This window comes from Denticeps clupeoides, chromosome 11 (assembly GCF_900700375.1).
Source record: "Denticeps clupeoides chromosome 11, fDenClu1.1, whole genome shotgun sequence".
Classification (NCBI taxonomy): domain Eukaryota; kingdom Metazoa; phylum Chordata; class Actinopteri; order Clupeiformes; family Denticipitidae; genus Denticeps; species Denticeps clupeoides.
The window spans coordinates 14,092,939-14,165,027 of record NC_041717.1 but is presented as its reverse complement, the minus strand read 5'-3'; the positions used below and the strand labels follow the sequence as shown (position 1 = coordinate 14,165,027).

General features: G+C 43.1%; 3 protein-coding genes across 3 annotated transcripts; 1 reads left to right on the top strand and 2 right to left on the bottom strand.

Annotated features, from left to right (window-relative positions):
* Window positions 1-11,664: 11,664 nt before the first annotated feature.
* Window positions 11,665-14,013, top strand: LOC114799856 (heat shock protein beta-1). The gene is made up of 4 exons (XM_028996757.1): window positions 11,665-12,251; window positions 12,509-12,572; window positions 12,824-12,944; window positions 13,382-14,013. Exons 1-4 carry the CDS (start codon window positions 11,891-11,893, stop codon window positions 13,922-13,924), a joined length of 1,089 nt encoding a protein of 362 aa, XP_028852590.1. The 5' UTR covers window positions 11,665-11,890; the 3' UTR covers window positions 13,925-14,013.
* A 513-nt stretch (window positions 14,014-14,526) lies between these two features.
* On the bottom strand, window positions 14,527-19,008 carry hspb8 (heat shock protein b8). The gene is made up of 3 exons (XM_028996447.1): window positions 18,425-19,008; window positions 17,169-17,232; window positions 14,527-15,607 (listed from the first exon to the last, which is right to left on the bottom strand). Exons 1-3 carry the CDS (start codon window positions 18,789-18,791, stop codon window positions 15,439-15,441), a joined length of 600 nt encoding a protein of 199 aa, XP_028852280.1. The 5' UTR covers window positions 18,792-19,008; the 3' UTR covers window positions 14,527-15,438.
* Window positions 19,009-19,757: 749 nt separating this feature from the next.
* Window positions 19,758-64,971, bottom strand: srrm4 (serine/arginine repetitive matrix 4). The gene is made up of 13 exons (XM_028997032.1): window positions 64,258-64,971; window positions 35,783-35,923; window positions 31,178-31,264; window positions 30,943-31,026; window positions 30,690-30,716; window positions 30,497-30,547; window positions 28,848-28,934; window positions 26,785-26,938; window positions 24,144-24,457; window positions 23,542-23,721; window positions 23,349-23,453; window positions 23,112-23,249; window positions 19,758-22,815 (listed from the first exon to the last, which is right to left on the bottom strand). The coding sequence occupies exons 1-13, from the start codon at window positions 64,386-64,388 to the stop codon at window positions 22,548-22,550; spliced, it is 1,767 nt and encodes a 588-aa protein (XP_028852865.1). The 5' UTR covers window positions 64,389-64,971; the 3' UTR covers window positions 19,758-22,547.
* Between the last annotated feature and the right edge of the window lie 7,118 nt (window positions 64,972-72,089).

Genomic DNA, 72,089 nt, shown 5'->3' with positions numbered 1-72,089 from the left:
TGACAACGCACATCTGTACTGGGATGACAGTCTCCAGTTAGTTAGAGGATCTTTGCAATGTAGGTTTCACAGTAAATGAAAAGTACGAGTTAAAGTCTGGATGCACCTAATCATTTATGGGTCTTGCATTTTTTACTTTATATAACAAAAATGACTATGAACACAAGACTCTGAATCGACACTCGTGAGGTTATGTAATAAAAACAAACAAACAGGGAGCTTTTGCTGTGATGCCAGCATTTCACACTCTTGGCTTCTCTCCACCACCTTAAGTTAGTGAAAGTGAAGAGATTGTCATTATGATACATTGCACACAACGAAATGTGTCCTCTGCTTTTAACCATCACCCCTGGTGAGCAGTGGGCAGCCATGACTGGTGCCCGGGGAGCAGTGTGTGGGGACGGTGCTTTTATCAAGGGGACCCGAGTGGCACCTTGGCAGACCAGGATTCGACCTTCTGTTTACGAGGCCGCTTCCTTAACTGCCAGGCCACCACTGCCCCAAGTTAGACAACAGGGATGTTTCCAACAGTCCTAAAGGTTTATACTGAACCTTTTCTTATCATTAATAAGCGGCTTTTGGTGATAGTGTACAAAGCAGTCATGAAGACTCAGATAAAACAGATTCATCAAACACATTTTACTTTCTTTTCATTGAATTCTTCAAAATGGCCTCTGTCTCTATAAAGCAAACAAACCTGCGGTCAGCAGCATTATAGTAAAGTAGAAAAAAAAAGATTTATTCAGAAGCATAAATTATACAGCTTAGTTTAAAAGTAGTATTTTTGAACTATTGTAATTGGATTTTTTTTTTTTTCAGTGCGTCCTGTGACGGCCGCTCGGCATGGCGTGGCAGGTGATCTGAAATGATGACAAGACATGACGAGGAAGAAGGACGCATTCACACGATGTCACGAAACTGGTTTAATCCATGATGAACAGGACAGGGGAGACATCCAGTAACATGTAACAAAGACCCGACGGTGAACAGACACGAACTGGGCAGCTTTATACGATCAGACACAGATGAACACGATCAGGAAACATTACACAGAACGAACACGAAACTGCGGTCTGGATCCTGGACCTGGAGTAACCCCTTCCAGACCAGATCATGACACATCCATACACTGTAAAACTTAAAACATTTACATAATCTGTCACACCTAATATTTTTTAGCATTAATGTAACGTAAATACACCAATCGAACTAAAAAGTTCAGCTGGTGTTCACATTTTCAGTGTAAAAGGGGGGAAGGCGGGTTGCTGCAGACCTATGATTCTCTCAGCTGGTTGCCCTGTGGTGACATAACATCTGAACAAATTGTCTTCTGAATAAACAGGAAAGAGCTCACAGTAGCTATCACACAAAAATATATCTATTTTCACTCCCAGTCAGTGCATACTGATTTCACTCATTAAAAAAGGCCCTAATTTGTGTAACGATGTCACAGTCGATTATTGTGAGGGAATTAAAAACGGTGGTAGGATAAGCAGGTAAAGCCTGAAACACTGCACTGCAGCTCTTTTATTATTTACAGCAGTGCAACCAGCAAAGCTCTCAGCAGTTTTCCACTCTAATCGACACACTGGACAACGTCTGCAGGCAACAAACCAAAATTTCCCTCTAAAGTTCTCAATAAGTTTCATCAGAAATAAATTGGATTACGAGGTCTCCGTAAGCATCGGACAGGGAGTGCAATAGAATTTAACCAAAGGGGAAAAAAAGACCAAATAACCCTGTTAAATAGTAATGAAAGATATTCATCTCAGGCACACTATGAAAATTTAATTGCACCCGGTCACAGAAATAAATGTCACAGGAGAGTCTCTGCGAAGGAATTGTCAACAGGCACTAATAACACAATAACATGGGCGGGAGACACCGAGGGGTGTGAAAAAAAGGGAAATCAGATGTGGTTTAATGATGCCGCACAGGAACAATCACAACTCTTCTCCCTCCCCCCCCCCCCCCCCCCCCCCCGCAATTAAAGCAACGCGCCGACAGCGGCTCCCTGTCTCGCTGTGAGCCACGGCCCCGCGTGTCACACCGCCGCAAAGGGATACATGCCATGCGGCGACTACATAAAGGTTATGTCAGAAAGAGCGAGCGAGGGCCACTACCTTAAAGGACAGACGTTCCTTCAGGGAAAGTATCTAATTAAAAAGCAGGGAGGAAACAAGGCTTCAGCATGAATAGATGGGAAGTCGGCCAGCGGCCGGCGGGGGGAATTATTATTCTGCGGCCGCTATCCACTGAGCATGATGTCAGTTATGATTGTGCAACTGAATTCAAAGTTGTGTGACTGTGTGTCTGTGTTGGATGGGAGTACATGGTGCAAACTTGGTGCAGCTGCTGGAGGGGGGTCATCGAAAGGTCAATGGGAGTGATGGGACGTTCTGTCTATTCGTTCTATTCAACATCCTGGGAATAAAGACGGTTTGAAGAGTCATTGTATTTACATTTACATTTACGGCATTTATCAGACGTCCTTATCCAGAGCGACTTACAATCAGTAGTTACAGGGACAGTCCCCCTGGAGCAACTTAGGGTTAAGTGTCTTGCTCAGGGACACAGTGGTAGTAAGTGAGATTTGAACCTGGGTCTTCTGGTTCATAGGCGAGTGTGTTACCCACTAGGCTACTACCACCCTGCACATGAAAGTGAACGTTAAAATATGCCAACTGCACCAAATCCAGCAGTTTCAGGAAGGAATTATTTTGAATGAGATAAAAATTATTAATAACACTGAATTGTCACAGTTATTACGTACACAAAATGTAATCATAAACTATAAGTTATTCAGCAATAGAATATTTACATTAAACGTTTTGTATGTATGATATACAGCAATAACAATATAATATAATTATTTAATTATAGAAACAATAATTTACAATTACATTATTGGTTTTTTGTGTATTTCATCACCATCAGCGAGTCACTCGCAGAATATGATGTCATTAACACTATTCACCAACCACAATGTTTGGCACAGATAGGAAGTCCAGAAAAAAATTATTTCTTGCCTGACGGAACTAAAAAATACATTTGCGCTCATTTTTACAACTACTCACTGAGCAACTGCAATGCTTTGCATGTTTTCAAGCCATGACGGTTAGTGTTCTTTTTAGGGTGTAATTTTCTGGGTGGACAAAGCATAAGAAACTGGAGGTATCCTTTCCCCTTATGATGACATGAGGGGACAAATTGCAGATCCGACTGTCTGAGCTGCCGCTCTCTGAACGGTGAAGTAGAATGGCCACAGCAGTCTTTATACATATCACCATTTCTAGCCACTGCAGGACCATAGACAGGCTAGGGGATCTAGTATTAATGTTAAATAATCTCACAAAGTGAAATTTTCATAATAGAGGACCTTAATGTGAGCCATAGGTATCAATTATGGGACACACAGTATGTGTTGCCTGATCAAGCCTTTCATCTGCACTAACCCCGACTTGACATTTCTAAAATGTATGCAGTTTCTAAGAACACATCTCCACACATCAGTGTTCATCCTTATTTAATCAATTTGAGATACTTTCCAGTCTTTATTTAAATCTTTTTCTCAGGTCCTCGGAAATCTCAGTTGGAAGGCCTTGTAAAAAAAGAACAGAGACAGGCTTGTTATGATTCCGTGTCATGTAAGGCTGCCTCCACTGAACTGGGACCTATTGAGCTCATGTTTTCTTTAAATGGTTTTAACTGGGTGGCAGCACATTGTAAATGATTGACAAGAAGTTAGAATACTGACAACTTCTTCTTCATCTTTGCATGCCGGACTTTGGGGTGACTAGACCAGCGTTTCCCAACCCTGGTCCTGGAGGAACATCTGCTAAAACAGCTTCACTCCAACTCCTCCTTAATTAGGCTCAGGATCCTAATAATCCATTATTAGGAATATCAGATCCTAATAATGAGTGTGGCAGGCTGTGAAGCCATGTGGGTTGGAATGAAAATTTACTGGCAGACATTCCTCCAGGACCAGAGGTTGGGGAACACTGGACTGGACTGTAGAGTGACTCGCTGTTGTCTCTTCAGCAGAAAGTGGTATTACAGGAGGGCGGGAGCCCGTATGAGATGCAGATTTCATCATTTATTTTACATACATTTATATACATTTAAAATTCTTATTTTTGGCTCTTGTTAGTAGGTTAGCAACACTGGGTGAAATAACTAGACACGGAACTCACTCTGGGGAGTAGCAGATGCCAAATTGCAGTAGCCCTATTCCCTTTCGGCCTTTTATTTCTTTCCTCTTGCTCTTTCAGTTTCTCTCCCACAGGAGGAAGGAGCAGCCTGCCCCGCCTGGGTGCCAGCTCTAGTCTCTGATGGGGCTCAGTTAAAAGTAAGATAAATGTAATCCACCCAAGTACATGACCTTTTACAGGCATGAATTACAGGGTTGCAGTGAGGTTTGACTACTGTAATCATGAATGGTATCTCTTTGTAGCCAAGGTAGAGAACAGTAACCCCTCCCCACAGTCTTGAACCTGTGTCTACTGGGTACTAAACAGGCCACATGAGGGATGTTGGTATTGCAGACAGGGACGTGAGTCCATGTGCATCATCAATCCTGTCCCAGGATGCCCCACACAGCAGGACTTCCTCCATCACTAGGGTCACAAGTACAAAGGCCAACCTATCCTGGGAGGGCCCTTACAAAGACTATATATTAAAATTAAGATATAAGAAATATATGAGCAATTGAGAGGCTGCAACTACACTATGTGGAAGAAACGAATGAAATTACCCACCTGATGTATCTGAGGGTTCTGGCCAAATGGTCCATAAGGCACATCCAGGGGAGCTGGCTGCTTCTCCCGAACGGACCAGGATACAGTCTGTCAGAGGGGCAAATATGGTATAAATAGGAGACAGAGAAGGAGACAATATGTGAGTGATTATTTTTAATAGAGTTTGTAAATTGAGTTGCACATTAGAATGTTCCTGCCTGTACAAACTACACACTAAAAGAACAAAAAAGAAAGTTTATGAAGTAGACAGTGCTCACTCTTGATGCTATGCATATTTTTGAGTTCATATGAGTTCATTTCTACTTTGTTATAATTATGGCCAATGTATCAAAACGCACCAAACTACTCATGTCCATTGGTCATGTTTGACAAATATTTATTTATTAAACATTGCATATCAGAACAATATTTCGTTTAATGGTCAATAAGCAGGTTAAATTCAATATAGGAGAGGAGACTTAATTACCACAGTTAAACGGGTGGAATATTCCTTCTGGAACAATAAACAATACAATTATTTCAAAGATCCCTCCCATGATCCACGTAGATACACAGCAATATTTAAAATGATGGATCAGGAGCAAAATGAGTTAAAGTTAAAGATAATACTGCCTAAGATTATTTAATGGGTTAAATAAATGACAACTAAATATCAACAACTGGCCACATAATAAATAGAATATGGCAATATTTATGACCAGTGAGGATTGAAGCTCCATTAATAGATGCTTTTTCCAGGCATTCTCATTAATAATTAAAATTGTGGTTCCATCATTTCTATCAGAGTCATTATCAGAGGTCATTGCAAATGCCAGCCAAAAGTCCAGGCAGAATTTGACCAGCCTGTGGGTTATTTCTCCCCTTTGCTAAATGCCACGGATTATATTTGCCGGGCCGCGTTTTTCCAGACTGAGAGGAGAGGTGACTGCAGGGCCCTGCAGCTGGTCCCGTCCCCGTCACCTGGCTGACAACGTGCAAAAACAGCGATTTCAGTGCGTCCTCTTAACGCAGCTAAATAATAAGCAGAGTTGACAAATCACTGTGGCTGAGCGTGAGATTCACGCAGTCCAGCACATCACATGTTCAGCTGCTGTCGACAACAGCATTTTTTTTTACTTGTTCATGACGCCACAGTCTTTTTAACACAGCTTGGTTTGCCTCACGTAGCATTGTCACTGCCGTGATTTGTTCTTATGGCCATTAGTGGCTGTTACCATAGAAACCCGGACAGCAGGGGCGCACTTATGAGAGGCACCCCCTCTTCAAAAACCTTCCTGGGTTTAGAAGCGATGCTTCTGATAGTAACAGCTGTAAATAATTTGATTTAAAAAGAGTGCATTTTCACACCAGGGCTACACTGAAGCAAGTCAAGCGGGTTAAACATAAACTCGCTTGCGCCAACAATTGTAAATGATTATATTTATGTCATGTTTAAACAAAAAGACTCTTCAGAAGTGCAGGATTCATGCTGAGTAGCAAACCAGAAAACTCTCAACATATTTAGACATAAGAACAGAGAATAGGTGGTAAGTATTGTGGGTTGTGATAGACTTCAAACAGCTCTGTTTTAAAAGGCAGAGATGTGCAATATAGGCATATTTAATGTTTAAATTATGCCATGCAATATAGACACTTTTGCAACATTACACCAGTGAAAATATGTTAATATCAGGCACTATACACTTCTACACAAATGTTCCGTGTCAAAAGGGAATTCCATGGTTTTCCATGGAAACATTCATGAAAACATGAATTAACTATGGAAAAGATACAAATTTATAAGAAATAGTCACTGACAAAGTTAGAAATTATTATACTCAAACCTATATATTTGTTGAGGCAGCAGATCCTCAATCTTCTACGTTCGTTAACAATAAATTGTCATTTTCTGGACAAGATATTTGATCAATTTGATGTTATTTTCATGAACAACATGGACAACTGCTTTCTATCAAAAACTTGAAATGATGATGTACATGTAGTGGTTTACAAATATAACAAAGGAATGATTTCTTGTATTTGTCTTGTGTGCTATGCTCTTTTGTTGTCAGACTTTAAATATATACCACAGGTCACAGCAGATTGCTGCTTCATTCAGCAACTTGGTAGGTATTACAGTGTCCTGACAGGGCACAGCATTTATTTCTAACGCCGAAAATAAGCACATAATGAGAAAATAGACGCAATTAGCGTCAGTGTCATTAGCGATGAAGCTAACAAAGCAACCTCATCTGCTGAGAAAACATAGCACTGGTGACGTCTCCAGCATGCAAACTGTTCTTTTTCTGTAACCCTTTTCTGTCAATGAGAGCTAATTGTTGCTGTGTGTTTAAACGATTATCAGCTCCAGATTGGAGCCCAGCAGGAGGCTCTCACCTCAACTGTGGCTTCATTTTTGAATCAGTGTGACATAATGCAGCCTGGATGAAAACACGTGCATGCTGACATGAAAGTCAAAAAGTGTTTTCACTAGAGGAAACGAATGACCTCCTGTGACCTCCTGATGAAGCCCATGTGATGATGAGCCAGTGATGGACGTGATGCCTGGAATGTAACATTGTTCAGACGCATTCATTAGTTCACTTCTGACACCGCGCTCACAAGATATTGCCTATATGAGAACTGGAGGGACATAGCGACATAGGTCAGGTGATTCCAGTCCACACCTTATTTCCAACTGATAACCTGAGCATGGCCAACTGCAGAGAATTCTGCCTTTTTCACCTATGAATCAATAGAACATTCTGTACAGTCTGAACACATCCCATTGTCCTCGTCTGCTCAGCCACGGACAGACAGAACGTTTACAGAAAACCTTTTCCGTCAAAGATCTCCACAGAGTTTGTTCACAGGATGCAACCCGAATATCCTTTCATTTTCCTGGTTAGGGTTTTTGGTGCCTGGTGCCCTCTGATCCTTTTTCTATCAGCCTGGTGTACCTGCTGCATTCTCCCTGCTGATGGGCTGCAGTAAATCTGCCACTCAGGTTTTTATCAAGAATGTCTACACAGGTTGTGTTTCTTTATCTTTTCACTGAGGCAGTTACCTTCATTACCATATATCTTTTAATTAATTATTTTTTTTTACAGAGAAGCAAAATTTGGCATGAACCAGTTATCAGTAGTGGACCATTGGATCTTCTGCTGCATATTTAATAACATATTTGTGTACATAAATATGTACATATATATGTAATTCTAATTATTACTATACACAGTTACCAATGAGTAATCAAACCAACAAGAATATAATGTACTGCACTTTTTAAAAACACAGATTTGCAAAGCTCTCAGAGAAACTGGCCATCTAGATCCCAATGGCGTCGGTGCAAATTTAGAGCCGTCCACTAAGTGCAGTTTAATGACTTCATACCACTCAGTAGATAGACAGAAAAAGAGAGAGAGAGAGAATGAAAGTAAGAAAGAAAAAAATCATTTTGCAGCTGTGCAACAAACCAAAAGTGGAGGCTTAATGGAACACTCAACGGGAGAAGTTTAATTGTGTTAATTTGAATTAAATTAGTTGCACTTCTAATTTTAACTGAAAGCAGTATAAAAACTCCACCATAATGGCTTTAATGTGTGGTAAGAGAGTGTGACAAATTGTCCATTTTCTGAACTTGTCAGGAATCATGGCAATGCAGCACATGATAAACAAAAAACAAGGGATTTACTTGGAAACAAACAGGACACATGGATACTCAAGTCAGTTCTCAAGACACCATGAAACCTACTGACCGGACAAGGACAAGCACAGCAAGGGTACATTTATACTTGTCAATAGAGGTGCACACATTCAGGAAATCAGGGATACACACAATGAGGCACACCCTGGTGTGTTGGGGTGCCCATGCCCAAAAATGTGGACTTCATGGATGAACACCAAAGCTTAAACTGTGTAGGTATTCAGGGTACCAGGAAAAAAAAAATTTTTTTATATTCCACTTTTCATCTCATACACAAATACCAGTAAAAAGCATTTAATACCATGTATGACTGTGTATGTGACAAATAAAATTTGAATTTGAATAAAAAAAATAATAAATGAAAGAATTGACCTTGCTGTTCCACGAGACTCGTTATATGTCATATGTTGAAGCTGTTAAATAGAGTTAAAACAATGGGTTTTGGTAAGGATGGTATTCTTCACCCACAAAATGAACTGTCCACATGCATTTGTCACTTCTAACAAGTACATAGAAATAAAATGATAAAATGGTATTCCTTTGCATTCCTTGCATGCATTTATTTCTTAAATAAATCAGGTCAGTGAATCTTAATATGTATGTGTGTGCACAAAAAAAATTAAATGCATGCCTCAGCAGTCAAAATCCTACAAAATCCTACCAAAATATGATGAATTCCTTTCCCTGGGGATAAAATGGTGACAGTGTACATCCAACAATGTGGTGCACAGCGACGGCGACTGCAGATCGTATGCAAAGCCATACATCACAGCTGCATTATTTTCCACCATTATTTCAGATGAATGCTTTGGGGTCGACGTGAGCTATCTGACCAGAGAAGGAGCATCACTCATTGTTAGCGTGCAAGGTCTGGTACATTACAGCTCTTCCACGCAATCCTGGTTTTGGAGCCCAGCTGCAGAGCGGATTCTTTTCACAGGGCCTGTCCTTGAGCCACAGGAGTGAAAAATGTATTTGGTGCGTGTGCAAGAGGGGCGCCGATGTTGATTTGTGACACCCCTACACGTCGTTAATCTGTTCCGTGTCCAAGATCAACGTTCATTAAAAGCAAACGGAGCGCTGGTGCGGCAGCGATGCTGATCCCCGCGCCCCGCAAGAGGCTTGTGACGAATGGAAGATGGACAGCCTGCCACGAAGCCAGAGCCCTCAAACACATCACGGCGCCGACAGGCACGGAACAACCCTGAGAGGGCAACCGAGTTCAAAGAGAGAAAAAGAGTGAGATACATCAAACATTTTTTTCACCTGTCAGATGCAACACTTCAGAAGGTAGAAAGGTGCAAAGGTAACAGGTTGCCTGGGACAATCTCCTGCAGAGCTCGAGAAAACCTATTTATTCAGCCGATGCACCTCTACCCACCACAGAAAAAAAAAACACATGTTATTTGTGCTTGGTTGTGAGGGCAGAAAAAAATAATGCCATTTTATTTTCACCAAACTGTTGCGATGAAGCACAAATCCAGCAAACCAGGCTTTAACACGTTGAGTTAATCTGGGGGAAAATGCATCTAATTGAAATTTACTGGTGTCAGACAGATAGTTGCTGTGCAAGGCTGCTACTGGACTAAATTCGACCCTAAGGCAGGGCAACGCATTGAGCGAGTGTATGCAAACATTCCCAGCAACACAATTACCATTGCAAAATCCTCATGAAACATAAATGAGACCCTGATTCATGCAGAAAGTTGTCACCTGACCAGGCTCTGCCAGTGAAAACAAGTGTCCAGATTTTCTCAGGGACTCTTGGACTCTTGTTTGCTGCCTGATGTTGTTATGAACCTCCAGTGCTTAGGGCTCAGGTGACAGGTGCTGTCCAACTATGTGCTTTTGGTGTGCCTTCAACAACCAGTGAATTATACATGTGAAGAACCTCAACACGCATGACCCAGAGTAAATCAATGGCTGCCGTCAAATAAGGATCCATGTCATCTGGTAACGTAAGGATTTTTCAATTAAGACGCGGCTTCTAAGCAAACAGGTCATCGCTTTAACATAAAAATTGATTAAAGGTTCTACAACACCCTGCCACCAATCGAATGCATTCTAAATTAGGAAACCAGTAGCAGAGGCAAATGAAGAAAATATATGAGATATCTGTGAAGGAAATATCCGATCTAAAATGCAAATCAGAAGTTTAGGGCTTTTTATGGATCCTGGTGGTGAAACGTGGATCTGGTGTTTTCAGCGTTGAAACGTACACTGGAAACTCTAAAAATTCCAAGCTCATCTCCACAACTGTTTCCTGTCCTTCACCTTCTTTAATATCAGCTGAAGCCTTGCTGTGCTCGGCGCTCAGCACTGAAAGAGCTTCCTGCAGCATGCCTAGGCTTTAATATTCTTGGATGCCCAGGAAGGAAAGAGCCAGAACGTTTATGCCACTACTGACCTCTATTTCATTTCAGCACCGCAAAACCACTTTTTATTCCACATAGGACTGTACCACACAACCTTGTAATTTACAAGCTTTTTGCACTTTGGGTGAAGATTGGTAAAGTGCAAAGGTTTTAGGAAATTTGTGTTCTCTGAAATTTTTTAATATGTTAATATGTTAAAAATGTAATTAAACAGATATTAAATTAATAGAAAAACTCACACAGTATGTCTACTGCAAAAATGTAAATTACTAAATCTATATAGAGTTAATACATTGTATATAGGAAATACATAAATGATCAAGAGAATTGTAAGAGCGCACATGAATAATGTTTTAATAATTCAGTGAAACTGTTTTATAGGTCTTATTACAGCTTTTTACATACACAAGTGTGTGATAGTGCCAGACCTACGAGGAATTTAAAAAAAAATCATTATTGAAAAGACCATGGCTTGCTATTCGATTACCTGAAGCTTCCTTTTATAAAGCCCATGGGTGTGCCAACCGCAAGGGGGGAAAAATAATGACCAAGATGTGACAAAAATTGTCCGACTGCTCACCAGCCAACAACAGCTCCACCATAATGACTGGACTCATCTGACAGTTATTTGCCATTTCCCCTTCAGAACTATTAATATAACTAATTAGCATCTTCAAGCTCTCCGCCATCTAAGCAACAGAGAGGTAACAGCTTGGTCTCGCTGGTCATCACCCCGTTCCAACATTCTCCTCTCATAGGATAACTGTTACTGCTTAATAAGTGTTAAAATGTCCAAGGATATAAAGAGACAGAGGGATGTCCTCCAAACTGCAGACAGCTTCGGTGCTAACTCTGTCACATCTCTTGCCCATAAGGTCCAATTTATTCCCCAAAATTGCGAATTCTTTTGGAGAATTAGCCCCTGAGAGACCGGCGGGCACCAGACTTTCCCATTAGAGCGTGGACATTTCATTTTGTCCTCCCTCCGTTTTTTTTTTTTTTTAACCCCTTTCTTCACAGCTTGACTCGAATTTTTTGCCCCCACCTCCTCGTAGCATTTCCTGCCCACCATGGCTGACAGCGCAAAGGCATCGATCCTCCCGCATTACTGTCGCGAAGCCACCTGGCTCCCTCTCCCTGACTGGTGGGAGATTAGCTTCATTTCCAATCAGCACTTTGGCCTGCCGCCCCTGTTGGAGCCCTTCGTATCGGGGAGACTGGCGGCCTCCTCTTGGCCGGGGTACCTGTGCTCCCACCCGGCGATGGCCTACGGCCATTTTCCAATGCAGCCCAAGCTCCAGCGGGAGATCGCAGGGGGGGTCTCTGAGATGAAGACAGGAGTGCACAAGTGGAAGATCAGTCTGGACGTCAACCACTTCTCACCCACCGAGCTCTCCATCCGAACGGTGCAGGGATTTTTAGAAGTTTCAGGTGAGAGGAGTAACTTCAATTTTAACCTACAACACATTGCAATACATGTTTGGGGAAATCCAACAAGAATAGTCAGTGTGGAGTTTGAAAAATGTTGAGTCCTTGTTATAAATGCTCACAATGTTCTGTAAAAAAAAAAAAAAAAACTTATTATTTTAAGTGTAAATTTTTTTATTTTCTTTTTTGGCTACTGTACATAGAGTTTTTAGTCCTAGTTGATAATACTGATGTGAAACTGTTTCTTTTTTAATTTTAAGGCAAACACGAGGAGAGACGAGATGAACACGGGTTCATCTCCAGAAGTTTTACAAGGAAATATCAGTAAGGAATACAGTAATAATCCAAGATGATGCATAATACATAATCTTACAGTCAATCATATTTTGCAATCATTTACAATATTGGCCCAGAGAATACATGACAACATATAGCAATAATATGTACAAGTTTTGTGTGGTGTGTCTAGACTGTGAATGTAAGATGACAACCCTTTTTCAGATGTATTTTGAGAAAATTATACTGCCATTCTGAAAATTTAATGTATATGAACATTTTGCTTCCCCGCTGAATAGACTACCTGATGGACTTGACCCTCAGATCATTAGCTGTACTCTGTCTGGAGACGGGGTTCTATCCGTGGAAGCTGCGCTACCCAAAGTTTCGGCTCAACCCGATGTCATCATCCCCATCCAGGTAGCCAAAAAAACAATGCACTGCTACCAATGGCACCTAAACTAGAGTTTTTATTCTCCTTGTACCGGCACAGAGCTGTTCTGCTCCTCTGCCTGATAGTTGAAGCTGATGGCAGAGCACAACTTGGCAGCCGCAGTCGCAGGGTCCTGTGTTTCAGAAATAATGAGCAATTTGTGTAGACATTTGTGCTCAAGGAGTAATTTTTAAATGACTAAGTTCACATGCTCAAATTATGACTGTAAGAGAAGACTATACATGTTGCAAGCAGTGATTAAGCTGAACTTTTCGCCCTCGTTTGCCGGCTGTGCAGCCCTTTCTTATCATGACCCTGGAAAATTAATCGTTGGAGTGTAGAGCCTTGGCATTTGGAGTTTACACATTAGCATTACACCGCGAGCTCTTGACTGTAATTAAATAGAAGCCGGTCTTTTGTGCAGGTGGAGAAGGAGCTTGTCTCTGCAGCAGCGGGGGAGGCAGGAGGCCTTAGAACAGGCGAGGGAGCTGAAATGGGAATTCAGGACCTGAAACCGGCCGAAGGAGAGGCTCCTCACACATTGCCTGAACATGTTCAAGGGATTCCAGATGAACTGGCCCTACACCAGGACTTCAAACCCCAGGTTAGCCTTCAAGAGACAGTGCCTGGAACGCCTGGGGAAGGTAGAGACTTTAGCCAAGTGGGAAAAGAAGATGATAAAGAAACTCCAGAACAGGTGCCTGAGGAAGAGTCTTCAGAAGAACCCGAGGCTTCAGAAACTCCTGACACTGTGACGCTGGAGCAGGAGGAGATCAGCGGGGAGGTGCAGGCAGGGCTTCAGGAGGAAGACAAGTTCACAGTGGGAGCACAAGAGCAGGACCTTCTCCAAGTGGGAACTTCGGAGGAAGATCTACCAGGACAAGAATCTGTCCAGTCCCAAGAGCCTCAGCGCCCCGACTTCAACATCCAAAGCCAACCTTCAGAGCAACAGATGGTCACAATGTAGGACGAGGACCAGAAGGCCTGTCCACAAGAAAATAAACCAGCTTGTCCCTTCTCTATAATCTAACACTGTTCTGAATTTATGCAGTCTTGACGCACTAATAAAACAGCAGCATGTTGCAAACTGGCTCTCCGAGCTCTTCTTTTTATTTCTGCTACACATAGTTTGCACACCACGAGTTGGGGCCGCTCCATTTTTTGAGAGGGGTGTTTATCCCAGCAGGTCTGGATTATTGCTTTCAAAGTGACAAAAAAAAAAAAAAAAAAGTCATTTCAGACTACATAGAGGAAAAAGAATGACAGAAAATATTGGATTTACTGGGTGTATGAGAGACACCCTCAAACCTTAAATACTTAATGAATGTCTAAAAGCGTAAAGCTATTGATAAAAACTGTTGAAGTGGATGAATGACTGCAGTTCGTGTTCAGCGCAGTGTGGACTGCAAAGCTGCCTTGAATCAACTCTCCACTAATCCGTCACCCAATTACTGATTTTTAAAAAAAATGTGAATCCTCTGGCTGCCGGCCCGAGAGCTGCTGAGTACAGAACAAAATGCACAGATGTGAGTGCACAATATTGGACAGGAGTAGGGAAGGAGGTCAGAAGTCTGGCAAAAAAAAAGACATTTATTCACTTACAACAGAAAGATTATTTAACACATGTAAAAAATAAAAAAATAAAAAAAAAGGAAAAAAGAATAGTACTACTTTAAAAGACATATATAATTAAAAGCAGGTTGGTTTGTCTATTTACAATAATTAACACTTGTATAATTGGTAGCATGGAAATGGGCCCTCCTGTATCGCTGATTTCCACGTTTTTATACTAAAATACAAAGCTGACAGTTCTGATAATGACACATAAATGCTGATTTATGTGTCAGCAGATTCCCCAAAACGATGCACACATAGAAAATCCAGACAGCAAGTGCATCTTTAATAAGGCCTTGGGAATTACTAAATATTACCAACATCTAATATTACAAATGCATCCTATTAATATATCGTGAAAAGGATCATTTGTTTTCAGTTTCATTCAAAAAGGCAAACCTTGACATAAATTATAGAATAAAGAATTTCATTTCTTTAGAAAATTTCCTGGTCAATCAAAAAAAAAAAAAAAAAAAAAAAAATAATAATCTAATTACAGAAAAGGCAAACTGATGGTTTAAATTTAAAATTCTGAAAATGTTTTTGTAGATGCTTAAAGGCGCATCTAGATGCAATCTATGAAATGCATGTTTTTGTCTGTGTTATTGTCCCGAAAAGAACTGTCCTGTCATCATGCTTAATATCACTTACAACCGCAATACAATGCGAATACCCTTTCCCACAGTTCTAAAACAGAGGTGTAGCACAGCGAAACGTAAAAAACCTCAGCCTCAGTCCAATAGACAGAGAAGCCAACCTGGCGGTTCTTCACCTCCTGCTGAGGGCCAGAGCCTCAGCCTCCGGGGAAAAATCTATTATTTGCTTTGCTGGACGTCCCTTTTCTATGGTGAGCGGTGCTGGCGTGGGTTATGCAGTGGGAGCCTCCTGAGGTTTGGGCTCAGCCTTTTCCATCTCGTCCCCCGGGCTCTCGCTGCTGTAGAGGTAATATGGCGGCGTCTGGCGAGCTTCGATTATGAGCACTCCCTCGGGGGACAGCGAGGCGAAGACTGTGAGAGGGTCAACATCTGCTGGGATCCTGCGAATCGAAATGACCGGGGACAGATTTTAAACTCCTGGGCTGGCCTGGGAGAATTTCAACACCTCGCATCATAAAAAGAAATAACAAGAAAAATGCAGAATCTGCAAGGGTTTGACAGATGTGCCTTAAATTTCTTCAGATTCCCAAGAGCAAACCCCCCCCATCCAAATGTGAATGGATTGAGTGTCACTTTCATTAATTACGACAAATTACTATTGCCAAGTGACTATTTTCCATCGTTCTACACCCTTATCATCAGTCAATTTAATGACAGCATTTTCCCCACATTCTCGATTCAGACCAGCCAACGAAGGGATATCATGGAAAATAATCATAACACGTACATTGGTCAGAGGAATAATATTATAGCCGTGTGAAATAAGAAAGGGCCTTTGTTTAAATGGACGCGGCAGGCTATAAACAACCTCCTTTTTTATTTTTTTCTTGAGGCAGACACCACCATCGGTCTCTGGCCTTGTTTATACGTACATGTACAACGTGCTACATGATCAGGGTTAAAGAGGTCCCACTTGTGTGTGCAGCATGGCAGGAAAAATGGCAGGAAGAGACGGCGGGAGACGGGCTGACAGGGACCCTGGGCTTCGTCAAGAACCATGGCCAAATAAGGCCCTGCTGGGCTTTCCACAAAAGCTGCCAAGTGGCCGGCCACGGCGCTTAAATAAACTAGGGGACCGTTGAATTAGCACGGAAGCGCCACCTTCCTCCTGGACGGCTGCGAATCCACAAGCGCTTGGACCAGAGCGTATTCTACTAGTATAGCAATTAAAATGTACCCACATTAAATCAGCTCCAGTTCATCAAATTAAGTGCAAGTCTGTGTTCATTTTGTTGTGTTTTAAATGTACTGTACCATTGTATCTTTGACTACGTTATTAAGCATGGTGTATAGAACAATAGCATACAATGTAGTATTTAATGCAAATAAAAGTATATTGTCCATTACCCATTTTCTTCAGCATAAGTTTTTATAGGTTTATTGGATACTGTTTCAAGAATAATTTATAATACGCCCATTAAGTATAAGTGGACATAAAAAGTAATGAAGAATATTCCAGAATTTTCTATAAACTTCACCGTGCTGTGAGGTCATTAAACCTCCTCACGAGGAACTACTTTGGCCCGAAGTCGTCACATTCAATAATTAAGTGGCACATGCCTTAGCCGGAGGAGACATGTCCAGTTCCTGTAGAGTCGTGGGATGTTTGTATCGAGGACAGCTATTTATACCCAGTTCTATCTCGCTCACATTCAATATTTCAATTCGGAGGGATTCCAATTATTGCGATTAAGACATACGAACGATCCTGGTCATCGCTAATTAGCAGCCAGAAAATGAGCAGCGTTGATGGGAAGGTCCCGGAAGGCTGGTGCTGTTTGAAGTCTCGCGTTCGGAATTCGCACTCAGCTAACAGCCGGCAGAACGGCGTCCGTTTCGTCCATGCGGCTCGGGCCAGTGCAAGGTCTGCGTTTAACTCTGCCATTAAAAAGCCCGGCCCGAGAAAGGAACGGAGCTGCATTTGATGGCCGATTCACTCACTGGATTTTCTTCGTGAAGTTTTTCGTCACGATCCCGCCCTCGTCCTGCTTCTCCTCGTGCTTTCCTGGAATCGAAGAACAGCAGGGGTGGTGAGGAACCATGAAAAGAACAAACCCGTGAAAAAGTGAGAGACGAGATCAGACGGCACTTCTGTGCAAAAAATAAATAAATAATTTTTTTAAAAAAAAGGTAGTTTTATGATTTTGCGATTTAATAAGGGATTTGATGCACGGACCGCTCGGCGGTGACCAGAGGGGCGTTCCACGCATTTCTGGGCCGTGCAGTAATGAAGTCGCCCCAGCGTCTAAATGTTCTGAAGTAATTAGGTGAACGGTGACATCAACCCGACTTCTCTCCACCCCTCCGCCGAACTTCAGCTTCCCCCACCCTGGCGTGCAGCAGTTACTGGGCGGAACGATCCCGGGTGCGGGCCTGCTCCTAACGTCCTGTGAGGGACGTTGCTGTGCAGCTGCTCTCCGCCTCTAAAATGTCAACGATTGCCACCACACCCACTGGCCTCGCCAAGTTATGTGCAACCCTAAACCGGCAATGTGACCCCGTCACCTGCGGATGTGACCCGCTCGTGTGACCTCCCCGGCACCAAATTCCGACCCACGCTGACGGCATGCTGGACAGATCAAGGACACAGAACTGTCCCCTGTTAAAAGAACTGGGGTGGTAGTGGCCTAGTGAGTTAGACACTTGCCTATGAACCAGAAGACCCGGGTTCGGATCCCACTTACTACCATCGTGTCCCTGAGCAAGACACTTAACCCTAAAATTGCTCCAGGCGGACTGTCCCTGTAACTACTGATTGTAAGTCGCTCTGGATAAGGGCGTCTGATAAATGCTGTAAATGTAAATGTAGAACGGGGTCGCGTGACGCAACCCGACCCGACCCTTGGTGACTGAGTGACCCAGCTGTCATACCAACCGTGTGCTCGGCCTGTCCTGGGCCTACCCAGCGTCCCGGACAGGGAGATCTAAATGTGGCCCCAGTTTACTGCAGTTGGGACAGAAGGTGCCGAGCATGACATGGACTTCACAGGCCTGCCGTGCGCTGATTGGCCGGCGCCTCATTTACATTTACAGCATTTATCAGACCTCCTTATCTCTAGTTACAGGGACAGTCCCCCCTGGAGCAACTTAGGGTTAAAGTGTCTTGCTCAGGGACACGATGGTAGTAAGTGGGATTTGAACCCGGGTCTTCTGGTTCATAGGCGCGTGTGGGACCCACTAAGCTCCTACCGTCTCACCTGACACTTCCACGAATCCGTCCTTGGTTTTGACGTTGAGCTCCTCCGGGGTGAAGCTGTGCACGTTGACGCACACCTTCCACGGCTCGTCCGGGCCCGCGGTGGCCGCGGGCCGGGGGTCGCCGTACCTCGCGTCCATGGCGGAGTGGGGGAAGCCCGCACGCAGACCCCCGGCCCACGGGGCCCCGAGGCGGCTGCTGAGCCGGGGCCGGGCCCAGCCGGGCCAGTCCATGGACAGGTCGTCGGCGAAGGGGGGCATCATCCTGAAGTCGTCGTCCATGAAGCGCGACGCCAGCGAGGCGTCCCGGAACGGGTCCCGCTGGACCCGCTGTCTGCCGCCCAGCGAGTAGAAATCTCCGTCCTCCATGATGGCGCACGTCCGACCAGTGAGCTCGGAAAACTTTTCACAAATCTACTTCTTGTCGAATATTAGATTGAATCGAAATGTTAGAAAGTTTTGTCCTGTGTTGAGAGTCTCCACTCATGTGTCCTGCCGTGACAGTCAGGGCTTCTTTATATACCGGCCCGACGTCCAGAGAGCGGACCCCGGCGGACCCCGGTGGACCCTCCCCTGCTTAATTTTGGCCACAGTCCGCGCGTCCACGCCGCCGTGACTCACCGGCTTTTTAATAGAAAGTAACGCGGCGCGCTCCCGCCTCCGTGGGTTGCCATGTCCGCCAAACGCCCGCCATTCTTTCCTGTTGGACTCGTTTACGCGTCCTAGAGTAAGATAAAACACGCTGAACATGATGCTTCTAAGGAGATAAAAAAAACAATCAACATATTTGGCTATTCATGCACTGCATGTTGATGTTTCTCTGTATTCGTGTGTCATGAATGTATTTATTCTTAAATTATATTATATTGGAAACTTGCCATTTTATATGTATGTTTTTTGTAGTAGTTGTAACTGTTCCGCATAGAAAGTAGAGCTTTGTGAAAGGACAAGGCCAGTCTTAGATAAAGCATAAAAAATAAGATATTCTTTCACATTTATTAATATTTATTATGGTATTTCATAATATGACGCAACAGACCATACACAAATTACTGCTATGGTTGAAGTATATTAAACTATTTCATATATATTAACAGATATATTCAACATATTAACGGTATTCAAATTAAAAGGGCTTCTATTTCAAAACCTGGCAACCCACCTCATTAGAATGTGAAGGCAGTAAGCAAGGGAGATGGATTATGTCACCATTCGTTTAAAAGAAAACACCTAATGCCACAGATATGTCAGTCATAGTCAGTCTGCTGACCTCAGCTGTGACTCAGAAACTAGGCTGCACAGTAAACCGTGTAAATAATACAGAAATAACAACTGTTTTAAAGCAGTACAGGCTTTATTTAAAACACTGGCAATGGAGGAAGACCATGGATGATGTGGTAAGGACATTTAGATTTCTGAACACAGGATCGGGAGCGAGGTGGCGGCTAACTGACATGTGTAATGAAGTCGAAACAGCCAAAACGCTTCACAGCCACTTAGTTGATATTACAGCCGCCTGAGACATAATGAACATGAAAATTATGAAGCGCTCTGGATAAGGGCATCTGCCAAATGCCTTAAATGTAAATGTAAATGAACAATGTCAATCCCATAAACAAAGAGAACCTTATCAAGACCATTTTGATTGCACACACCTTCTCATTAAGAATATTTATGTAAAAAAATAAAACATGTAAATGATGGCAGGAGTGCTACTGCTCTTGATGATGACATCAAGGATCACAAGGCATTCAACACTGTCTTACATCCCAAAGTCACATAGGTGCATTCACCTCATTCTGACAAACTTCTAGAAATAAGTACACTGCCATCATCAGGCCCCCGTGACCGATTTGGAGCCACAGTGATTAAAAAAATGTGCTTTAGTTCACCCAGTAAAATGACAATATGCTGCGCACAGGCATTAAAAATACTATATATATAAAAAAAAAGCCATCCAAGACCAAAAGGCTGCCCTCAATCCCATCAGGTTTCAACATAAATGGCAGCGAAGCTCCTGACATCATTAACAAGTCACCACTTTGCTATTGAGTTACATCGTACTAATTCATATTTACACGGAAATAAGTCACTGATGCATTCATTTACATAAATATGCAGGACAATAAAGGTTTGCATCACAAAGCTAAATGATCCTGTAAATAAATAATCCCCTTTGTCCAGTGGCGCTCTGTAAATTTGCAGAACCCGCGGTAACATGGCATCCAGTATATACAATGCATAGAGAGTGTGCGCTTTAATCTTCATGCTGTGGGCTGGTACCGTGCCTCCATTCACTGAGACACACACGATGAAAACGGATCATCTACAGATTTATATACATGTGGAAATTCATTTCATTTTTACAAATAAGTTAAAGAGTTTTCCCATAACCACACTCAGGGTCGTAGCCACTGGAGCCCATCCCGACACACACACACCATTCACTCACACACTCACTCACACTTACGGACAATTCAGAGCTGCCAATTCACCTAGTGTACATGCCTTTGGATGGTGGGAGGGAACTGGAGAACCAAGAGGAAACCCATGGGGAGAGCAAGGTCAAGAATCAAACTCACAACCTTGGAGGTGTGAAGGCATGTCACCATTCGCCACGCCACCACGGGCAGTTCTTACGTGTAAAACCTTTCAGCGGAATTGCAGACAAAGCTGTTGCTCCTTTTATCAGTGGGGTTTGGGAGGTTGATGGTAACTCATACACACAATGCCAAGGAACACCACTAACATGACAGCACTAGACACCGCAGCACAAAATATTCATAGTATTCACATTGCTGTTGGTCTGCATCAATAGTTATGAATTAAATAAGTAACACGCACAAAGCAAAAATTACAGACAAAAATGAAAATGTAAACAACATCCTCAACATAAATATAAATAAGACATAAGTGTACACCAACACTGTACACACTGCACCATTATTCACCCTCAATAAATAACCAGGTATAAAAAGCATGAGAGTAACTGATCTACAATATTTAGTCAAATAAATAAAACGTGTTTGAATAAATAAATATGCAAAACATATGGGAAACATCTGCATGACCTGATTGTATAAATTGATGTTCCGACCCAGTAATGCAGGGACGTGGCGATGTGGATTTCACAGCGGATGAGCAGCGCAGGATGTAATGTGCTTCCGCCAGCTTTCTGTGTGGCTTAAAGCGTGACTGGGTCACCAGCACATGTGGGACGTTCTAAACGTCCGCAGGTGTCTAGTAGCCCAGCCAAATTATGAACAGTTGGCAAAATGCAACGTATGCAATAAGTTAAATAAATACATAAACAGAAACATCCTTTGAATCACAGTCATTTGCATGAGCAACACTCACCGCTGCTGTGACTGATACATTCTGACACGACTGCATCGTCATTACACCCAATTGTCCAAATAGTTTTAGTATTTATCAGCATTTCAGAGCCTCGGCCAAGAGTGTCCGGTTTCAGGAAAAAGAAATGCTAATTTGGTTTGCTGTTGTCACTACAAGTTGTGCATGAATATGTATTGCAATCAATCTGCTTGTAGTAAACAGATGGAATGCAAATGGGATTGTGTTGGGGCGCCAGAGCACGGCCCCTCCCCTTTTTGTTTTCCGATCACCGGCCATCATCATCATCCTCCTCATCCCTACCGAATGACATTTGGATTGTTTCCTGCTCGGGCAGAAGACAAATTTGCCTGGTATTTGAGCTGATGGTGCGTGTGTTTACCAGCGGGGGCCAGTGGCCCACTCATTTCTCAAAGCCGATGTTTACGTGTCGAGGGTGTCAGGAACACGGCGACTCCGAGGCTTTTATCACGGCGGTACACCTTTACCTTTGGTTTCCTCAAGTGCGCCTGACAAAGTCCCAGAAAGACAAAAAAAAATAAATCTCAGAAAGGAAAGCAAGTCAGGAACAACTCTTCAACTCTTCCAAGACTTCAAAGTCCTTCAGGAGAGGCAACGAGGTCTTAAACACACACTGGTCTTTCCATGGATGCACACGCTAGTGGGGACTGAAAAACATGGAATGCTCTGCCCTGGAGTGTGGGGAAGATGTCCTTTTGTTGACCAGGCCTGTTCCCTCTAGCAGTCAATCCCAACCATCCCAACAATGGATCAGCGGCGAGCCCTGCTGTAGCTTCCAAGGGAGTCGGCGCTCCGGCTGCGGCTCCGGCTCCGGCTGTCCCAGGAAGAGCTGCGGCTGTAGCTCCTGTACGTGGAGTAACTCCGGCTGCGGCTTCTGAGGTCGGCCCTGCTGCTGCTCCGGCTCCGGCTCCTGCTCCGGTTGCGCCGGCTGAAGAGGCTACACCAGGAAGAGACACTGCTGGAGCGACTGCTGGAAGAGGGACTGGGACGATAGTAAGGAATGGGCCGCTTCCTGGCACTGGAAGAAACCATTCAGGGTCATGTCAGACATGAGTTCTTCATAGTCACCCACCGTATTTAGACTGTTTTCATACACAATAACTCTGTTGTGCTTGGACAGCCAGTTTATGCATAAATGGCAAATAACGAACCTTGACCTTCATTTGAGGCATAGGGGCCGAACCAAAATCCCGAATTCAGTGATTAATATTCCAGTCCCAGTATTTAGGTTGATATGTAGGATCTATATTTGCACATTTTTGCGTTACTGTGGGTGGCTCATTTGACAAAGAAGGAAAATGAGAATGCAGAGACCTGGTTATTCTCCGAGCTTCCAGGTGGCTGGGCGAATCTCTCCGTCTCTTGCGCAGGGGCGAGTAGGACTTTCTCCTGTGGCTCTTTCTGCTGGGTTTTGAGCGTTTCTCAGAGGAGCTGTGCTCTCGATCACTGTTGCTACATCATAGGAAAAAACATCATGTGTCCAACTCCAGAGAACAGAGATCACTAGACTTTTTTCAGAAGCCTCAAAAGCTAATTGGTGGTCCGGGTTACCTGTCTGGTGAGTATCTGGAGTGTCGAGGGCTCTGGCATGGACTGGTACCATATTCACTCCCCGACCTGGAGTCCACCGAGTAACTGGATGAATGGGAGTACGACCTTGAGGACGACATAGAAACATTACAGTGAATCTGGTGATATATCCGACTCAAAAGAGCTCCTGCTGTGAGGGGCGCACGCCACCAACCTCCTTCCAGAAGACGAGGAGTCACTGCTCGAGTATCTGTAACTCCGTGAAGATCGGGTCCTGCTGAGGCTGCTGGGAGATCGGGTCCTGTGATGGTCCAGAAGGGGACTCAAGCAGCTTGTGGCATCTGTCCCATGCTGGTGTGTCTTTCCAGACACACAAATAAACGACCTCTTCTGACTGTGGTTACAGCAGCGGGACAACATTCATTAAATGGGATGATTAATCACGCAAATTCCGTAATGATATTCCAGAATAGCTGGTTTAACATTTTGATGTTGTGAAAAAAAATGAAAATCTTAATTTTTCTTAAATTTCAGTTGTCCGATTGTTGTCCAGTTGTTGAAAATGTTAAATGCATGCTGTAGACAATCCACAGAGTAATCAAATTTGTGTTATTAATCATTATAAAATTCTAACTAATGCCGGCTACTCATAAAAAATGTCATGACCCAACAAGGGCATGTGTTTTGATTATGAAATAAATATATATTTATATTTATATTATTTGGAAAAGGTTGGTCATGTTGATTGTGATGTTCACATCTGCAGCAACATTATTTGTGACCCTCCATGACTTCTCACCTTTTTAAGCTTCTCACCTTTTTAAGTTGAAGGAGGACAAAGTTCCATCCACTGGTTTGGAGAGGGAAGCATAACTGGTCACAGAATTCCCAGAATCTGAAGCGTTATCCCTGTCTGTGAAGCGTGGCTTCTCTGCTAAGTTCATGTCCTGGGAAAGGTTTCTTTTAACCCCATTGACATTTGACCTCAGAACGGCCGCCGTGGTGGATGGTGGCGAGGACGTGTCGTTGCCAGAGTCGTATTCCTGCGGCCGCTTCATCGGGGTGGCCAGGACGTGAGACGGGGTCCCTGGCTTGTCAACAATCTCACCGCCAGGCCTGGAATGTGCAATCTGCAATCAGACAATGAGGAGCTGTGGCCTTACTCAGGGATACCAGATGCTCAAGGTCAAGTCAAGCAGCCACCTGCACGCTTCACTCTCAGTACTCTACAAGCGGCACAAGACGAGCTCGCTTCTGTCCCAGCTAAAGAGAACTAAAGAGTAAAATATCATGCACTTTTTTCTCAACATGCGAAAAAAAAAAATCTAAATGATCTGTTCATTTAAAGTTTTAATAAAGAGGAAAGAAATTAGATCGTTCAGAAATAAATTAAACTAATAATGATATGAAATAAATAGCAAGAGTTTATTGAACAAAAAAATTTAAGGATTAACTAACACTAGTTTAAAAATGAAACTAAAAAAGGCCCATTTAATCAAGTCTCTTTTAAAAGAACATTGAACAAACATCACGAAATGAGTAATGCAGAAATGAAATATAGATATTCCATCACTCTAACTAAGAAAGCCTTCAGAAAAATGACACTTTGAGCTTTTTTTTATTTGCCCTGCAAGAAGAGATTAATTATCGTCCAACGGCCTACAGTAAATCCCTAGGTCTGCGGATAGTATCGACTTACCAATCAAGATTTCCTCCTTAAGTAGGTAAGGTGTAAGAAAAAGGGAAGAGCGGGCAACATAAGTGCATCATTAGAGTCGTCAATTGCAAGAAAAAGACAATAACCCTCTCTTCAAACCCAGAGCCAGAAAGTCTGTTTTTGGCAAATTTCCTTTTTCTTTCCTTTTTCAATTTGAAATGTACTTTTATCACCTAGAAGCCTAAGAGTACATATAAGAGATTCATTGATCTGAGGTGTGGTTAATGAACGTTCTAGATAAATGTCCAGTTTGTTATTATTACTGTGGGGCTTAAAGAAATGATTCCTGTCTTCATGGAGAAATGTTAAACATCTGTAATAGATGATCCATCTTCTGTCTGCTGCATTTATTTGGCCCATGCATGTTGCAAAAGGATTTATTGGCTATTTATATAAAGTCTAGATGGACCTTATAAATATTATAAAAACTATTCTAAAAGAAATTAAGGATTTAAATACAAAAAAATGAACCCATTAACACTTCAGGCTCACACTTTCCATGTAGTTATTACTTTGCATGTATTTACTATACTTCTATGTAAAATCGAAAATATTATTCAACTGGGATGCTGTTTACAGAATATTAAATTGGCCATAAATTGTCACTTGTTAATAGTGTGCAAACTTTTTCTAAACCATTATAAGCCTATAAAATTAGGGAAACGTCTAATAAATACCCACCTTTTAATTCTCTGAATGTTTTTCATAAAAACACAAAATAGACTAGTATTTACTAGTCTAGTGTATTGCTTCCTGAACTGCTGAAATTGCATTCCTTCTTTAGCCTTTCTCCGCTATTAACCCAAAGGCAATTGAAGCCATTTGAGTTGCGTTTCAGGTTTAGCTTCCTCTAACTCCTTCAAGGCCACTGCAGGACATTGCATCTAATTAATTTAGCAGCAGACCCTAATAATGACCAAAGTATAATCCAATTTAATTACCATTTAGGATTAGGTGCTGCAGATATGGCATATTTATGTGCTGAGCTGTGTGAGAAATGCTTCAAAGAACTGTTTGTTGCATTGCAATTACAAAACTGTGGCCTGTGATTAAAACATCTGAGGATGTAATTAGCATAATTTAATGATTGCTGTAGAGAAATTAAAGGCGTTTCATGCTTCGACAAGCACGAAACAATGAGTCAATGGGTATTGCTTGTGCCAAAGAGGTATTCCTGCCTCAAAACATAAAATATTCTCACTTCTAGCCCCCTCTACCATTAACCAGTGCTGTCTAAGGTATACTTTTTCCCCATAAACAAACCATTAAATTTGCTTTCATCAGTGTGAAATTGTAGAGAACCACTGACGTCAACTGAACATTGCTGATGAACCCCGAAAAAAACTGTCCTTCTGGACAGGATTTCTTTAAAAGCATTAGATCTGTATCCAAGGCATTCACGTATAAAACAAAATGTCGACTTAACCAGATGATTAGAAGGAATAGAACAAAAAGAAATGAGATTCAAATCATTTCAAAATTTTTAGGAGCAATTAATGTCAGGGTTTTGTCAGAAAGTTGGAGTAGTGTGGCTGTTGGAAGAGGCAAAATTATGACAAATAAAAACCACTTGGTAAGCAGTAGAATCAAGAAAGGCAAAATTTGTCCCCTGAGGGATACTTTTTTTTTTTTGATCCAACATGCCCAAAGTACCCTGTGTGTTAGCATCTGCCTTTGATTATGCAGTCATTATTGATCAGGCCTATGGAGTGATGTGAGCAGGTGGCCAGAGACACTTACGGAGCTTTCAGAGGGACTGCAGCAGTGGCTGGGGGACGTTTGAGCGGCTGACTTGATTGCTGACCCCCAGCAAAAAGCTCTTGGGTCAGTCCGTGGAGCAACGACGCCTCCGAGGCCGGTTGCCATCCTCTCATCTGAAGTGTGCAGACACAGCCTACGACCCAGAGATGAAGCAGAGTGAGATCAGTCTCTGGACACCACTCCTCCCCAACACATTCAAGAGTTTTCTGCCTCACTTCAACCTGCACGCTACACGCAGCAGTCTGTAATCTCCAATTTGGGAATGGCTCTGATGATATGGAATGAGAGCGAGACCAGTTTCACACTCCACTTCAGCAAAGAACATTATTTGATTTGAATCCGTAATTTGCAGGACAAGAACGCTTGTAAATGATATCTGCCTCACAGTGAAGGTACTCATCATATCCCATTCAATATTTCATGTGCAAATGGGATTTTCTTTTTTAGCCATAGGATCAGTATGATGGTTTCCACCACTTGGGTAAAAGAAGCAATTATTTTTTTTTATATGCTACAGCATTTTTTTACAACAAGCTCTATTTTAGATTCTGCACATGTTTGTTATGTTATGTTAACGCTGGTTCTTAAACCTTTGGAATTTTGTATAATAAATGGTATTCTGACAAAAAAACATATTATACTCAACACGAACACCACTTTGGACTACATGGTTAGAATAAGTTAATGATTAGCATCCATTTTGGTTGCGGTGATTGGGAATGCAGCACTACTCATATAGCATGAAGAAAGATGTGACAATAACATAATCATATTATTATTATAAGTATAATAAAATGGAATGAAAAGGCATCCATTTCAGCCTCAAAAGGCCAGCTTATTCCAGATCAAGCTGAAGCCAGGATAAGGAACAGAGGGACTGGAACGCTGGAATGGCTTCCATGTTGAGAAGCTCAAGCTTCCTGGTGGCTAAAGACTAAGAAGTGTGACTGCGGTGAAGGCTAATCCAGCTGTCTGGGGAAGCAGGGACGAGGTCCAGAAAATGCTAAACTCAGCCCCTCCAGGTGGTGCGGGGCTCAATCGGCCACAGGCAGCCACAGATGTCAACGGACGCTGCCTGTGGCCTTGGCCCTGGCAACAATGCCTGCCATGAAGCTGGCAAGATTTGGCTGGTGCAACAAGTCGTATTAGCGAATGACTTCAGTGACCAGGTCCAACATGGAAGGAGGCTGCCAGTGCTCCAGGTCACAGGGCCGCTCCCTGGGAAATCATTTAGCAGTGACAGCCTCAGAAAACGCAACAATGCAGAATGTCCTCTTATTTCCCTTTAACCTGACCGCAGGGGGAGCTTTTTACAGGTGACAAAATGACACTGCATTCACTTCTCTGTTGAATATATAAACGAGGGATTTAAAAAGCAATCGTCTGTGGATTAAGGTTATTTCAATTTTTGATGAGGGAGAAACTGAGCAGTTGAAATGGACAAATGCATGAATTAAGTATCTGGAAGCTGTATACTTTTCTGAGTATAACTTAGCATAGTGTTAAATAAAATAAAGCTTAAATAAAATACAGTCAAAAAATACAGCGACCAAGCCCCAAAAATAATGCAATTGAAAACAGTGCCCTATATGATGTGTGTTTAGTCTTGATCCTATGGTGTATTTGGACCCCTGTTCATCCATATTTAAAAAGAAGACGCAGATTCCCTCTTTAATTTCTCTCCTAAAATCTATCTGTACTGCTGACGGCATGAGGACGCACGATCAGGCCACATGTCAGTGCCATTTTGCTCTCATTGATCAGCAGTCCTGGTGTGCAGAGCTGATAAAGCTTCCCATTCCGCATCGGAAGAGTCTCCTCCGCCGTATCAGTCATCGGCGCGCCAGCGGCGGACACTCAGGCGGGATAAGATCAACACAGCTGTCTGTCTGTCTCTGGCTATCTCTGCCTGCCCATCTCGGTCTGTCTGACTGCTTGTCCGTCTGCCTCCCCACCTTCAGGTCTCCTCGGGCCTTCGTCTCTTCCCCTTCCTACCACTACCTCTCTTTCCTCTGCGTCCACCCTGTCCCCCCGGCACGTACCTGTTCTCTGTGCTGGATGGGCGCCACCCGCGCCCCTCGGCCCCTGACCTGTGGCGGCGTCGCACCCGGCGTGAGCGGCTCCGTGACCTGCACAGCAAGCGACACCCAGCGAGGGGGGAGACAGGGAGACGAATGTGTGAGACCCAGTCCCAGTGCAGCAGACAACAAACAGTAATGAGGTGATGAGGCTTCAACATATTCTCAGCGACCATGTGTGCCACGCCCGGGACAATTACATCATCAGAACATGCAAACATTAAATTAACATAAACATAACATTAACTAAGTTCAGATGAGTGCACGGGGGAGTGTTTGGCATATATCTAGAACAAATCGTTCAAAAATATTCTTTAAAGTTTAAACGACATGATAATCATGAAATGTAAAATAAAATATTTAGCAAATGTTGCTAGCAATGAAAAAGGTATAGAACAGCTGAAAAATCATGAAGATGGAGCGGCATAAATGGAGTGACAAAGATTAACTGTTACTGTGTACTGAATAATTCACTGTTGTAATGATGAAGACGAATAACACTTTAGGCTGCTGAAATATTAAATATATTGAGGTACAGAGAGATATTATTGGACAGGGTGAGCAACTGCTAGCTGGCTAGCATGCTAACTTCACTAGAAATCTTTACAAAAATACACCGTCCATCATGTTCATTATTGTGACTTATTATTTCTTCAAAATCCTTTAATGATTTTACTTCATTTCTGAATGCTGTAAGCTAAAAACATTGCACGTTTATTTATTAGAACAGTCAGACTGTCCTCTCAATTCCCGCATCAATCACATCTTTTGACTGTAGCAAACTTTTTTGACCAAGACACCACATTAAACATTATGATCGTAAAAAGGTGCGGGAAATTCTTTGCATTTCCAATGCAGTTTGAATGACCTTAAACTTTTGAGTAGTTAACAAGATTGTGATAAATAATTACGTTGCGTAAACCATTCTGGTTTCTGTTCCACTGGCCGTTCGTTTTACTTGTGTGGAAGCAGTTAAGCCTGAAGAAACTACCCAGGGCAGATTCCATTATACTCCGGGAACTGGTCCTCCATTGGCTGACATTCAGCGGCGCTCACGCCACCCGGAAAGTGTGCCGGCTGGAGAGCTCTTCACCTCAGCGGAGCCACAAGGCCCGCAGGCTCCTGGCATGAAATTGGTTTATGTGTCCCCCTCCCCCCCCGGCTTTCTTCTCCTCTTTCTTTCTCAGTTCCTTCTGACTGTCTTACGCACAAACTCACCACCCGTAAACGCCCTTAGTGTTTCCGGCCTGCTGTCTTATCTGAGAATTGCGGTTGTACCGGCGTGCACCGGGCCAGCCGTGAACAGTTGTAGTTCATGCGAGGCTTCCTTTGTGTGAATGTGCTGCTGTCCGGCCACAAGAAAGCTTTTCTATGGCAGTCAACCCCGGCCTGCGTCTAATCAAAGGACGGCCATTCAACACACCCTGGCTGGTAGGACGGTATTACAGCAGAGGCTGAACTCAGACTGTCAAGGTTCTATTTTCTGTTCAGTAAAAGGAGAAGTGAAGTGGACTGGCACACTGACAGACAGAAAGCACACACAAACACACAGGCATGTATATGTTGTTATCTGCTGCCGTTCTGGTTAGAACTCTTAATCTCATAAGACCAACCTTTTTTTGTGCTTTTTGTCGGCCTTCCTTTTCCGTTTGAGGCTTGAAGAGCTACAGTGCACAAGAAGAGCAGAAGGAGCAGAGATGTAACTGAACCCTGAATGCACACCAAGGATTCAGGATCACATACAGCTCATTGCACTCCCAACGTAACTACATGCAAAAAGCATAGAATGAGGGTCATAATACATACCTGTGCCTTTGTTTTTTAGATTCAGACCTGGAAAATATATATATATTTCTTTTAACCCTGGCAAATGCCCAATTAACATGGACCACTATTATATTAAATTAAAAGCATGCAAGACTTTCCAATGTCTGAAAAATAAAATATTACTACTACTAATAATAATAATGTAATTCAAAGTAGCATACTTCAAATTGATCATCAACTGACATATTAAAGTAAGAAAGAACTAACTAGTAAAGAGGAATACATGGAATACCTTGTCCGTTTCCTTTTCTTGGAGCTCTTTTTCTTCTTCTTCTTCTTCTTTTTTCGTATTGGTGAAAGACTGCAGGAAGGAGTCCTGCAAAAACATGTTTCATAAACTTCACACGCAAACACACACTCAAAAAAAAAAAATCTAGCATCGTTCCCAGTGTTCCTGTTGCTTCTGACGGACATAATTGATCCACAGACCCTTTCAACTTCAGCTTCCCATTGAAGACCTGACTGACCTCTCTCTCCTCCTCTTCCTCTGAGACTTCTTCTTCTTCTTCTTGCCCTTCCGAGGATGGGGTGAGAGCTCATCATCAAAAGACACACTGTAGAAGAGAAGAGAAGCTGAAGTTTCTGAACCTACTCTGCAGTCTCTGTACAGATCATCTGTAAATTACTGTAGTGCCCTCAGTCATAAAGACTTTTCCCACAATTCTTGGTGTTTTATAGGACGTGAAACAGCTTCATATGGGAATCAGTGAGCAAGTAAATGGTCAATAAAATTAATTTCCCCTGAAAATGCATATTAAGAAATACAAATGCTTTTTTTTTATTATTTAGCGGCTTCGCAATGCTTGTTTTAATGTCTGATTCTTTAGGATCCAGTGCATCATAATTTTGTCAGTAAAACTGTTTTCAAAATGTAAATGAAATTAATGGAACAAAGAACAAACTTATGTCACACTGACAAATTCAAATTCAAGTTTTCAAGTCCACACTATCCTTTATATGCAGTGGGGCAAAAAATATTTGGCAGCCACCAATTGTGCAAGTTGTCTCACTTAAAAAGATTAGATAGGTCTCTAATTTTCATTGTAGATACACTGTAGATAAACTGTGAGAGACAGAGTGTAAAAAAAAGAATTAAAGAATTTCTTTGTATAATGGTGCAAAAATAAGTATTTGGTCAATAGCAAAGGTTCACCTCAGTACTTTGTAATGCAACCTTGGTTTGCAATGACAGAGGTCACATGTTTTCTGAATGTTTTCAGCACATTTGCACGCACTCTTCCTAATATTTTGGCCCTATTCTTCCATGCAGATCTTCTCAAGTGCTGTGATGTTTTGGGTCTGTCACTGGGCACGGATTCTCTATTGGATTGAGGTCTGGAGACTGGTTAGGCCACTTCAGAACCTTGTAATGCTTTTTACATAGCTACTTCTTTGTTGCTCCGGGTGGTGTGTTAGGGATGATTGTCATGCTAGAAGATCAAGCCACCTTTCATCTTCAGTGCTCTCAATGATGGAAGGAGTTTTTTTGCCCAAAATCTCATGATACATGGCCCAATTCATCCTTTCCTTAATACGGATCACTCGTCCTTTCTCCTTTGCAGAAAAGCAGCCTCTAAGCATAATGTTTCCACCTCCATGTTTCACAGTGGGTATGGTGTTCTTGGGATGCAACTCAGCATTCTTACCCCTCCAAACACAAGTTCCATTTTGGTCTCATCTGACCACATGACATTAAACCCGCCCCCCACACTCCCTGCGTAGATATGTTGCCTCACTATTCTCAAGATTATTTGAACCCCACGAGGTGAGATTTTGTATTGAACCCCAGTTTGTGGGAGATTGTGAGTAACATGCTTAACCGCCAGACTCCATCCACACTTCTGAAACAATGGCATAATTGAGGAGACCCACTTCGTCCATGGCTCAGTCACTGGAGGACGTGTAGGAGGGATAGAGGCTTTTTCCGAGGCCTGATGTCTTATTAAATTGTCCTTTCAGGTAGGAAGAGGAAGAGATGTGCACCAGGGAGGTCCTCAGTGGCAATTCATTTATGCAGCACGGCTCATGCCATAATGAGGAACAAAATGAGTGTTATCGGCCAAGCTGGAGAGGGCGTCTAGAGGAGATTACATTAGGCTGGAAATGCTGGAGTCTCCCAGTGTTTCAGGGGGAGGGTGTTAGGCCTGGCATATGATGAGAATAAATGCAATCACACACACTTTCACCCATTTTAAATCATTGTAAGACCTGTGAAAGGCCTAGACGCTTGATTTATTCAGATGAATGGGATTGTCCATAATATGATAAAAATCACGCAACATATTTAATTCCTACAACAGTGGTTTCATCTGCAGTATATTGATTTAAAACACCGACACTGATTGCTTCTGTTAAAAAGTGCTGTTGCCCTACATTTCAGACATTTCTTGAGTGTTTTAATTGGACTTGAAAAAAGGACCTCTTATAAATATTGTTTTGTCACTACTATTATGTTTATTAACAATTATTAATAGACATCAATAGAGCACAGCTCCTTTTGAACGCTGCCATATTCTTCTCTGATAACCCTTAAAAAATGTGTCCAATACGTGGACAACAATTCAAATAAGCAAATTTTTCTGTCTCTATAGAGACTGAATTGAGATGTATAAACACACGACTTGTAACTACTGATTGTAATTCATTGTAATTCACTGACAGCGGTAAATGCACAACATTTCTCATCCATTTTACAGTAGTCTCATCACTGATCACCTTTGTCCCTGTCTATAAGAAGCCATCGAAGTAGTTTGCATGCCGAGGGATTTACCGCAATAAAAATGAAAAGAATTCCCAGTCTTTTGTCCAGTTAATCCCCTCAGCACTTGGACACCACCAGACATGCAATGTCTTTGGGTTGACCTTGAAAACGGTGACCCAGATTTTCAGATGCCTGAAAGGTGCTAATAAATGACTTCAACTTGCTCTACAAATGTTGTTTTATTATCATTATTATTTATCTTTGCTGCTGGTTTAAAGGACAGCAGCAGTGTCTGTGCTTGAAATGAGATTGCTTTTGTAAGTGTCCCCTTGCACACAAGGCAACATGATGGTCTGGAAATTGCCATGAATTACCGTCTTTTGTCCGAGGTTTGATTTGAAGTGCAAAATGGCAATAAACAGCTACAGCCAGAAGAAGGGTGTTGGGGCGATAAACAGGAAATGGACAAACACCGCTTGAATAACCGGGTGGGGAAGGGGGAGGAAACCTCGGTCCACAGGTGCAGACGAGTTACGGGATGGATGTGGCCACCGATAACGGCCCATTTAGAGTGGAGATAACGTGCACAATCTGCCCGCTTTCACCCCTCTGATGAAAAATGTATCTGATCCCTGGAGAGGCCGCGCCCGTTTGATTGGACGTGGCCGCTGCAGCTAATAAACGGCAAGGGAGGCAGGTGGATGTCGAGGGGCGCAGTAGCAGCGGAAATGCATTAGAGCTGATTATGTGCCAAGCAAATACCTTCTCTTGTTAATTAGGGAGCTTTGTCACTCATTAGCACTCCGCCTGCTTCCTCCCGGCCACCGCGGCGGCCTCGGCCCAGCCGGACTTTATTAGCATTTCACTCAAGCGGTTACAGCTCCCTGCAATTCTCTCGCACGGCACAACGTCTTTTCATTTAACACTTCAGCTTGCCTTTTTTTTTTTTTAAGGAACTGAATTTCATGAAATACCAATGTGTTAAATACTGAAGTAATTTTGTAACTCCAACCTGAAATTTTTACTAGCCCAAGAGTGACATGATTGCCACAATAGACAAATAATGCTACAAATATTATTCCAAATGTCACATTTTTGTTTTAATTAAGGATTTATTCGGGCAGATAAGGTAAATATCATTTCAACCTGCAGTCCTAGCATCACATGACCAGCGGTTGGCGATTGACGCAGCAGCTGAAATATTTCATTGCTGAAGAAAAGTCAAAAGTTTTGTATGTGATGACCTTTAAAAACTAAAGGCTCTAGGTGATGGCTGTGCTGTACCATGAGATATTAGAGCTCCCCACTGAGTTTTATTGATTATTATATAATGCAAGTATATAGTACAAGCATATGACTTCCTACAACCAATGCAAATTATAAATGCAAATCGAAGCAGTGCTCTTTGCCAGACCTTGTTCTGTTCTATTTGTTCCATTTGTTGCTCTTTCATTGATTGTTTTTTTTAATTACTTTTTTATTATAATTTTTTTTTTTTCGATCGACTGCAGTATTCCCACACATGACTGAGCTTTTATTCATTACACTCACGAGATAAAAACAGTAGAACGCGAGCTTTTCTTTAACATAGACATAGATGTGGAGTTATCAGTCCACGTTCCAAGTCTGAACCCGCCGTGTGGGTCTGTGCCACGGCTGCTGGCCACACTGAAACACGTATGTTTACCCGATGTCCTTTGTCAAGCCGGAGCACAATGACCTTGAGAGCCAAAGCAGTGACAAACAAGCGTCTAGCGCTCACCGTGACTTCAGCTATCAGTAGGTTGAGGGGAGGCTGGGTGGGGGGAGGGGTTAGATCTTTCACCTCTGAGAACCATGAGCATGAAGCCATTGTTCTGGAGCCGGGGTCTGGCTGTGGCTGGTGAGATAGTTTCAGACGAGAAAATCGTGGGACGGTGTGTTCTGCACGCCCTGTCCTGGTTGAAGGCACCCAAGGAGCTCAGTCTCTCAGGAATCGGGCATAAACGGCTGCGGGTGCTGATTCGCATTTTCGGCATGAAATGTTGGGCTGCGTGAGCCCTGTGAAATGCCAGCTGCGGTTTTATGTCTCCAAGCGGACCTCGCCTAACACACTTGCCTATGAACCAGAAGACCCAGGTTCAAATCCCACTTACTACCATTGTGTCCCTGAGCAAGACACTTAACCCTAAGTTGCTCCAGGGAGACTGTCCCTGTAACTACTGATTGTAAGTCGCTCTGGATAAGGGCGTCTGGTAAATGCTGTAAATGTAAATGTAATGTAACATCACAGTGATTTCTGTTAACGCTGCCATCCTGAAAGAAGTACAAATAAAGATCAACATGTAGAGACATGTGCATTGCATGTGGTCAGAGAGTCAGAGGTTGTCACCTGCGAGCACGGTGGCGGCTGCGGTGCTTGTGTCCCCTCTCTTTAACATGTCCGTTTGTGTCCTCGTCACCCCCTGCTGCGTCCTGCTGCTCCACACTGTTTTGGCTGGCTTGAGGAGGCACGGAGACGAGCGTCTCTGATCTAAGAAAAACAGGTGAACGGAAATCAGAAATGTTACCAAAAATGTTGACAGCCTGTATTTTCACGTTTGGAAAATATTGATTGACTTCATATATTTTTGGAATGATTTATTCCTATACATAGGTATTCTTATAGATATGTTCCTGCGGTCCCAAGATTTTGACATCATAAGTCCAAATTAATCATAAATTTACAATAAAATTAGGCTCTCTAAATACACAGCAAATCAAACTTCACTAATTGACTGTCTGTAAACAAGTATTATACAGTTAAGTGTTAATGGTGATGAACAGAACGTGAACTGAAAAGTTGTCCTCTGTAGTATTCCATGTAATTTCTGCCTTAATAAGATCTAATTACCGTATTTTAAAGAGGAGCTGTCTTAGTGTTAATGTGGATGTTTGTGGTATTCTTCTAAAAAGTGGTTGATTTCCAGAAGTTTACCAGAGCACGCAAATGATGCTGGAGTACAGCAGATGCTCCAGGTCATGTAAAACACTACTAATTTACCTTATTATGTCTTTATTAAGTGAAAAGGTGAATTTAATCGGTTGTTCAGCCATGGAGCAAAACAAAACGCACCGTGAAACTACAGGCACTGTTGACGACCATAAAACTGCTTTATGGCCTTCCGCCCAGTGAGCTTGTAGCATTTCTCATTGGCTAGACGTACATTTACAGGAATGTATCTAATAACCATGACACCACACACCAAGCGCAGGAAGTTCGAAATGGCATGCTGTGGCCCTTTTACAGAACATATTCACAGAGGAAATGCATGTTGTACAATGTGCATTTACGGGCTGAAGGTCAAGGGGCGGGGGTGCTGTCCACAGGACATAAAACACTCTCATATCTTTTTCCCCCGCGCCAGACCTTCGCAGAGGTCAGCAGCTCGGCATTCAAATGAACCGTCAAAGGTGAAAGCGTTTATTTACCGTGCACGCCTCGGCACTCCTGACATTTCAGAGATCATTTATGCAGCCCATGGCTGTCAGGGGCTTTGGCTGCATGGAGAAAGCACCTTGAACTCATCTTCTGAGCATAGTCCTCTGCAAAGTACATTCCGCCTGTACAATTGAGGTGACCATGCGAGTCTTTGAAGCTCATTTTTGATATAAAGGGAACGTAAGTGGATCCTGTTAGAATGAATCTATACAATATGGTGAATTCCTGACAAAACACACTATTCAGATGGGTTACGTTTGGAAAGTTTTAATTCAATATAATTGTTACAAATTGAAGTGCTTAGTTTTGCGTATTTTGTGTTATTTGATATTTTTGATGATTTACATCCTTAAACATCTTTAATTTAATAGACATGGTCAGATCTAGTATATGCATGTTCTTGTTTTACTTCATGTTTTTTTTATAATTTATAATTGGAGCAGTTTTTACTTTTCTTGTGACTTGAAAGGTTCATTTGGGTAAAGGTTAATTAACGAATCCTATCAGACGTGCGCCTAAACCCACACAATTCAACACACATTAGACTTCTTTCAGAACAGAATTCCTGGAATATGTCCCCAGGGGTTCGTTTAATGAGGTAACGCTGCAATTAAATATATATAGAACGCTGGTGACAACAGCTTTTGGTTCTCGAAGTTTTACATTTAGAGAAAATAAAGTTAAACGAATAAAAGCAAGAAAGATCAGCATATTTACTGACATCTGTGTCTGTCACTGTAAATGATCTTCTCAGCGAAGCAGTGGATTTTTTTTTTCTCTCTTTTCTTTGAGATTCTCTGGGCTGCTTCCCAGGCCTTTGCTCATTAGCCTATGTTTTGGTTGTCTGAGATTCGGGCATAATTACCGATCCTCCTCCTTTATACAAGAGTCTCTTTCTGATTGTAATGAGAAGTTAATCAGCCCCAGAGATCACACCCTGATTGCCTCCTCTTTCTCCCCCCGTTCCTGCAAATGCCTTGTTCGGCTTGCCCTGCATTAGGGAGGTGGGACAGAATCTGAGCAATAGTGTCCTCAAAAACGTGGTTTGGAAAATGAAAAAAAAAAAATCACTGGACAGCAATTTTTAAATCTTGCAAAAAGCAAATACAATCATACAACCTTGTGGAAAATGCTCGTTTTTAGAAGTATATCTGCCCAGTAAGCAAATACAGGTTGATCATCTTCAATAGAATACGATCCTCTATCAAGATCCTCCATCAACCTAACCAAGGTCCAGATTGAGCTTCAATTTCAATTTTTTGAAATTCAGAGAGTACATATAATTCCACCATATGACTGTGGTTCAGTCACAATAATGTACTTGTTACAACAATTATTCCTTAATTATGTTCATTATGATTATGTAACCTTTAATTCATGTATTAGGTAAATAATAACTTAAGATGGTTATTTTTGTTCAAGTCCTTAACATCTGAAATCATATATATTTTAAATGAGGAGCATGACGACTGATCAGAGGTGACAATTTTTTTAGCATCTTAAGACCCTTAGGACTGCAAACATATTAAATATCTCATTATTGTGGTTTAGATACTATAAAATGTGTGATGGTGTCTACATTGATTTTTGATTAAGCATTTATTATTACTGTAACTATTACACTGTTATTTCATGCCACATTCATCATGCCAAATGCGCTATTTATAGCAGTAAAACAGCTGTTAAAAAAAAACCTTAAAGACTCTGGCTTCCTACATTCAGTCTTATTTTTTTCATCCTAATAGCCATGCAAAAGATATACAAGAATAGTGAGATTTATTTTGATTATGCAAAACATGCAGTTTTCCTCCCTCAAACCCTGAAACAAGCTTATAATTTCCCAGGGTGCATTTAGCCTTAATATAAGACCTCAGTCACCAGTCACAATGTCAGTGGTTCCCGGCCCTCCAGTTCTTCACTGCTGCCTGTCATACTGCAAGCCCGGCTGATGAGAACTCCAAATGAAATCGATTCCTCCATCAGGAATGCACTTTCTCAGGATCACAGCAGAAATTTATGTGCAAAATTTCCAGGCCTCTGTGAGCCCTGGTTCATTGCCAGCTCTTTAGATCAGGCACAGCCTCCAAAACCTTTCCACAGCAGCGCTGAGATTCTTTGTAATTGTAATCCATAACTCCAGACAGTAAAGAGTGTTTGAAGGCGCTAAATGGTTCAATTCAGAGGAAGGGCACATGGGGGAAATAAAAAATTAAAAAGAGGCGAGGGAACGGTTCTCCGCAGCACCAGTAGCAGAGGGATTAGCCAAAGCTCAAGGAAAACACCTTATTTTGGACACGGGCTGCAGGTTGCAGGATCTGCCGAACGTTTTCATGCAGGTGAAGCAGTTCACCCTCATCCGTGCTGTGAAACACAGACTTTTGAAGCAAAAATGAAAGTTGGCCCCAATCCATCTGTATAAAAGAGGTTGTTGTTTTTTGCAGCAATGTCATCAGTGAGAGAGAAACCTATGAATTTGCCCTTTTGTGATGCGTCACAATCATATTTTGTTGTTTTTGGATTAGTTATTTTTCAGTGGCCGGGTTTTAAGAGTACAAATCCAGCCATTGAGGACACATGGGAACAGCGCACTGTAGAACTAAGTGTAAGTTAAAGCCTATATATTGTATTTACAAATATACTTGTGTTTCACATTAAAATCTGAATTTTATATTGTAAATAAAAAAGCATAAAACCATCAATTTAATGTTGCATATGCAGGTTGCTTAGTTATTGGTCATTATAAGACTCTTAATGATCTTTTTAAGTGAAGTGATTGTCAATGTGAAGCACAGCACACGGTGACACAACGAAGTTTGTCCTCTGCTTTTAACCATCATCCTTGATGAGCAGTGGGCAGCCATGACAGGCGCCCGGGGAGCAGTGTGTGGGGACGGTGCTTTGCTCAGTGGCACCTCAGTGGAAGCTCGGGATTTGAACCGGCAGCCTTCCGATCACAGGTCCGCTCCCTTACCCAGTTGACTCCCTTACCCTGGGTAGGCTTGAACCACCAACCTTTTGATTAACAGACAAACATGCTAACCGATTGCGCCACCGACACGAATGACATTTGCATTCATTTGCATTCCTCATCCGGTTTTTGTGTTTTAAAAAGCACAACATTTGTTCTTCTCAGAGGGGATGTGCGCAGCGTGTCTGGGCGCTTGGGAGTGACTCACGCTGGCTGAGGGCGTCCTCTGTCATGTGCCCTGCAGCTCTGGGTCGCTCGCTAGTGGACACGCGGTGACAGATGGCCCCGATTCCACAGCACAAACAGGGAGGAACGCTGCGTCGGGAAGGTGGCCGGGGAGGAAGAATAAATCTCACCTCGGAGCGCTCAGTCCACAACACAAGAAGAAGAACAAAGATGCAGCGGCATCTCCCAACAATGCGTCTCTCTGATACGCATCTCTGGCTGCCCGAGCCCAATTAAACGTGGTGGAACGCATGGAATACGAGGCCAGGCGTTGCTGTCGAGCTGTCACTGTGGTCTGAAACAAAGCTTGTGAGCTTCAGTGGGCCTTCTGCTTCTCACCTGGACGAGTTGCAATCTGCTTATCACTGAAAGAAAAAAGCCCAGTTGAGCATTTTTTATTTTTTTGGAGTCTCCCTCCTGCCTCTTTCAAACCACACGGCGTACACCTCCAGAAGCTGCACTTCCCAAAACATGACGGCCATTGTCATGTTCAGTATGCAGTGATGCGAGGCTTCCGGCGATTTCTAACCCAGACAGAGGCAAGAGTGGTTTTGTAATCTACTCCGTGACTAAATTCCTAATCCCACGTTTTGGACGGGGACACATCTGGCAGCTCTATGTGGAAGCTGAGCCGTGTGATATTTAGTGCTGAGAATGGGTGGGGATGGGGAGGGGGAGAGAAGGAGGACAATTTTTATTTCGGACAATGGATCTGAGCATCCGCATCCACCCGAGTGTTCGCCGAGTATCTGCGGGGGTTTAAGCGTAATCCACCTTGCGAGGGGCAGATTTGTTCAGATTGCTGCAATTTAACTGCATATTAGCATCTGTACGGGTGGTCTTTTTATCGTCGCATTTACTTCATTAAATCAAAAAAAGGTTGAGGAGCTACCATAATTTTGCACTTTTGACAAAGATGACCCCACTGTTTCTGACATGGAGAATTTTTGTATTACATTTTGCTAGCAGTGAATTCCACTAGAGGGCGCTCAACTTGGTTAGGTGTTCAATTTTCATGCCGTACAGTAGCCACGCAATGAGAGATGAGGGACACATTTTTGTCCGCATTCATCGCTGTTGTCCCTGAACAGCACCTACGTCCTGTCCACGTGCGTAATGCATCTTGCTTATCGATAGCGTCACAACAAAACAAACACAAACTCGATATCAAAGCAGCTTAGCCTGACTGGTTAAAGAAAACCAGGAAATGTGAAAGTTGCCCTACTGACTACAAGCAAAGAACGTCCGATATTGAATATCACCTTCCATCTGCTCCATTCCGATTGCTGTGTTTACACGACTTATGCACGTTTTATCATAATTTGCTTGCCATTTGTGAAACTATTGTGGGAGATGGTGCCGCATCTGAAGTGCCTTGAGAACCGACCGTCGGGGGTAGAAAAATACAAAGGTTGTGAGAGCGAGACAGGCTTTCAGCAGCAGCCCTTTGGCAGCGGATGCCCTGCTGTTGTGGGCTGGGTTCACTCGACATCAACCCCATTTTGCGCCTTTGCATTGGCAATGCTCAACTCGCAGATGGAAGCGGCGGCACAATAGCTGGAGAACTTTCTTTCAAACGCTGCCTTCTGGATTTTTCATGCTGTAAAGATAACCTCGGTATATTATAAGCACCAAAAGAACTTCAGGCTCTGCGAGCGCCCCACGGCTTCGCAAGCCACTTCAGACTTTGCATCTCCATATGTTGAAGGCGATTAATATGTCCCATAAATCCCGGCGGTAGGAGCTCGGAAAGGCTGTTGACACAGCTTTAATGACAACTACATTTCAAAGCAGGCTAGAGGCTGAGAGTATCTTCTGCTGATCGCTGCATGGCTGATGTGATCAACCAATTAGGACATGCACAATTTGCATGCAATGCCGTTGAGGGAAGATGACCTTTTTAGTCTCGTATGGTTCAACATAATTCAATTTCGTTTGCATAAGGGCATTTTATTCCCCTTATTCCCGCTTTCTCCCCAGCCAGTGCTGTGCTTTTTTAGCCGGAGTGTGTTTAGCTGGAGCAATTTGCTGGTGTGCTGTTGTGTAAACGGCATTGATTTTAGTTTTCAATTTCAACAAACAGGGCACCTACATTTTATCAATGGACACACCCTGTTTTTCTGCACGCATAGCGGTTGTTAATGAGAATACCAGGATGGTAAAAATTCTATACACAACCATTGATGAATAGCTGAGATGATGTGCAAATACAAGTGGAAAGTACCTCAAATCAGTCTGAAGTCATTGTAGATACAGATGATGGCTTCCAGCCCAACAAATATTCGAAACCACCAAAAAAGTATATTGACCCATTTTTCTTCATTCACTGCCACAGTCACTTACCAACGTGCTTTAAAGTAACGTGGCCAAAGCACCGCCTACATAAAGCAAACAGCAGCAGCCAAACTAAAGAACAGCCAACCTAATAAAGGCAGTGCTCGGAATGAGAATTGAGACTTAACGACCGGCCGGGGCATGACAGCGGCCAACCTGGCGACACTGTTTATGCTAGACCTCCGTAACCGCAGCTGCGTTTTTATTGGGATCTTTCAATTATTTAAGTAACGGGAGCAGTGTGGACGTCTGGAGTTGTTGGAAAGTGCCCACGAGTCGCTTTTAACTGCTTATAACTAGCTTATAACTGATCCTTTGATGATGATGAGGATGGGATGGATGGATGGGGACACAGATGGGTTTTCTGATTTCATTCTTTATGTTGATAGAAATATATTTGACTTGCTGCCATGAGACACGAATGAAAATGCTCTGATCGGAACTTGTGTGCTTTTACGCACAGCACAGTCACCATGACAAAACAAAAATGCATCCAATGCTTTGGCATGACAACCTGTGATTATAAATGTGAGTCATCACAAATCTGATCAGATGTCTGTAACCAGTGCTCTTCCTAAGTGATGCTATAACACATTATTACCATGTATTAACAGACCCCGTCCTCCTCTATGCCGCCGTGGCATCACCGCCTCCACGCTGGCGTGGCTGATTTAAATGTCCCCAGCCTACGCTGTAGTTCAGAGAGGCTAATATGCTTTCATTAGCCCTGTCGGCACTAAGCCGAACAATTGATAATCATTATCATAAAAGGCACGGTGTTGCCGATAATTACGTGGGGAAAGAGCTGATGGAGAGCTGTAATTAACAGTGGACTGTGATAGGCCGCAGGGACACTGTTTCTGAAAAGTTGGGCACCACATGTAAACCACTAGTAAAAGTGAAAGTTCCTTGTGCTGCAGCTGACCACAGTTCAGTGACAGGGCTCCGACTAGGGGACACGCATTTGTTCAGTGGGACGAGGTGTATCTGCATCTTTAATGAGAATTAAATACTTGCCGTGCAGCAATTAGGTCAGGGGCAAATGAGAATTAATAGCCAAGGATCTATGGTGCAATGCTAATTGCTGAGGACCATTCATTCTCTAACACTGCATATGGACTCGCACATTATTATGCTTTTCACATGCTTAGTTCCAAACATGCACACACATTTTACACTTAATTAATCACACAAACATACTGACCCTCAGACGAGAGCATATAATTGTATACAAATACATACATATTTATCACCTCACAGCAGGCACACATTATGCATGCTCATGCATAAACACACATGTGTGTGCCTGTGTTTGCATACTCAAGTGCACACATTTTGCATTTAATCAATCACACAAACATGCACGCTCACAGACATATGGGTATGTATATAATGCGTGCCTGAATGTGCACCCAAGCATACATGTACATACATATTCACAGCCACACACAGGCACACAGGCCTGTAAGCATAACGTGTTCATGCACATTGCACACACAGGCACACACATGCCATGACACCTAGAAACACACATGTGCTTCTAGGTGTCATGGACACAAACACATGCAATATACAAGTAATACATGCAGTTCTGTGCATTCAGCCAGACACACACAATCACGTTCATTCATGCAGTGTTAACCCCGTTGCTGATGTGCAGAACAGTTGGGATGGTGATGTTTGGGAGTTGCCAGTGCTGTGCTAATAGTTATTCTTAAGTATAGAATTAAGTAAATGGTGGACCTCGCAGACAATTAAAGTGTCTGGTTGTTGTTTATATGGCACAATCTGGAACTGCTGCCAGGTATTTTGAAATGAAGAGGATGCTGAATAGCTACTTCACCAGCACCAGAAAACACACACACAGACAGCAGCACAGACTCATCCTCTGGTGCAAACAGTGTTGCTCACCAGATCCCAAATGAGCAGAGCAAGGTAATTGATTTTCAGTGACACTCCCACGGAATGAACTGAAGAACAGGGATGTAAATCTTGCATAGCAGTCGAGGCGGGAGTGATCAGCCTTCTACAGGGCGTGATGGGCTGGCCACATGATGGAACGGGACATGCAAGATTTAATGCTTGTGCGTCCTCCATACCCCTCGTCGGTCTGATATTCATGGGGCAGTTATTTGCACTCGTGCTCAGACAGAGTAATGGCCATATTGTTTCCTTGCTTTTAATGTGGCTGTGTTTCACTGTTCATGCTATTCTGCCTGAATGTTTTTGCTGGTGTTATAAAAAAAGTGGCTCACAAGAAGCAATGTGATTCTTTCCCCGCAATCAAATATTGAAAAAGAAAGAAAGAAAGCAGACGGTAGGAAGAAAACAATAGACAGGAAATTAAATAAAATCCTTTACATTTTAAATGCTTGATTCTCCTGGATAATTCTTCATTATAACACATGAAGAACACCATCGTCCATATTTAAAAAGATAATATTCATTCAAAACATATTTTATTCATTCAGTCATTTATTACATACTGCATTAAACTTCCATCTGATGCATTATTAGACCTTTACAATTGTACATTTATTTAATATTATGCAATATAATCTTAAATGTATTCTATGAATGTTTGGGTTCACTGTAATTTACATTATTGTAACTGAGGTGATTATATACATTACAGTAGTGTTAATGCTATTACTTATAAACTTGGGACACAGAATCTGTCTCCTGCATTAACTTAATTAACTAGTTAACTTAGTTGGCAAGTTAGCCGCATCTTATTAGTGTGCAGATATATTTTTAGATATATCCCATTGAGCAACATTGTCCTGCCCTAAATGTTATTTAGTGGGGTCAAAACACAATCTTCATTTAATTTAGCAACCCATGATAATAATCTGTACCTGACTGCATATCCTGGAAGTCTATTGAACTTCAATGATATGATTTCTATTGAAAATCAATCTTAAGAGAAACAAAAAAGCTTCATGCTGCTGCCTGTCTCAACCTGAGATATCAGCTGAATCTGTCAGGGGCATTTCAAAGACCTTCAGCATGAAGATTGCCAGCTAAGACTGTGTAAAGTGGCTTTGAAGACAAGTGAGGTTGGTATATTCAATTATTGCAGGCTGATGATAAAATGGAGCAACATAATAGCTTGATTAATTTCCTTATCACAGCTAGCACAAAGAGTAATTACAACAAAGTCCACCGCTCCACGAACCACACATCAATCAAATTAAACTACTCTCCACTCGCCTCAATCTCCACGGCCCAAACAAAACAAATGAGCTCTACCTTAGAGACTTTTTGCTTGAGGCCAAGCAAATGCTTGTTGCTTGGCTGTGAAGGTGCAAAATAGCAACCTGAGTCGCCCCAACTCAGGTTGCAGAGTGTGTGTATGTGGGTGTTTTTTTAAATCATGCTTTTCTTAATGCGCAATCAGTGGCAGCCGCCCCTGTAGCTGTCTCAAAGCCAATGACAATTATCTGAGGCTAAGACATGATGGAGCGGAAACTAATCATTTAATGATGCATGCTGATTGGGAGGCATCCACATTTTCAAGGCCGTTTCAAGCACATGATGTTTATGCAAGGTTTAGGATTCGTGCCACTTAAGCCTGTTGTGTCATTACAGAGGTGCGCCCAGAGGTATGTGGTCTGCTCGTCCTGAAATCGAGGGGACTTTGAGGCTCTGAGTCTGCGCTCAGCGCTTTGACATCTCTGCTCATCCGGGAGCTGGGACTTTGTTTCATTCAGCCTCCAGAGATTGTATAAGGTCAGGGCCCTGATGCTGAGCAAATGAGCCAGGCTCACAAATAGTGATCCAGTTCATCCCAAGGCAGTTTGATGGGCTTGACGTCACTGGCGCTGTGAAGCCCTGTCATCTGCTGTGCTCCTCAACAAAAAATTTCTGTGAGCACCAAATAGTGGAGGGACTTAATGGATACAGGATCAATAATTTGTATACCCAATACAAAGACATCTATGTTCAGTGTCCACACAGAACCTTAGAACTGCCCAGTTGTACCATGCAACTTAATTGTTCATTTGTAAGGTTTAGTAATGAAGAGCTTGCTCAACTATTGACAGACCTGAAATAGAGTCTTAATAACCTTTTTCTGCGAGGAACATTGTGTTAAATCGTAAAGCAGGTCATTTCTTCTGACAAAAAATGATGTTACCGTTCCACTATTCCCTCAGTGCTTGATGGGACTCTTCAAACCTTAATAAAAATGACACATACATTATACACATCTTTATACATACTCCTAGCTGAGTCACATCATGAGAAGCCTGTGAAATCCTACGGACTGAACTGGGAGATGTTTCATTTCAAATTGACCAGTTGTCAGGATTGGCTCCAGGTGAGGTTGCCAGCTGGGGTCAATTCTGACAGCGTTTAAAAGCTTCTGCAGGGACGCCATTTTTGTGGATTCTGAGTGTGTGAACTTGACCTGTTTCTGTTAACGTGTATTTTTGCGTTCTGGCAATCGCCACACGCCTGCGGGCTCGTTCGTGTTTTCCCCGGCCACCGAGCTGCGTTTATTTGTGTTTATTTATTATTATTATTATTAATAATAAATCCTTGTTTCCCGAATGTCCCGCCTCTGTGCATCCCTCCCCCGTCAGCTCGCGGTCGTGACTCCAGTCACAATTTTTACGTTTTACTTGAGACTCAAGAAAACTGCTGAACAGTAGGGAAATCAGGGCTTATTTGAGAGCAAACAATGGGATCAAAAGTATTTATTTTCCAGTTGTTGGAAACATTGGAAACATTGAAAAATCAGCAATACAATCCCAAATGTGGTTGAAATAAATACTTTAAACATATCAATTTTATATTATCAGAAATGAATGATATGAAAAGAAAATACAGTTTGGTTTAAATCCCACTTAGTACCATTTTGTCCCTGAGTTGCTCCAGGGGGACTGTCCCTGTTACTACTGATTGTAAGTCCCTCTCTGAATCAGGGCATCTGCTAAATGCCATAAATTTAAATGTATGGCAGGTTTATTTTGTTGGATTTCCTGTAAGGTACAAGACTGCAAGATCATAACTACAAGGTCACACACCTAACCTCACACACCCCTTGTGGTGTCTATTGGTGCATCTGTTGGAAACTTGAAGTATCAGTGCAGCATTTGTTTGATAAAATTATTTGGTTTAAAAATAACCTTTCTGGGTCCCCTAAAACATTCTGTGTGGATGCAAGGACAGATTGGATAGAAATTGTATTTGGAGTAGATGAGGCCTTAAATGGGGGATGTTCAAATGTTGAGAATTGACGTCACAATAGCAAATAGGTCTCATGCTTAGCACATTAAAAAAATGTGCCCCCTAATAGCGAAACAGACACTGGAGAAGGTGTCGTAGTGATTCTTGGTGTCCACTACCGTCCTGCAGGACTTTAATTTGCCACCCATCTACTGGGTCTAAAAACCCTTTCCAATCATCCCAGAGGTCTGCAATTCTCCAGACATGTCTACAATTCCATTAGCATTTCAAGCTGCTGAGAATTACAAGCCTTGCTAGGCTCTCACATTGACTTCTAGTAATTGTTGTGGAGTCTGGAGAGAGGAGTCTGGACCACAAAAAAAGAAAAAGGGGTAAAACAAACAATCCTCAGGGTGCATAGCTTGACATGCAAGATGCTAACTGAGCGTATTTGCATGATTCTTAGGACAAACCCACTGCAGAACCCACTGTGCTTTTTACTTTAAAAAATACATTATTAAATCATTATTGCAACAACAAACACCAGTGTTGATTATCATAAACTGCTGCATAGTCTGCAAGTGTTAATATTTCTTGTCTTAAGGGTAAGCTTGGCACTTCTCATCTCGTTCACTCCATCTGGCTCTATTCAGAGTCGTTCTCATCTGAAATGGCGTGCCTTTCTCGTATTTTAATGGTTTAAAAACCCCATCAGCGAGTGTGTCAATAACTTTCTGAAATCAAGTTAGTGCTGATTGCACGTTCTATGTGTGAAGGGATGGGAGGGAATCATGTGCTTTAATTAGCAGCCCGTGATAGGAGTATCTTCATGACACTTCGGAGAGAGCGAGGGAGAAATAATGCTCGCGTTATGGAGACGTGCGAAGAGAATAACGAGACCCAATCATGGAGCACACTGGCTTTAATTACAATGGTGCGGATCCGGAGACTCGAGGAGGGAAGTCAGCTGCTTGGAGGACGTCTTGTCTGATTGGAATGTGGCGTTTCTGCGGAAGCGTGGCCATTAACACATCGGCTACGGTTCATCACGGAAACAGATTTAGCTTTTTAAGTGGCAACAGAGCCCATTCAGCATGAGCTTTTAATCGTGGGCCAGTGGCGATCGGATGAGGCAGCTTTGATTGAAATGCCGAAGGGCTGAACGCCACTCGTGAAACGCAGGCTTAGTAACGGGAAAACAGATAAAATGGGCAGACTTTGATCTTTGATTTTTAATTCCTCTTTGAATCATTTAAAAAAATTGGCAAAGTTAAGGGACACTGATGAGGGTCAGATGAGTTCCAGTAAATCATTCACACACTAAAAGAATAGAGGAAAATAGGGTGAATCATGACCAGCTGCATGGATTCAAGTGCTGAGGCAACCAAAATGGTTGTCAATGGCTTAATTGCACATCGCAGGGACACATTACATGGACAGAAAAGACACACCTGTTCAAGTCAAAAACTCCCAGATGCTCAAGTGCATGACTGAACAGTAAGATGCAGTCCTGACACCAGAGTGAAGAAATTAATAACTAAGAAGTCCACAATTCGCACACTGTGCGCTGGCGCGAGTCTAAGCCGCCATTCAGCAGCTTACAATGGCAATCCACTGAGTGCTGATTGGTTTTAGGTGCCTTAAATCCAGTTAACACAAGACCGGCAAAATACTGCATTACAAAACATGCATTGGTTTCAGAGTCTCCAGAATATCTCAATTTATATTGAATTTGGTCCTTCTGCCTGAGCAGTTACACTTAGAGATTTCACTTTTCTACCGACAAATTGAGATTGTAGGTTCTTCGGTTCTCCCAGAATGCTCATTTAAAAATTATTTAAAGATTCTATTTGGCCACAGGGTCCTCTTTACCTGACCCAGGTAAAGAAGCATTGAAAAAACGCAATACAATCCCAAATGTGGTTGAAATAAATACTTAAATGTATCAATTAAATATTCTAAGAAATGAATGATATGAAAAGTAAATACAGTTTGGTTTAAACCCCACTTAGTATAATTTGTCCCTGAGTTGCGCCAGGAGGACTGTTCCTGTAACTACTGATCGTAAGTCCCTGTCTGCATCAGGGTATCTGCTAAATGCCGTAAATGTAAAATGTTTATTTGTTGGCAAGTTTATTTGTTGGATTTCCTATAAGGTACAAGACTGCAGGATCATAACAACATAGCTACATATCATAACTATAACTATTTACATAACTACAAGGTCACACACCTAACCTTGCACTCATCTTGTGGTGTCTATTGGTGCATCTGTTGGAAACTTTATCCCAATGAAGTATCAGTGCAGCTCCCCTGAATGGTTAAAAAAACACCAACGTTTGAAATTCACGAAGCCCCACAGACTGTACTGACTGCTCTTGTGTTTATGAGCATTAGCACTGAAGATGTTCCAAGACATTAATGAAGTCCATCATCTCTACCTTAACCTTCTGTGTAATGCAGCACCCAATCAATGTGACTCTATTATTGTTGGCAGTGAATGGAGAGGTAGAGGCCATGACAAGTGTCACATGCAGCTGTAGGTCTACCACTACCACTACTGAGACAAGAAAGCACTTTTGACTCACCCTTTCTTACTCATACCAAATGCCTTTGCTATGCAAAGCAGTCCACTGAATAATTCACAAAGTCCACATTGTAAGCACAGCATACATTTCACCAGGCTCCCTTCATAAAATAATGAAGCTGAATAAAATATAAATACTGAACTACAACAGGGAAGTCTGAACAAACTTCAATTTTGTCCTGGAAAGCAATTAAAGGTTAAAAGATTAGAAGATGAGAAGAAGGAAGGGGAAGAAATGAATCATTGAATCATTGTCATTTTGTTGAATGAGTGAAATTGTAAAATGTTAACAGATGAGAGGAATAAGGGTTAAAAAGATGAGAGTGAAAAAAGGGTAAATGTGGTTGAATTTGTCACATGAAGGATAGGGGGTGACCGGAAGGAGGTTTAATGTGGTAAAACTGGTTATTTTGGTGGAATAGGAGGATGAAAAAGAGGAGTGGAGGATATTGTGTTGATTGGAAAGAGGTTCAATGTGGTTGAACAGGTTACATTGGTTGAATATGTGGTGGTTGGAAGGCTGAACGTGTGACCACTTTTGATCTGTAAAATGCATGGAAGTGAATGGGAGGATAGAGGGATGAAAAAAGACTGGTAAAGGAGGACTCAGGTGAAAGAGTGAAAGAAAAAATATATTTTGTCTCAGATGAAGATGTGTACCAAGTTTCATGTCGATATCTGGAAATGTGAGAAACTGGGGATGGGGTGAATTTCCCATTGTAAGTGAATGGGAAAAAAGAGGGGATGAAAAGCATGAGTGAATGAATGCAAAGGGGTAATGGAGATGTGGTAAATTGAGTTTTGGGTGTCTGCGATACAAAATTGTGGTCGTGAGAGCTCGTTGTGGTCCCATGCAGGGTCAATGGGAAAAATCAGTTGGAAAAGTCGAGGATCGCTTATAAAAGCACAAGCACACTTTTTACGGCATGGGCCAGACAAAGATGTGAAGGTTTGAGGATGTGCGATGAAAACTGTTGGAGGAGATGCATTTAGAAAGCCGTTTATAATGATTGTAAATTGAGGATTGTTGAAGCGCTTTCTCAAATCTGCCTATTATTCACTGATAACTGAACGGCTGAGGCCTGTATCGCTCATCCGACGCCTCAGATGTGAACGTAGTGATGATGTTTTGTAGTCAGCTACTACGACAGCAGCAGCAGATGGTAGCAGCTAATCTTTTTTTTTTTTGGTCCCTCTGTGTATGTGTTGTTAACTTCCGTTCACCGGAGCAACAAGGTGCACACCACCCTCCTGCACGCGCCTGTCTGATCTGGCAACAGCCTGTCGGAGCAGGTGAACTCTCACTGGGGTGTTTTGCCATGCATCCCTCACGACGCTTGAGGCTTGGAGCATTAATCCAGACCTGGAAGGGTCTTGCATTGTCTCAGCACCTGCGGGATGTTACAGAGGCAGATGGAGACCAGACGTCCCTCACTGATGTCCTGGTCAGCAAGAGGACCTCCAGCATCACTCTCGCTTAGCGAATGCTACGCGGCTTTCCTTAGCAGAGAGGACTATTTTTTGAGCTGGAAAACAGTGACAGAGACCCCTGTGATGCCTGTCGTCTCTGACAGATCCCTGTCAATGCAACTAATAAGCCTCCGACAAGACCATCACAGACAGAAAAATAAAAACAGTAGGCAGCAGGACACCAGCAGTAATGATCTTCTCTAAGCCTGCTGTGCTTTGTATTGATTGGCTGTGTGGATGAAACATAGCTACTTATATTGAGAAAATGGTAGACTAAGCGTTTTCCATGTGCATAAACTGCACATCAAAAATGCTAGCTTAATCATAAACCCCAAAAGCTTGAAGACTGTAGGGTCCGACAGAGACCTGTGTGTTTGTTGATGGACAGCTGATCAGACATTGTGAGTTGTAATGATTAAATGGTTCATATTTAAAAATCCTTCAAAAACGATCTTGGGACTAAATTATATTCATATGACTCTAACAGGCTTTTATTACTATACTATATTACAATATTATTACCATAGTAATAATGCCTTTAATATTATGATGCAACTTATTATTCTGTTAATCTTTTTGAACATTTCGAAATCTCAAAGATAATGTTTGGACTAGCACAGCAATAATTTGTCATTTTGATTAATTATACACAGATAACTGCCTACTGCATCTTTAACTGGTTGTAATATTAGATGTGGATTTTCGCTTATTGTTACAAGTAGATGATTGCAACCGTAATTTCAAAAAACACCGTTGGCTCTTATGTCCTTGACCTCCAGATGGAAGACCTTTCCAAGATGTTAATGACCGGAGTCATCTGTACCTTATTTAGCACCATCTAGTACCCCATCAACATGACTCTATTTCCTTTTATGTGAGGGAGGATTATTCAATTTGCAAAGACCCAGTGAGAAGTTTGCTGAGGAGGAGATGCAGTGAAGGTCGCCTGGATTATGTCATTATTTTAAATGTGGCAGAGGAGAGGGCAGCAATTCCTCAGAGTGGACTTGCTTAAATCAAGGTTTCATGGGACAACCATTAGCTGTTTATTATATGTTCAATTATAATTCTATAGGTCAGATATTGGTGAAGAATACTCTTGGTTTTAGTGCAGTCAAACATATTGTTGTTTCATGAGGAAGGACATTTTAATAAGAAGGACCATTTGTAAAAGACATCTCTATCTGACCTGGTGTGTTACAATTAGCACTGATCTGGATGGTTTCAAGTTAGAAATGTTGATGTTTTATGTGCATACACAGGAAGAGTAAGCACTATTGTTTTAAATTTGGTCCAATTTCACATAAGATCCTATGGAACATTTTTTATAGAATACCTGTGCTTTGTCTAGATGTGACAGACAATCATATTGAGAAAAAAACTGAAAGATATTTCTGATATTAATGAATGCTGGATAAATGGATCAGACCTTCATTGATTTGTCCCCTAAAATAAAATACATGCATTTCTTCAGTTCAGCACACCAGGATTGATTCTAATTGCAAAGCCAGTGGGCACATCTTTATTTGTTATGTCTATAATCAAAATTATATTTGGACAGTGGCACAGCAGCATAAAAGAAATAATTAGACTTGTGCTCATGTGACTAATGCTCATAGCTTTGCATCCATAATATCAAGCATGTGCTGGAACTAATGGCTAAACAAATCAGACCAGTTATTTGTATTGATTTTAATTAGGATGAGCTCAAGATCTGGTTTCCAGGAGAGTAATAACAATTAATTGAAATGAATTAATACTAGATTATGTAAATATTCGTTTATCAGACGCTCTTTCCAGATTAGTAGTTACAGGGACAGTCCCCCTGGAGCAACTCGGGGTTAGGTGTCTTGCTCAGGGACACAGTGGTAGTAAGTTCCAACCTGTGATTTTGTCGTTGTCTGGGTCATAGGAGAGTTAGTACCCATTAAGGTACTAACAACCTCAAATGGGGAAAAAGTATTAGTAAGACTTAAAGCGTATTAGATGCTCATCTATAATTGATGAGTGAAGATGAAGGGTGTAGAAATCCAGCACACACACAGCATTCACTCACACACTCAAACCTACAGTCAATTTAGAGTCACCAATCCATCTAGTGTATAATCTTTTAAATGGTGGAAGGAAACAGGAAAATCCAGATGAAACCAGCATCAACACAGGAGGAGTATGCAACTACGTGCAAACATGGTCTGAAATGGGATTTAAACACACCTTGGAGCTGTGAGCCTATGTCACTTTCTAAATATTTAAAATTTATCATTTGGAATTTATCTTTTATTTTATCTGTCTCTCTTGAAATAAACCCTCCATTGAATTTTAGACAAATTGTAAGTGGGCAAACATACAAAATCAGCAGGGATTAAAACAATTTTCTCCCTGACTGTATACTGTTCTAATTCTATAATTGTGTAATTATATTTTACAATTAGGTGTTTTGTGGTTTTAAACGGAACACACTGAGTCGTTTCATTTCAGTTTCATGTAACTGTAAGTTTGCGTCTTTTGCATCAGGGACACACAGCATCTTTATTATGCCTTTTGAAGGGACTAATACAAATAAAGAGAAGACCTTTGAAGTGGCTCTATGCATTGAAGGACACTTCATTGCATTCGTTTTCTCGTGAGTGAGTGATTGAAGGCATTGCGTTCAAGGACAATTTCCTGGATGAAAAGCCTGCATAGCCTCTTGGATGCAACATGACAAAAGTCATTATCTGTTATGACTCAAATTTTTCCACGGGCTTTCATCAAGCACACTGTGATCATGCGAGAATAAGTTTTGTCATGAAAACACTGGCCTGGTCAACAGGAATACCTGGGGGTGCAAGAAGACCAACTGATCAGGTTGTGTGCCCTTTATACAATTATTATTGCGTTTTCAGAGCCGTTGATTATCTGCAATGACTACGGTGTTGGTTCAAAAGGACAATGTCCACTAAGGCTGCTGAAGAGAGACATGTAATTCTTCTGCTTTCACCGTCACTGTAAAGGAAACCTTAAACTGAACATTGATTAGTTAAGTGTACATTTTAAATAAACATTGCTGATTTGCCAGGAACGTTGCCCACGGAGAGGGGTGCCAAGTATGAGCAAGCGTGCATCCTTAGCATTTCTGTACAAACTTGATTTGACAGGACCTCTATTGCAGCCCCTGGCTAACATTTCCACTTTGAAACTGCATCAAAGTGTAGCTGCGGGCACGTAAATAATGGCTCCGCACAAAAACTGCATATAATTAAAGTGCACCTTGCTCACAAACAGATAGGCTCCAGAAAAAAAGCGCGCCCAGCGTTCCGTGGTGACTGGGGTGCTCTCAGAGCTGTAGCCGGCGGCTCGGGAGCGTTTCTGTTGCTCAGTCACTGTGAACTGTCACTCAGGGCACTATACGCCCCCTAACCTCCACACAAGCTGCGGTCTGCCTGGAACTGATTCGGGGGAGCCAGAGGAGGAGACGTGATGCAAAATGTCAAGATTGTATGACCATAGCAAAACAGATGAGCATGATGAGTACAATATGCAGCTAATTAAGAGCCATAATCAAAATGAGAGCAAATATATTGGCGTAAAGGTCAGACTGACTCACTTCGCCCTACAAAACTGGAGATTAAAGTTTGTGATTAAAGTAAAAGAGGTTTTATCATGTTTAAGCCTTGTTAGACACAATCCATGTTGTTTGGTATGCTGTTATAATTCAGATGATATTCAGTTCATGGACACAACTTAAAAGGTACCTCAGACAATGAGATTTTAGAACCGGAACTAAGCATTTTACACAGTGAAATAATCCAGTTCCAAAACCACGTGGTTAAATACAAAATTATATTTATCCTCACTGGATGTATTCACTTAATTATTCTTTATATTAATATGGGACATGGTTGCATAAGGTAGAAATAGTAGATTTTGCGGAGGATTGGAAATGATATCTGGAAGAAAGTAAGACACAAATCTCCAGCGCCCCAAAAAATAATGAAGTCACTTGTGAGTCAAACTGAAACTCATTAAAATGGACAACGACCTCAGTGTACCATTGCTCCTCGATCAAAGGAACAATCAGTCACTCTACGCCTCTGCGGCGCGTCTGATCTCAGGTTTTCACCGCAGCCGGATTTGCCTTTAAACACAGAGAGAGAACAAAGTTGCGATTCTCATAAGAACACTGTCGAATTGCTTTAATTAAACCCCACTAAAATATCAGCCTAATAACATGACTATCAGCCATCCTTTCATGTCACCAAGATGAATTTGAAAGGCATGATGACTAAATCTTGACAAAAACAGAAGTGGATGAAGAAATTTCTATCACAAAGTTCTTCTTTGGCTCCTTCGTGCCAACACACTCTTTAGAGTTTCGAATGACTGGGCTGTCAGGCTGGCCTTTGGTGGCTAATTAGAGCAAAAGACCCTTGTAAGAATCTCTCGAGGTTAGAAATACATCTACCTGACTTCACCTTGTGTCCTAATCAGTCTGCAGCTATTCAATCCACAGGCCCCTGAAACCGCTGTGGCTACAACATTCATGCTGAAGGGATGAGTCCCCCCGAGTCCCCTTTTTTGTGGCTGAGACTCATTTTTGTGTGGAGACTCATTTTTGGTCATTCATGCTTACAGAGAGATTATATTATTGTCATTGTACCATTCAAATGCCCCAGTTTTCCAGACATTTACATTTACGGCATTTATCAGATGCCCTTATCCAGAGTAACTTACAATCAGTAGTTACAGGGACAGTCCCCCCCCCGGAGCACCTTAGGGTTAAGTGTCTTGCTCAGGGACACAATGGTAGTAAGTGGGATTTGAACCTGGGTCTTCTGGTTCATAGGCGAGTGTGTTACCCATTAGGCTACTACCACCCATATTAGATGAATGTACAGGCAATATAGAACCTTATAACCTTTTATTATTAAATAGTATTATCAAATATTTCTACTTGCTGTAGAACATCACTCCCACCGCCAAGGTGCCACTGAGCAAAGCACCATCCCCACACACTGCTCCCCGGGTGCCTGTCATGGCTGCCCACTGCTCACCAAGGGTGATGGGTTAAAAGCAGAGGACACATTTTGTTGTGTCACCGTGTGCTGTGCTGCACTTCACTTTCACTGTGGGGTAGTGGGTACAGTGAGGCCCGTAATTCCCAAAAGGTGATATTAAATTGTGGTGTTTGTTATCATCTGGTATGCACAAGAAGAAAGTGTTCCACAGTATTATGTCATTCCAAGGCAAAAACATCAAACTTAATTAGCTCTTGCTATGAATATAGAGGCAATTTGCTGTTTGCTTCCAACTCAAATGTTCCGACAATATAAAAACATCCTGTGCCTGTACACATTCAGGCTTCTTTCTCCTGTTTGAGAAGTTATTGGAAGCTGTGTTTTCATGATCTCTTTTTCTCAAAATATTAATTATACCGTTTTTGTTTGTGACGTTACATATTGTCCTTAACATCCATTGAGTATATATATGTGTGTGTGTGTGTGTGTGTGTGTGTGTGTTCATGTATTCATGAAAATATGAAATCAAAATGGCTGAAAAGATATCACATTACACAGATGATAGAGGGCTTTGTTGGCCCTGCATGTGTCCTGACTGCCCTGTAATGGATGTAGACTACAGTGCTATACCTTGTCACACCTTGGTAAATGACATTCCATTTGTGTGCAATGGTACCAGTACTAGTTGTTTAAACTAGCATGATTTGTATGAAGTTTAGCTGCATATTGTTCCATATTTCTTCTTTGTAAAGCTGCGCAAAACAAATTAAAGTCCTTTTGGACAATTGCACATGAAGATGCCAACATGGAGACTTCAGAGTTACTTGAGAAAGCATTTTTTTTTACTTAAATAATTGCTTGGCTCTTTTCAGTCGAACCTAGAGTGTTTTGTTGGCCCTCGAGTCGGGACATTTAGTCATTTCTGAATGGTGACGAGCTCATTACGCTGGCCCTATCTATTGAGTTGCACCACGTGGCGCTAATGCTACGGAAACATGCCGGATGGGGCTGCCATTATTTAATGCTGAGCTGTTTTTTTTTTTGTTGCCAGAACTACAAGGGCATGGATCTCACTGCCAAACAGGAACCTGTCACTCTCTGTCGGAGACTGAACGTAAAGGTGTGGAGCTGAGAAGTTCCGAGGGACGATACGCCAATTACTGCCTCCGCTTCTCTGCCTCTTCCCTGTCTCCCATTGTGCTGTGACACCGGCAACAGAAATAGTCTCACCAAAAAGGAGGCATCAGTTATGCAAATAGAAGAAATTTCACATGAATGGCAGATCGCCTTCCCCAAATGAGGATGAGCAAGGGACGGAAATGAAAAATGAAGGGGTGGCAGGGATGTGGGAGCCAGTCAAGCTTGAAATGATTTAATTTAAGTGATTAAGGTTTGACTTTGATAAAATTGCATTGCAATAATGGCCTCCGATAGCTCCGGGGGGCCAGTCATGAAGAAAATGCAACGTGAGCTTTCCCAGGGAGGAGGCCAGTGACAATCTGACTGACAATAACCCTTGGGAAGAACGTACACACACAGACCAATAACGTAACTCAGCTGTCTGCTCTGAATGTTGGTTACTGCTGTTTTACAGGCTGTTTGCTAACGTTCATGAATGGAAGTAATATCTCTGGTTACAACAGGCCTGATGAAAACTTCACATTGTGTCATCCATCGCGAGATACATGAAAATGAAAGCATCTGTAGGGTGGACAGTCTCATTAAACATTTCTCCAGGTCTACAGCCTTCCAAGGTCTTGTAGACTTTTCTAGACAGCATCCTAGAAAAGTGACAGCAAGTCGCATCTTAATCTCTTATTTCATGGGAAACATCTCACACTCTTCACAAAACCATAGGCCTATAATTCTCATCGTATTTGCCTAAGCCTCTCATTCAAAGCCTCTATTGAATTTTATTTTGCACGTTTTCTACATGAGTCAATATAGCTGGAGATGTTTCAGTCTCTCTCAATCTCTCTTGAATCTTCACCGCTTTGAATTCATTTTAGAATGTGAAGTGGATAAGAGTTACAGGGTCCCAGGGTCCCACCCCTCCATCTCTCCATCCCGTTTTCCCACCTTGACTGGGTCACAGAGCCTGCTGACTGAAGAAAATGTCTAGCTGCTGCCAGCCTGCTTGTGACCCAACCCGATGGTGTCCTTTCAGGTCTTCCTCCCTTCCTTTAAAGAATGAAGCCAGCTTCAAAATGGCTTTTGTTCCAGTAGCACATCAACATCCAGATACAAAGATTAAGAGCTTGTGATGTGAAGCGAGTCAGTGTGCGAAGGTTCGAAGACATCACTAAAAAAACAGGGCTGTGAAAAAAGGGCTGTGACAACTTCAAATTTAGATTTGTTTGGCTTAATTTTTGCATTTATCAATGAGTTTCAATTTAGACGTCCACAGTTTTTTTCCTGCTCCACAACAAAAAGCTGAAGATCTATCTCTTGTTATGTGCAACACTGCAAAATCCTGCAAAAATAATGTAATCACAAGCGTTCTAATAAGGGTTGGTTTTTTGCTAAACTATCAAATTTGTCAAACGTTTATAGCTCAGTGCATAGCGGGTCATGAACCAATAGCCACTCCACAACAGAGAATTGTGTCAAGCACACTGCACATGAATTTTCACACGAATGCTCTCAGCATACTAAAGTGGGCACGAAATTTCTTTTATTTTTGTCGTTTGAGACCAAAATGAGAATAATACAGCCAAAAATAATGAATTCAGCTTTAAATGTAAATGAGAATGCAAATCGCTCACTCAAAGCTTGTCAAGACCAGCACTTGAGAACAAGCAGGTGACGAAAAAGCAGTCGTCTCACAGCCGTGAGTCGGGCCTCATCGCTGCTTTTTTCATTGCTGCGGTGAAGTGTTGTGTTCCCTCACGGGTCGGACAGGTTTTGGGGCTGCTCTACATGGCCTGACATGGCACTGCTTGTGAATCAGCAATAAAAGCAATGGCCTGCTGTGCACCAAACCCACCAGCAGCCCCCCGTCACAACCAATCATCTCAAAAGCATGAGCGTCGCACATATCTCCTACACTTAGTCGCACTTACATGAGCCTTCTATCTTTGGACTTCTGCATTAACTCTTTTTTTTTTTTTTTTTTATGCCCATCACAAGTCTGCATAATGAGTCATCAAATTATGAAATTTGCAGAGCAGACATAATTCCATTTTGTTCGGGGGAGGTCGCATTGTTTTCTGGACTGTAATGACACCACTGACTTTATTGAGTTAATAAAACTCTACAGGAGTCCGGCACACCGCTCCTCCCCAGTGGCATGCTGTTACTGGTTCTGAGCCTGAGTTAATTTGAAAGCGGAAGAGCGTGCCGTCGTCCTTCAGAGACTTGCCTCGCTGTCTTATTGCTTTAGTGTTGCCATTCTCCCCCATCCATGCAAAATCCCCGTCGATGAAAATGGCTTTCTTCTCTCGTAGAGAGAGAGAGAGAGAGAGAGAGAGACAAAGAAAATGCAAAAGGGCGCATAAAGAATTGGTTTTATTACACTCAAACGCAACATTTTTTTTTTGTTTTAAAGGGACATTTCCTCTGAGTACAATACTTCAAATACTCTATCTGTGCTCCCAGTCATAGTGTTGCACTAATGCAAACCTTGTTATATACATTGTTATATAATGTAAATTATTGAGGAGTTCTAAAACTAAATGTCTGTTTTTAGAGGAGAAAACAGTGAAAGAATGAGAATGAAACACTGAATGAAACCATTTTCTCTTTACAAAATCTCTCCTATCATTAACCAGAAGGTACAAAAAAGGAAAAATTATGGTCCCTCTGATATGTAAAAGTTGTTGGTACTTAAAAGGAACATGATCTATCATTTAATGTTTCACAAAACATATTAATTTTTCATTTGTGAGTCTGATTATAGAAATTGACAATAGAAATTGTCTCTAGGTTTACTAAAACTCTAAGTCATAAATATTTTGATTAATTTAAGTTTCATAGCAGTTCAGAAAATGGTATGAATGAGTAACAATAATAATATTTCATAATAACAATATTTGGCTATTATTGAAATGTCTTCTCGTACATCAGAATAAACCCTCCAAGTCGGAGTTTAAAAACATATAATTTACTTTTATTCTCTGATGAAAAGCTACCCTATGTAAAACTAAGGAGAGGTGTGACCCAAAAATTTGGCAGCTGCTTAGCTGATTTAATTAACATTTTTGAAATTTGGCAGGGACCAGCAACCATTCACACAACATCGCACTCAATTCCTGTATGAAACGGCACATGACCCAGTATTCCCGTGAAGTTCTCACAGAACTACATGCAGTTTTATTTTTTGGGTTTTTTTAGTTTTTTAGTTTAGTTTTATTTTTAAAGGAAAAGTGGCATGTAGTTTTTAAAAATTACATCTCAGTGTGAATATTTGAATACCTGCATTAATTAGAATCAGAAAACTATATTAATGCCGGAGGAAATTAAATGACGGGGTGAAATATTTAATGCATTCAGACTCTCATTATTTGAAACTACGTGAATGACAGTAGCAAAAAAAAAAAAACTTTCAACATCCATATGGGTAAAATACAGTTGTCAAAAATGAGGCAAATGCTGCGCCAGCGGGGAACATCAAACATTCTGTCTATCAGTTGCGTCAGCTGTCCACTTCAGTCGGAGATATGAACTGTGTTCTCTGCACGCGGGCCTCTGTTCTCAAACGCATTCGCCTGTCAAGTCGGGGCCGGTTCTTACAGCAACTTTCATGTGACTTTGAACAGGGGCTCTGTGGCAGCTGCCGCTGCATCAGAACTCTGAAAGCCGCTGCTTATTGATGGTGATCAAGACGTGTGGGGAGGTCCTGAGCTGTATTAAACTGTTTTATGCCCTAGAAGGGGCCTTCGAGGGCTACTGTGTCGCCTTTAAGTCATGAAACACAAAGTCAGGAACAGCATCAGACATAAGGAACAATGGCTGCTGGGCATGCTTTAATGAAACTCTTGTTTGTGAGTCTTATGTAGGTTTTAGCTGAATGCCATTTAATCACTTTGGCCTTTTTATTGTCATGTACTGTCTGTAACAAAGATTCTCTGTTTAATTAAATAAAGATTGTAGCAAAGTATAAAGATTTGTCTTTAGTTTAGGAGTTGAGCTGAAAAATCAGCTTATAGAGGCTTTTGAAATTATGGCATTAATGTGGAAGGACTAACAGGTGCACAACTTCCACATATGGTCTTTGCTGTGGTGTCAGTACTTTCAGAAAAAAACTTCTAATAAAAGCACATTGGTTTCAGACAGTGATGTGTAAGACCTGCTAATCAATTGATGACTTAGGGATGCAAATAAGGAACTCGGCAGTGGATGCTGGTTTTAATGTGCAGATAACAGCACAGGAAGCTGCAAGACAAAACTGATTCATAATCCAGTTGATGGGGCTTATTTATGCTTTTTACATGGACAGGTTTCTTAAAAAATTATAGTCATTGCATTGTGATGCTGTTCCTTGCTTTTGTTGCCTGGCAATTTCTTCAAGGTTTACAATAAAATGAGAACATCTGAGGTAAACTGATGATGAGCCAAACCGATGATGCTCTGCAGAATGAAAACAAGCTATTTACAATTAAGATGAAATAGAAACTTATCATCAGCCATTTACAAACGCTTTGTAAAAATCACATTTGTTATTGGACAATACGCAATGTGATCATTAATCTAACATCAGATACATCACTTTCACTCACTAATTTTCAGTAATATTATGAAAATTCAATTTTTCAATATTGTTATATTCAATTAAATTATTTAAGTTGTACAAAGCTTGTCTCTTAACCCAAAGACTAACCAAGAACCTAATCTACAGTTCAGCGATGAAGTGTTGCTTCACATAAACCTTGCCAGTGTGCCTCATAACTTAACATTCTTGTATTTTACAGAGTTCTATGCATTATACCTTCATTCAAAATCTTATTGAAACCCCAATGAAGACTCAAACATTAAAGTCCTGGCCAGCCCACTCTGGAAAAACATTAAATGAAATAATTACAAAATTCTCAAGCCTTATTTTATTCCAGCAAAATCCTAAATCTACAGATTCTCTTCCCCTTTAAACTGCATCTGCTGAGGTAAGAGTCTTACCCCCCCGTCGAGGTTGGCCCCGACCCCTCCCCCAGCATCCCCTGCCTCTCCCCTGAGTGCCATCTGCCTCATATGTGGCCGGACCTCCCCCAGCCCCTCTCTTTAGTTACACCCCTTGCATTTTTAATGAGGGACGCACCATACAGCCCGGCAGCTTTCGGGGGCTCGGCGGTTCCAGGCCAGGCCCTCCAGCTGCTTGGCTGCCGAACTCATCCCGGGTGAACTGGCGGGGGAGGGTGAATGCATCGTCCGGCTCTAATTACTCCTCTGAGGGCCTCCACCGGCTCCCGTGGCTTTCCCAGGAAGTGAGATAGTGAGATTATGAAAACAATGGAAAAAACGGTCGCCATTGAGTGTTACAGCCTCAACGAGTAATGCGGTGGATGTCCGTCCCTCAGGCTCAATATATTGCCATTGCTTACAGAATCAACAAGATAATGAGCATTCGCGTTTTTGTGCGAGTTGACCGAAATGTCCACATTTTGCACCGGTAGAATTTGTCGTTTGTCGAGCTGTGAACACCGCTGCCGTCGGCACGCAACGATTGCATCAACATCAATGTCACGACGTCCCCGAAGGCGAAAGAGCCCCACCAAGGTGCGCACCGCATGGCGGGGAAAAGGGGGGAGATGACCGCCGGGAGTGTGTGGCGTCTCTGGCATCAACCGATTACAACCCAGATGGCAGAGGAGTGCCAGGAACACAGAAGCGACCTGATTGCATTTCCCTTGATAACGAACGTGTCCCTAATTAGCCCTGTTTTTGTGGTGATTTGCACTTGTGCCGGGCAATGCGTCAAGCGCAAGTCACGGCGTGACACGTCAGGGCTGAGATAAATCACACTTTTGCGTCCTTACGCTGTCCTTGCCCTCGCCCGGCGTGCTGGGAGCTAAACGGCACCGTGGCTGAGTGAAACGACGGGGATCGGGCTGCCGGCGCAAACAGTCACAGTGGCGGCGGAGTGCGGGCAAAACATGACGGTGAGGCGAAGGCGTTCGCTGCTGCCGGAGCCCTTTACAGGGGTCATACGCAAAAAGCGGCGGAATCGGGTTCGGGATTTGTAAGACCTCTGTGGGGTCTGGAGTACCGGGGGGGGGTCTCTTCAGCGGGAGAGGTGTGGTGAAGGCAACCCGATAAGCACACAGCGACAGGGGAGGGAGTTGCACGAAATGAAATTCCCTGCTGCCCGCCGGGGACGGATGCCGGTGATGGGGCCACTAACGCACTCGGATGCAGAAGTGATGCCCACAGAGCCACGTTTCCTGGGAGAAGAGATGCTGGGTGATAAATGTTCTTTCAATTTATACGACTGTCTCTGTCCCTTGCCTCAGGCTCTTAAGTGACCTCCATAGTTGACCTGAAGATTTATAACAATGGCTGTCCAAATCCAGGGATCCTTTGTGTTGCAAGACTAACCCTGAAATCTGAAAACCGGAAATATACTGGGAGGCAATGAAAGACTCAAACCACCTGTATGCTGAGTGGAGAGAAGTGCAGGAGGGAATGGAGAATAGAGACTCACTTGGTGACGGCCCTCCGAGCAGTGATGCTGGCCACGATGACGCTCTCCGGTCTTGGGGTAGCCACGGCCTTGAAAGTCCCCTTCCAGAACTTCTCGAAAAGCTGCTTCTCCCCTTGCTGGAGGCTGGCCATGGTGGCGGCGCTCAGGGCTCTGCGGCGGGGGACCGGGGAGTCTCTTCCTCTGCCTGATGAAGTCTCCTGGCGGGAGCGCTTGCGGCGGGGAGCTGTCCAAGTTCTGAAGGAAGGCAGGCAGGGCGAAAGCGCGCGTGGGAGCGGTGCTGCTCTGTCTTGAACGCTGGCCCTTCACGTCCTCCTCTTCTTGCTCTTTGTTCAGTTATCTTCCGTTTCTTTGCGTGATTTCGCATCCGGGATGTCCTCCTCTCGTGTGGACATGGTTTGGAGCAGTGGTGGTTGTGCCGCGCAGCTGCTTTTTTATTTGCTCAGGAGGCGGAGGACGGCGCTTTTCAGCCCTCCCTCCACATTCAGCGCTGCTGCCGTCCCCCCACCTTCTCTCTCTCTCTCTCTCTCTCTCTTTCTTTATTGTGAACACAATGGCATCTCCTCCTCAGCCCGCTCCGTCCTCTTGCTTCTGTCAGTGAGTTCCCCTCTGAGGAGAAGGTCCTCAGACGGGAGGATGTGCAGGTTTGTGGATGGAAGTGCGAGGCTACGTGTGCCGAGGCGCGAGTGAAAAGCCCCGACCGGCAGAGGGGGATTTGTTTTGTCTCGCCCAGCCAGTGACGCTTTAGCCGGGGAGCAGGTCACAGAGCAGGACACCTTCTGTCTTCCGCCCCGCCCCCTCCCTCCCTCCTCGACCGCCCCGATCCTCTCTCTTTCTGCCGCCACTGAGTCCTGGACAAAAGGCAGAGCCTGTTGACTCCATCTGAATAACAAAGGCACGGGGGGGGGGGGGGGTTAGAGGGACAGGCGGTGCATGAGCCTGACACGCAGCCCCGGGGGCAGCACCTCCCGCTCGGAAAAAGCATCCAGCAGACGAACACAGCAAACAGTTATAGACCAATACTTTTAACAAATCAAAACTCATTCTTCACTTCTTCATTTTTGTTTTTTTTTAATGCAACAGCAGATCAATACAAAGAGTGATCATATTTACATTTACATTTACATTTACATTTACGGCATTTATCAGACGCCCTTATCCAGAGCGACTTACAATCAGTAGTTTCAGGGGACAATCTCCCTGGAGCAACTTAGGGTTAAGTGTCTTGCTCAGGGACACAATGGTAGTAAGTGGGATTTGAAAATGGGTCTTCTGGTTCATAGGCGAGTGTCTTACCCACTAGGCTACAACCACCCCATAATATTTCTTTCCTATTGTCTATGATGGTGATGTCCCACATCCATATAATTGTTAATTATCATTTGAAATTATGTAAATTATACAATGTGACCTTCAGTAGGTTTACATTTACATTTAAGGCATTTGGCAGATGCCTTTATCCAGAGCGACCTACAAGGTGCTTTCAAGTAACTGTCTATGAAGTGATCCATTCTGGTTTACTAGGACCCCCAACTATGAATACAATCTTTCTACTCACTCTGTTGTAGTTTCTATGACTATACAAGCCAGACAATAAGAAGGTTACAAGTTAATCTAAATATTCCCTAAAGTGGAAGGTCTTGAGCTGCCGTTTGACTGTTGCTGTTCTGACATCGAGGGGAAGTTCATTCCACCTCCGAGGGGCCAAGACGGAGAAGAGTCTAGATGAGTGTCTTCCTTTTACCTTCAGAGATGGAGGGACCAGATCATATCCCAACTCATTACCAATGGGAGATTTTGAAGGCACGTAGTATACAGTGTCTCCACCAATGTTTTCAGAACACCAGATGTTTTTTGCAAGAATGGTGCCTATCTATCAAGTAGAATAGCAAACACAGGCGAGTCTGTAACAAGGGGCACTGAAGCTGTAAGTGAAGTGAAAGTGATGTGATTGTCATTGTGAAACACAGCACACCACACGGTGGCACAACAAAATGTGTCCTCTGCTTTTAACCATCTCCCTTGGTGAGCAGTGGGCAGCCATGACAGGCGCCCGGGCAGCAGTGTGTGGGGATGGTGCTTTGCTTAGTGGCACCTTGGCAGAGCAGGGTTCATACCGCCAACCTTCTAATTATGGGGTCGCTTCCTTAACCGCTAGGCCACCCCCTGTACTGACAAGTTTTACAGACAAGATACATCATATTGGCTATTCCCATCTGTAAATGACATATTACCAGTCATACCGAGATGACAGTGTGAAGGGAATTCAGAGCATATCATGACCCAACCCCATAATACAAAACTCACTACAAAAGCTAAGTTTGCTAACTTGCAAAGAGGAAAATAGGACCATCATGTAGAAGACCGAGAGGAATGAGGCAGTTTGTCAGGGGACCACAGTCCTCTGGGTGGAATTTGGAGATTCATACATGTCTGGATCTACCAGTTCAATAAAGCTGCTGGGCAAAGCATCCAATGTTGAGCTTAAAGTTGTAACTGACTCTACAGAAAGGGGTGTGCATTTCAGCATGTTTTTTTGACATTTTTTTTACGTCAAGCCATTTACATTTGGCTGAAATCATAATAAACATTTCTTTGTGGTTTGAACTTTGTGGTGGAAGCCTAGAGCGTGTGTCAGTTCTAAAGTTGTTTGACACCCAGAAATAAAATTGATCAGCCTTTTGAGAATTGAAAAAGTATTGTGACTGGATGAAATAATGGTTAATTAATTTCATGAGAGATTTAATCTCTCAAATGCTTTAATAAAGCAGAGACTGGGTGTGAGACTAGGCAGAGACTATATCACAACTTCCTTTCCTCAACTAATAGGCATGCACAGACTGCGAAGCCATGGCTCTCATTATTGCCTATGAATATATGAGGGTCCAATATGAAGCTCGATGTGCAACAACATACACATCTTAATGATACGTCGGAGGCAGTGAGCTGTTTTAATAAAGATGGGGCTGCTGAATATTGTGTGCCTGAATTTAATCAAAACCACAACGCAAAACCTGTTCAGCCCTGTGTCCAGGGGGACAGGCCCAAATTCAATACAATCTATGTTTATTGTTAATTATGTTGCATTAAAATGTGCCTGGATTGCTTAGTACAGTATCACTTGACTCGTGTGGCATGCACATTTGTGTAGAACCTGATGATCCACGTTATCCCAGCATGAGTGAGTGAATGATAATGAGTGAAAATACCAAAATATGACTTTCTAAACACAAGTCAGTGATCAATGTGATTAATATGCCATTAATTATTTCAGAGCAGTGATGTGCAGGATATGCAGAGTTTTCATTTGGCCTTTTCAGTGAGACACTGTACATGTTACTTGGAATGTCACACACTACATGATCTTTCACTACTGGCTTCTTGCATAACATTTTACAGGTTTATAACTGAAAATGTACCACCAGTAATCTCTTCCAGGTCCATAAATAAGCTCTACACCTTACAATCACTCCACAAGGAGTAAACATCAGTATGAACCAGTTAAAGTTCCCATGGGTGAATCCAGACACCCATTCCAAGCAGTTTTTTAATGTAGATGTATCAATTCAACATATTTTGTGATTAACACAGATGCGCTGTCTATTGTACTGATTTCTGAGTGTTTCCAGGGTTAAATGCAATTCAAATCGAGCCTTATCTAAAGAAGTACACAACATGCACTTAGTGTTAGCAAACAGCTCAGACAGAAAAATGCGGCTATGATTACAGCCATAATTTAGCATGACCGTTTCACAAAGTACTTGCGGAGGAACTGTTTGTTGCGAAAACAAACAGAATTGCTCATGGTCAGAGCTGGCAAAATCAATCTGCTGCTATTATTGTTAAAGACGACACGCCTACGGAGGCCAGTTATTGAGTGTAATGCTGTTTTCTTCACACCTTCAGACTGCAACCAGTTATTTATTCATCACTTTAAAAAATTATTTTACTTTTAAAAGTACTTGGAATGGTTTTATATGTAAATACCCTTCTACTCTCACTACATTGTTTTAGGGCTGCACGTTGACCCAGCGGTTAGCAATGGGGCTGTCAAGGTTGTGAGTTTAAATCCTTGTGTGTGTTTGCATGCTCTCCCTGTGTTGGTGTTGGATTCCCCCACCGTCCAAAGACATATACTCTATATAAATTGGCAACCCTAAGTTGACCATAGGTGTGAGTCTGCCAAGGTGCCACTGAGGTGCCACTGAGCAAAGTACCGTCCCCACACACTGCTCCCTGGGCGCCTGTCATGGGGCGCCACCCACATTTCTGCAGTGTTTCACAATGACAATTGTTTTCACTTTCACTGTGGTGGTCTGGGCAGCAGCTGTGACCCTGAGTAACAGGACTGAGCTGTTAAGGATGGTGACTGCGATTGTATTATTTCCCTCTGTTAATGTTTAAGCATGATTACTTAGCGTTCAGACTGTTTCTGTTTTTATATTTTTTTATTGACTTTACATTTTATATTGACTCATGCTCAGCCTCTATGGTTCGTTTGCATTGGCCTTTGTCTTTACTCTTTGGTTTTCATGATCCTGTCACGCTTGTATTGTTTCCGATGTCTCCTATCAACTACCTGCTCATACAAAAGTTATGGTAATCTCGTACAATCCCATGCATAGGATGGTGGTGGCCTAGTGAGTAACACACTTTGCCTATGAACCAGATGACTACAAAGTCACAGGTTAAACCCCACTTACTACCATTGTGTCCCTGAGTGTCTCCAGGGGGACTGTCTCTGTAACTACTGATAGTAAGTCCCTCTGGATAAGGGAGTCTAATAAAGACCATAAATGTAATCCAATATCTAAACCTGCAGATTCAGGATCAGCCTAAACCAGCAAACTGTTGCATGCAAACCTGCAGTAACAAGAACCTCTTTTAATTTTTTTCAAAGCATCTTCATCATGATGACAATGACCTCATAAAAAATTTAAAGACCCATTTTATAGTTTCGGGGACGCATTCGCAGGCATGCTTGGAGTGGGTGGAGTAGTCGTCGTACTGGGAGAGAAGGACCGGAGGCGCTTGATAAGGCAGCCGGAGGTGAGCTGGAGCGGGAGTGTGGCCGTGGAAGCGCCGCAGCGCGGCGGGGAGGGAACTCTGGCTCCATGGGGGGTAACGGGGAAGATCGTATTAGCAAAAGGGGGCAGGCAAACTCAAGGTCAATGGCGGGCGAAGGTCGTGGTCACACTGGAGAATAAGATTAGAGATCGTCGTCACAAGAGGGGCAGGCAAAGTTCTAGGTCGGGGACAGGCAAAGGTCGTGGTCATGGACATCAATCAGTCGGGTGTGGAAAAATAAGGCTGGCGTCTATGGAAGTAAATTCGTCAAAGAGTGGGCAGTGTCTCCTCAGTGTCATCTAGCTTTTATACTTGGTGCTGCCCGCTCTCACTTCCGTTTCCGGGTTGCCGTCTCCCCGGCTTGTCTGGCACTCTCTGGTGAGCTGTAGGTGTATTGGCCATGACAGAGCCCCCCCTATCAGGGTGTCAGTCGTGGAAGTCTAGGAGCAGGGCAGGATCCAGGATATCCCGCCGGGGAACCCAAGACCGGCCCATATCCTTCCCAGTCCACCAGGTATTCCAGGCCACGGCCCCGCTGACGTACATCCAGAAGGCGACGGACCAGGTAGGCCAGAGAGCCGTCAACCTGACGTGGAGATGGCGGTAGAGCCGGTGGGGGGGGGGGGGGGTTGCAGAGGCGAGGAGTGAGCTTTACGGAGGTGGGAAACGTGGAACACCGGGCTGATGCGCAGAGTGCGTGGGATGGCCAACTGGTATGCCACTGGGTTGACACGTCGGGTCACCCAGAACAGACCAATGAAGCGGGGTCCTAGCTTTCTGGGGCTGGATGACATGGGCAGGCCTCGAGTGGAGACCCAAACCAATGTCGGTCTGCCTGTCGTTTCATGCGCTCAGCAGTTCGGTTGAGGACCCGGTGAACTTGGGACCAGACTTTATGGAGTTGATGGAGTCGGCTGTTGACTGCCAACACCTGTCCCTCGACCATGGGTGTGGGGAACCACGTGGGTCTGAGGCCGGTGACCACCTCGAAGGGGGAACGTTCTGTGGCCGAGGAGCAGTGTTGGTTCTGCGCGAGCTCCGCCAAGAGGAGGTGTTGGGACCAGGAGGTGGGTCGGGCTGAGCAGTAACAGCGGAGGTATGTCTCCATCTCCTGGTTGACCCTCTCAGTCTGGCCATTGGATTGGGGGTGGTACCCAGACGACAGACTGACCGACACCCCCAGTTGTCCCCAGAAGTGACGCCAGAACCTGGCGATGAACTGGGGGCCCCGGTCCGAGAGGAGGTCCATTGGTGGTCCGAACTGCCGCACCACTTCCTGGATTACTACGTCGGCGGTTTGGGCAGCTGTAGGGAGTCCCGGCAGGGCGATGAACCGGTCCATCTTGGAAAACCGGTCGACCAGCACCATAATGGTGGTCATACCCCTGGATCTTGGCAGTCCCGTGACAAAATCCAGTGAGACATGGGACCATGGGTGATGGGGGCGAGGCAGGTGAAGCTCCGCCACCTTGTCCTTATCAAAGACCGCGGCCAGGTCATGGTAATAGTCGGGGACCCCCAGAGATGCGGAGGTGGCGTCGTGTGGAGATCGGGACGTGGCCTCTGCCGGCTTCTCGGTCAACTCGTCTTCAATGGGCGTGGTTTCGGTCAGTGGGCGTGGTTTGGTCATGTTGCACCTGGAAGCGGGGTTAACGTGGGGTTAGGTTGAATAGGGTCAGATTGCAGTCTGTGGGCATAGTGGTTGCCGTTGTGGACTGGGGTTTTGGGCCTAGGCAGTGAGCATGGCATGGGTTGAGGGGCGTGGCCAAGTCTCACCATTGCTATGTGTGTGGACCTAGAGCAGTTTGGGGGCATGGCCTGACGGAGTTGGTGGTGGGTGCATTGGCGTCCCCACTGTTTGATGGTGCCCCTGGGCCAGTCAATATGGGGTTCATGGGTGGTCAGCCACGGGTAACCTAACACTATGGGGTCATGGGGTGTTGTGGTTAGGTCGAATATAATTTTTTCCACATGGTTGGGCTCAAGGCAGACAAGAAGGGGTTTGGTTTGGTAAAGTACTTGCCCTGAGCCCACTGGGCTGCCATCCAGTCCCATAACCGTGCGTGGTGGATCACACCGGGAGACTGGGAGCTTGAGTCGGGTGGCCAGGTCAATGTCGATTAAGTTCATGGCCGCGCCGGAGTCCACCAGTGCTCGCCCCTGATGTTGGCCGGGTCTGGGTTTCTTCCAGCAGATGATGATAGGAAGTGAGCAGCGGGTGGTGGCTCTGGGAAGTGCCTTGGTGCTCCCCTGGGGGCTCTGACCCTGGGGCAAGTGGAGGGGGTTTCCCGATGGTCGTGGTTTGATTCGGCGGTTTGGACAGGCAGCGCTGAGGTGGTTTGGGCCTCCGCAGTAGTAGCAGAGTTTCTGCTCCTCTCTTCGTTTTCGTTCCTGGGGAGGGAGCGGGGGTCGGGCTCGGCTCATTTGCATGGGTTCTTCAGATGCGTGGTGGGGCGGAGCCCTAGGGGCGTCATGCTGGCGCGCGGCGGGGGTACAGTGGAAAGGGGCGTGGCTACGTCGTTCTTGGCTGCGCTCGGCGAGACGTCGGTCGATGGACGTGGCCAGCGCGATAATGCTGTCCAGCGTGGTTCCCCAATCGCGATTCACCATCTCGTCTTTCACCGCCTCCCGGAGGCCTTGGTATAACGCGGCGGGGAGCGCGGCGTCAGTCCACTCACTGTCGTTCGCCAGGATTCGAAATTCAATTGCGTCATCGCTCACGCTCCGGTTTCCCTGACGTAACGACATGAGCTGCAGAGACGCCGCGC

Coding starts and splice junctions, on each gene's coding strand:
- hspb8 (XM_028996447.1), bottom strand. CDS start 18,791: ATGGAGGACGGAGATTTCTACTCGCTGGGCGGCAGACAGCGGGTCCAG. Junction 17,233..18,424: donor CGGATTCGTGGAAGTGTCAG/GTGAGACGGTAG, acceptor CTTCGATTCCAG/GAAAGCACGAGGAGAAGCAG. Junction 15,608..17,168: donor AACTTCACGAAGAAAATCCA/GTGAGTGAATCG, acceptor TTCGATTCGCAG/GATCCCAGCAGATGTTGACC.
- LOC114799856 (XM_028996757.1), top strand. CDS start 11,891: ATGGCTGACAGCGCAAAGGCATCGATCCTCCCGCATTACTGTCGCGAA. Junction 12,252..12,508: donor GGGATTTTTAGAAGTTTCAG/GTGAGAGGAGTA, acceptor TTTAATTTTAAG/GCAAACACGAGGAGAGACGA. Junction 12,573..12,823: donor AGTTTTACAAGGAAATATCA/GTAAGGAATACA, acceptor CCCGCTGAATAG/ACTACCTGATGGACTTGACC.
- srrm4 (XM_028997032.1), bottom strand. CDS start 64,388: ATGGCCAGCCTCCAGCAAGGGGAGAAGCAGCTTTTCGAGAAGTTCTGG. Junction 35,924..64,257: donor GCTCGGAGGGCCGTCACCAA/GTGAGTCTCTAT, acceptor TGTTTTTCTTAG/ATCAGAGACGCTCGTCTCCG. Junction 30,717..30,942: donor AAGAAAAGGAAACGGACAAG/GTATTCCATGTA, acceptor TATATTTTCCAG/GTCTGAATCTAAAAAACAAA.